This window comes from Eucyclogobius newberryi, unplaced genomic scaffold (genome assembly GCF_026437365.1).
Source record: "Eucyclogobius newberryi isolate DKJ021-1_F unplaced genomic scaffold, fEucNew1.0.hap1 SCAF_13, whole genome shotgun sequence".
NCBI classification, from domain to species: domain Eukaryota; kingdom Metazoa; phylum Chordata; class Actinopteri; order Gobiiformes; family Gobiidae; genus Eucyclogobius; species Eucyclogobius newberryi.
Genome location: NW_027315757.1, coordinates 25368891 through 25440979, shown reverse-complemented (window position 1 = coordinate 25440979; position 72089 = coordinate 25368891). Strand labels below are relative to the sequence as shown.

The window sequence follows — 72089 nt, the reverse complement described above, 5'->3', positions numbered from 1 at the left end:
GAGCCAGCTGAGCTGCAGCCTCCAGTCAGCTGATGTTTTTCAGCTCATTCACCATCTTACAGCATACATTACACTGAGGCAGGTCATAAGCTCATTACAGGAGAGGCACAGCGCCAACAGAACATGTTCATAACTTTTAGATGAGATCCATCTTCTTTAATCACATTCACAGTTAGGAGTCGGGCTTATCATGTTAAAACTGTTCTTTCACTTTGTCAGCTAAAGGGAGCCGAGCTGCACTGACGTGATGCCTGCAGCCTCATATGGGCCTTTTTCAAAAACTTTTAGGCGAGAGCGTCAAACATGATAAGGCTGATATGACGTCTCTGGTGTAAGAGCAGCAGCAGCAGCAGCAGCAGCAGCAGCAGCTATAGGCAAAAACGTGAAATTAAAGAGAATATTACTTATGCAGCAAACTCATCTATATTTTATACATTCCCACCAGAAGTGGATGCATTTAAAACTCTGTGCGTTTGCAAAAGTACTGCATGACTGATTCATCCTTAATAAAGTGGAGATCTTCTACCAAAAAGTACACCTCTAAAAATACTTACAATGCAACCAAAGTCCAGCATGGTTTATTCTAAACATATGTTTACACAAAGAGGTATTTATGAAAACAAAAAAATGATGCTTCATCTGAGAGAGCTATTATTCTCGGATAATAGTGTATTTTCTTTGCGCGAAGCCTGAAGGGAGACCTCGTCTGGTACATATAAGGCTGTGTTTGTGGGCAGAACTGAGAGTCCGGGGCATCTGACTGTGGCGAATGGAAATGTGCTGTGGATGTTTGCACAAGGGGACAGAAGACTGCAGGGGGGAAATGTTAATGATCTTTATGGCCAATAAATGTGACATACATCTTAGTTCTGATAGACGCTCATGACCTTTTGGAGTAATTTACTAACACTTGGAATCTGAGACAGCGGCCAGGGCAGGCTGATGTCAAAATGTCCCGTTGAGTTCAAGTGAAGCAAAGAAAACAAGAAATCTGCTCTTTTTGGCTTTGTGTTTTGACGACATAATGGTTTAGAGACAAGATGGAGCCCTCAATTGTACTGCACCTTTTACATGGAGCGAGAGATGAGCCTTGAGGTGCAACTTAAGAAGAATAATGTGAAAGATTGCTCTTTTTGTGTCTGCTTGCTTCCTTGTCCTAAGGAAGCAAGCAGACATATAGAGATACTTGAAAGTCCAGTCTCTTAATGGTGCTGTGCCTCTGTAGTTCGTCTCTTTCACCTCCCACAAAACTCCTCTGCTCCTGCCATCTGATAACAGCGCAGATAACCAAGTCTGCCATCTGTCTGAGAGACGTTATATCTTCAGCGCACAATTATACACTACAGCAGCTATTCCAAAAGTCTGCTGAATCCAATTCAATCGGCTTTATTTATATTGAACATTTTATAAACATGACAGTTTCCAAAGTGATTTCAAATAACATTTTCTTTTATGCCTTGTTATGTGGACATGTTTGGGCCCCTTTGCGGTGCCTCTGAGGACCCCCAGTAGAAACCTGTGCACAATAGGCTTGCTAAGCCTAAGATGTGGATATTTTAGGAAAGATTACTAAAGGTATATTGTCGTTAGACATTTTTTTTTTTTTTTGCAATATGACCTTTTAGACCATTTTCTTTTCTATGCTTGTGTTGAATACATGAGTAAATATAAATTGTAAGAGGAAGTTTTAAGAGAAAAAATGTCAAACATTCACCACCAAAGCAAACTGTAGTTCACCAAAATGTGATGACTGCTCTGAGCCATAGTTCAGGGGTAAATGCTCTTTTAATGTGTATAATAATATAATAATCTGTACTATATTTTTCTTTGTGAGTGAAGTCATTGGCTCGACGTGTCTCCTGCTGATACCACTTTGTGAAACATTATGGCATATTTCTTTTAGCTTTAATGCCTCCATTTGTAGCTCACTTCCAATACATTTAAACACATATGTTGTCTAATCTGAGAACGCCATACCTTTTTATTGTGGTTAAATGCATGCATGTTAGCTGTGCCGCCCCATCACACAAAACCGCACTTTCTACAAGATTTATCTTTCTTCACCCTTGTGGTGAACCAAATGGCAGCCAGTAGGAGATCTAACCAGGCCCAGAAGGACCACATGTCTCACAGGCACGTATGTTGGCTCACAAATGTGAATAAACTGCAATAGATCAAATTATGGTTTCTCAACGGGTCAGCTAAAGTGTGTATTATTACAAAGAAATGTGTCATCTGTTAGCACATTTAGGCCACAGAATCGACTGAAATTGATCCAGTTTTTCCAAATGCAAAGTATAAATTCAACAATGTTTTCCAAGGCCATTAAACTATTAAAGTATTTTTTTGCGCTCGATTGTGGTCAGCTTTCTGTCCCGTGTGAAAGAAAATTAAAATAACCCTGAACATTTTGATTGCACGCTATTAACAACTGATTAAAGAATTGTAGGGCTCTTTCATGTTACTGTATATTCAAGCTTCTTTTCCAAAATCAACAATGTTACTCAACCTGTAATGGAAACCTTTCTGCAGCTGACATATCTCATATATTTCTCTTATTTGGAAATGAAAGGTACTCTTAAAAAACTAAGCACATACAGTAACAGTGAGCTCTTTTGTTCAACGCATAACCCAACATATAATAGCAAACATATGTTGACATCAAATTGCCAGTTAAGTCAGAGATTTTGTATTCAATTAATGGATTTTTAAAAAAAACTTGACTTTCAAATCGGACCTGTACATTTCCGTTCTTTAATAGTTATGCGTTTCAGAATGATGAGCAATTAACAATGACATTTTTTAAAATATTATCTTATGCATAAACAGAAAGCTGAAACCCATGAAAAGGCTTTTGAAGAACCTGCACATTTCTCTGTCTGTACATTATATTCAAGCTTAGGTTCCAAAATCAACAATGTTACTCAACCTAAAAAATGGAAACCTTTCAGCAGCATTTTATTTCTCCTACCTAGAAATGAAAGGCACGCTTAAAAAAATAAAAAAAAAACAGTTTTTTCTTCAATGTTGACATACAATTGCAAACATATGTTGACGTCAAATCTATATTGTGAATCTGTAAAGGTTTCGGCTTCAGTGAATGGACTTTTTTTTTTAACTTGACAAAAATAGGAACTGAATTTCTGCACACAAAATGTATTCTTTCGTAAATGCAATAAAGAACCTTCGAAGAACCAGAAAATGTCTCTGTCTAGTTCAAAATGTGTGTCCTTTGCACTATATGCCCACTCTCTCTCTTTCTGCCTCTGTGGCTGAGAATTGCCCCTGTTCTGGGCCCCATTCCCCTCGCAGGGCCCTCCAACTCCCCCATTGTTCCTGTATTCTGTGCCTTATCAGCCATCCAACTACATAAATATCTCCAAGGGGCTTTACTCTGCTGCTGCTCTCTGCGAAACGATCGTCTCGACGACCATAACATTACACAGAGGTAATCGACTCACGGATCTGCCTTTGTCACCAAGTTCTCTTCACTCCCGGGGCAGTCACGACTCCGTTCCCCTGCCAGCGAGCCCCGTTCATTGGTCTTTTTTAGTGCATTGTGGGATACTTGTGTGCTGAGGTAGAGCTGAGGTGGCCTCTCTTGTCTGGCAGGCCTGTTTTATGGGAGGGGAGGCTTCACCGCATCGGAGAAACATTGACTGAAACAAAACTCCCACACAGAGAAGAAATTCATTTCAGAAGTGTGTTACAGTACGAGGAAGTTTGATGTGATTAACACATTATTTATCTAAAAGCAATACTGCTGCGAAGGCAATTAGAGCTGTCCATAAAATGTGTAACAGCTTTGTAACCTTTGAGGTAAAACTAAACTATAAATAATTAAACTAAATTGCAAAATAAGCTGTAAGTAGTGTCTGACTTACGATTATGTATAAGGCATTACATTTGGCTTTCTTGCATTTATTAATTTACGAATGAAAGTAAAAGTACTGCACTTTAATCAATGTAGTCGAAATCTGTACTTTACTTAAGTCATTATTTACAGTGGATACTTCACTACATTTCAGAGCAGGAATCTGTACCTTCTACTCTACATTTTTGAGCTGGACTGAAAAGCAAAGGTGCTTCATAAGTTTTGAGGGGTCATTTTAGCACATTCATGATGACATCTTGCATAAAGGTTTTGAGTTCAAGTCCCAGCTTTGAGCAAGCAAAAATATTTACACAGAAGAACAGGTATTTCGAAACCTTTACTGAAGCGTACTTCTTATGTGCTGCTTTTGCCTTAACTTGAATTTTTTCTTTTGCTCCTGTAACTATAATGTACTCAAATAATAGTACTTCTTCTACCCCTGTTCAATTAAAGGTATTTTATTGCCCCAAAAATACCTTAGAAAACAAAAGTCGTGTTGGTATTGTCCCACCGGAACATCTACATAGTTCATCCTTAAATTTGGATTATGATTTCAGGCAATGGATCATTTACCGCAGAACCTACACAGAAGTAGAGCACTATGTGAGCAGTGACTGCGATTGTTTGCAATAAAAGCATTTAAGAGGACAGTGAGGTCACGCAGAGGTGTGTTTATAGGCAACACGTGCTGGAGCCACAAGGGTGTCATTACAGAGTTTTCTTACATCCAGCGCATTTCCTTCACACCCAGAAACACACGCTCTTACATACACGTTGCGTTTCATGCTTTTGGAGAACACAAACTCAATTCCTGCGTCTCCCGATACTAAGACGGATCGACTGCACGAAAACCGCACGGTCCAAAGTTCATCTGGAACAAGCTGTAGATTGTACGAGTTAAAACAAACATGAATGATGGATAAAAGCGTAGGCCTCCTTTGGCTTTCGATCAGATAAGTCCAGGAAGCATGCGAGGACTATCCTGGGCATTCTTGGCTACACACAAGGCTGCTTTGTGTGCCAGATATTTCCACTGGCCCTGCAGAAACCTATGAGATGCAGTTATTTGTTTATTAGATACAGAAGCCTTTAGTGACTTTCGATAGGCTGAGAGAAAGATAAAGTGATTATGGTTTGCATCAACTGGACCGGGCAGAGGAGGCATCAGATACAGAGGCATACAGACACTATGAGATAAGAAATGGAAGTGGAAACTGATACAAATCATCATTTAGGCTCCAAAGGTCGAGAAAGTTCAAATGAAAAAATATAGTTTGTAGTTTGTAAGAAACACAACATTTTATTTATTATTTCGAGATTGAACGCAATTACTGCAGTGACCAAAGAGATCATTTAAAGAATTGAAGATGACAGAATGTTGTTTTACTTATGACTTTGTTTGGTGGAGAGTCCCTGTGGTGAATATGTGTCATAGTATATGTCATGTGGGTGTTTGACAGGAAGTTGAGAAAACGGAAACCCTCAAAATTCCGCTGATAATGCAGAGACAACTCACGCACAATAGACACCAATTTGTGACATTTTAAACTATAATTTAGCGCTGGGATCAATTCCCAGGTGGAGTGGGGACTTTCTGTGTGATTTGCATGTTCTGCCCATTCCTCTGGGTGCTCTCGTTTCCCCTACTAAAAACATGTGCAATGAGCTCTTCTCCTGAAAAAGAAATGCTACTTCTCAAAAGTGTCAGATATCATTGTTTTTCAAACCATACATATTGTGAATGGATTTTGCCCTTGTTTACAATATGGTTGCTAGGTAACAATTACCTCTAAATCTTTTAATGCCCAACCAGGAAGTAACAAAAAAAGTTAAATCTTAAATACAATCATGTTTCCTTAGTGAAATAATAGTCTCACCTGCCATATGCACTTAAAGAAAGTTAACATGAAAAGGAACGTGTTTTTATTTATATTGCATTGACCAAAGAGAAAATTTAAAGTATGACCACAAAACGTTTAAAACTCAATGTGGATTTCTTGAAAGACATTAAAAGAGCAGAGGAACAACCAAAAACAGGTCCAGAATTGTGTGGCTCGGCGATGAACATATGTGTGAATATCTTGTTGGTAGAAATATTTGTATGGTAATATTTTGAGTTTTGGATTAACTTACTCAGAAAAAGCACCAAATACAATATCAAATGACTGTGCCATCCCTCAACTTATTTTCTGGACTAATCTTATTCAAAAGATAACAGTTTATCTTTACACGTCTATCAACCTCTTATATTTTACTATACAGTGGGTCAATCTACTTCCGGCCTATCCCTCTATTATTATTATTATTATTATTATTATTATTATTATTATTATATTATATTATTACCTTACTCAACCGGCTCAACTTGAAAGACCTGTCACTATTCACTGCACTTATTAAGAAGACATAGTACACAGATAGTGCAAAGGTATACTATGATTATATGTAGACGCCTCTGGGACGTTTCTCACCGGCGCAGCCCGTTACACACAATTCAAAGTTTTCTAATTATAACCCGTGAGACAAACAAACGTGATTTATGCTGCGGCGGCTCGTAGATAATAATTTATAACGCTCGCACTTTCCGTAAACACTTGATTTATGACTACAAGGAAGTTGAATTGCAGTTGTGTTGTGTTTAATCATGTCCCTATGAAATAAACTTGAATGACTTAACAAGGAAAAACAGACAAGATTGAGCATGACTAATAATCTTCTTCCAGGAAAATGTTGTGGTGTTGAGAAGTGTTGAAAAGCATAAAGGGTTTTTTCTAATCCAATTTAGAATCATATCAATTACATGATTGTAATGTCACTGGACAGATGGAAATAGCAAATTTACAACTACTTAAAGTACAATGGAGGGAAATGTTTGGCTTTTTCTAGTCCTTCCATAACTAAAGTTGGACTAAACCAAGGTCTATACTATGTAACTTTTCTCGTGGGAGGTCCGCCACCTGCTCGTTTCCATGGAGATGCTTTTGCCTTGCTTGGAAAGTTCCACAATATAGCATTATTTAGGATTATTTCAACTACAGGTGTTTTTATTGCTCAAAAATCTAAAACCAAAAACCTTCATTCTTAATGTTATTGGGCTTGCCATTCCACAGCTCTGATCTGTAACTTGGCCTGGTGGGGTCATCTGCTTGTCTCCATGGCGAAGCAATCCATGGTACCACTTTAATTGGTCCTTGATTTCTCTGTGTGAACTGATTTACCTGTGTCTGTCTTCCTCCACATCTGGCTCTGCTCCTACGCTTGTACTTACAGAATAAGCAAGAGAGAGAGAGCTTCCTACGCTAGAGGCCGTTTTCCCCTAAAAATCTATACATTAGCCGCATCTTTGTATAGGTTATAGGGTTCAAAGCGTGTGAAAAATGTGCTCCTGCACCTTATTCTGCCATTCCACGTAATCCTTCTTCTGGTTGTTAACATAGGTTTGCCGACCTTGAGAGAAAATAAGTTCTACACAGAATAAAAAGCCGTTTTCAGGCCGCCCACTGGACATTTCACACAAATCAATCTACTATAGCATAATTTTAGTGGCGAGACTTTACCGTCATTCCTAATTTGAAAAAAATAGCTGGAAGTGCAATTAGAACCGAAGTTTAGATCCGTGGAAAATAGAGGGAAAAGTGGGCGGGGTTAGAATAAGGTGACTAGTCTGTATTTTACGGTAGTGGCCAAAGAGTACAAAGCAAATAACAAACTGTTGTGTTCCGTTGATAGGGCCCTACAGCCTAAATGAAGGTCGGATTTTGTGGTGGTTTTTGTCTGGCTCAAAATTCAAACGTTTTTAAATAGCTAGTTTTGGCTTGCTCTGCTCTAAATGTAGCAAGCCGCTAAAGGCTAAATTGGTGACACAATTAGCGCTGCCATTGGCTCAAAAAATCCATCAGTCAGGGTAACTGTTGCTATGGAAAAAGCCAAAACTCGTAAGACAACAGTTCGAGGTTTCTAACAGTTTTCTTCCTTGCAAAAATGAATTTAAAACGCTACTCTTGTCAACTATTAGCATGTTTTGTTTCTTACAAATGCAAATACTTGTTGAGGCCTCTGCTTGGCCCTTTTGGAAACAAACAACAGTTCTTTTGAGAATGGACCAAAGGTAGATTAAAACATAGGCGGACTCCGGAGGCGGTGCAGTGGGGGTCCTTCCCTCAGAGACGCAGCGCACTTCTCCCACATCAAAGAGAGCGGTGCATTCTGGGCCGGACTGTAGGATTTGTCTGTTGTGCAAGCGGCCGAGGAGGTTTCGAGGATGTGAGAGTAACGTAGAGGGAGGGGGAGCGGTGAGGGTGCGGGGCGGCTGAGTGCACTTGATCTGATACTGTACGCCGATGATATCCTCTGTGTTTTAGGAGCTTTTAGTCAAATGTAGGATCTGCTCAACTTCTAAAATCAGAGGGATGATAGCTTTAAACGGCTCCATTATCATAAATTGTGAGCCAACCTCCATATAAACTCATTACATGTAAAACAGAATTCAAACCTTCAGCATGTTCTCTTATGTTGTGGCTCCAGTCTAAATTGTTTGCCGTTTGGGGTCATGTTTCAGCGTTAGTAAGGTTTATCCACAAAATAACCTTTATTAATATCTGGAACGGGCTATTTAATATAAAAAACATCACATTGTTCAGCAAAGGTCACTGTGGCCAGGGAGTTTTTACAATATGAGTTTCAACTTCCTGTTATAAGTGACATTTTGAGAACTTTTTCCCATTCAAAAGATGTAATATTTAGTTTTCAATTGTTAATGCCAACGCAATGGGCTTCTTATGCTGAAACCCATGCATAGCTCAAAAAAACAATGCGATTTAAAAAAAGCAGCCCTGAAAGTGAGCTCATCTTCATGCTTTTCATGGTACGACAATCCAACAAGAAAACAGTTAACAACAATTGACATTTTGTATTATGTGTTTTGGCTCATCGTGATGCCCGATAAAAAGACAGATGGATTTGTCTTGGTACTGCACACATGCTTGTCATCAGCCACGCACTGTAGCCCAAAAATTACACCCTACACTGCAATTTTCTCCTGATGGTTGTTTTCATTGTATCAGATTACTCCATCGGCTAATGAAGTTTGACTACTCCGAGGTATCAGAGACGTGACGGACGTGTTCAGGACGAGCCATGTTTGGGTGGAAGTGGGGTCAGGACTACAGAGACGGAGGGAGAGAGAGGTCTCGGGACATTTTGGGGCATTGCGCAAAAAAAAGGAAGGCATCTGGATTGCGTTTCACCCGCTGGGGCCCTGGCCTGAGCAGTTGTTCCTGGCCAAACAAGCAACACAACACTGATTAGAAGCAGAGGGGTATAGCCTTTACACATGCGCCCGTTCCTGCGCTCTTGTCAGAGGGCCAGTTTTAATAACGTCCCGCGGGGGGAGAGAGCGCGCTTCCTCTGAGCACTGCGGTTAAGACAGGCGAGGCTTCATTTGTTATGCATAGGAGCGATGATTGATCAGCACACAGCCCGTCCAGTCCCGTTAGCTTTAGGGGGTGAAAAAGTGCTGGGGATTGAAACTTGTAATTTAGATTCCGTGGGCAGGATTTGTAGCTCGGAACAAACAATTTGTCGGGCGGATTTGGGGCAGATGGTGGTGCGTGAAGATTTTTAGTTAATCCGCTGTGTGCTAACTTTAACATCTACTTTATGTGTGGTGTTCTCTGTAATGCCATGAAGTATTGACATTTTGAGTCCAGATTCATATGCATACTGTATTTGACTGTATATTTTTTACATTTGTGGCACGTTGGGGCAATGATACGTTAACAAGAACAATGTTTTTCAATTATTCAAGGGATTACTGTCAAACTTTTACACATTTTCTACACATGTTCCTTTTAAACGCGAGGTTTCATGACGTTGTCAACATTTTACTACACCTTTTAGTGCTTTTACCATGCCATTACATACAACTGTGCCTCTATAGCTCTAATCATAACATGTCGCTGTACAAAAAGAGTTCACACTTAATTATTCACATTTCCACAGGGTTGTCAGTAATTGAGATCTCACGTTTTTTCCTTTTCTTTTTTTTTTTATGTCTGCCAGACTTACCAAGCATTAACTTGTATCCAGATCCTTTACCAAAAAGCGGGAGGTGTGTTTCTGAGCGGGCAACTGTTGTGCTGTTGAGGATGGCAGGTCCTTTTGAAAAACTCACCACATGACGTCCGCACGATACAAAAACACCACCGAGCCGGTCCCACAATACAAGACGAGAGCTTTGGCGGCCGTGATGGTGGTCCGTGCAAATCAACAGGGACATCCATCAGGCTTATGGCCGACCAACCAGGCTGAATGCAGGAGTTTAGACTAGATCCTGACTCAGAGTAAAAGATTTCAACACATTAGGGTTCGTTCTGTTCTCTAAAGTAAATTGTTTCCTTCAATTTGTTTGGTTAGCCTTGATGAGCAGAGATGTGGAGAGTAACCAAACATTGTACTCATGTAAGAGTACTGTTACTTCATATGTTACTCAAGACCATATAGTGGTGCAAGAGATGACCAAGAAAAGAGAAGTTGTAAGAGTAAGTTTCTGGACTAACTTATTTAGAATTTGAAGTTTTTTACAGGATTAAAACATGAAGAAAATCTGGTATTTACTATTTACTATTTACAATTTTGTTGTCTTACTCACAGTGGGAAGAATTCACTGAAGTAAAAGTACTGTTACACTATAAAATACATTATACTACTATAATATAGTATAAGTAAGGTAATGCAAATGTTTTAGGTACCACTTTAAAATAACTACTACTATCTTAATTATCCTTTGAAAATCATGAACAGAAACTTTGTCCATAATTAACATATAGTGTATTAAGAATGAGTAAATAACGGCTTAGTTAAGGGGTTAGGGTTAGAAGTTAGGGTCATAATTAAGCAGTTACTAAGCCTGAATATTTTTTAGAAAGTATTTTTTCTTTTTCAATACTTTATAAAGGCTAGAGTTAGTGCTAGTATCACAATGTTTTATTGTTGTTTATCCACACAACATCAAGCTGAGGAATGCTTTTGTTGAAGCACACTGGGGTTTCTTTCAAGCAAAACTCCACAAAAGTGACAAAAGTATTCAAAACAACATTATTATTCATAAGGAGTACAAGTAAATTCAACATTAAAGTGAAAAATATGCCCAAAGCTTAACACCTGAAGCTTGTTTCCTTTCCCTGGTGGGCTTGTGCATGGGGTCATCAGGGGTCAATTAAGCTCAAGGCTCAATAATACTTGCAGAAATGATATTGATAAGATGCAACAAACACATTTAGAAGCTTCTTTAAGACAGGAGTTATTTTGGAGTCAAATCGGGTGAATTCATGACTGAATCAGCTCAATCACTTTATACAGTATATGAGCTTATACTGTACGCTTGTCATGTGCTTTGGTTTAGCTCGTATTGCCCTCTGAAGATGAATGAGTTCAAAGTAAAAAGCAAGCTCACATTGATCCCACAGCGGTCCAGACACAGGACAGCTGGGGCAGTTGCTATGACCCAGTGCATTCGGACAGCATCAGGATAACATTTTAACAGCTGCTCCTGTCATGAGCAAACACGACATGAAAGTAGCACCACCTCTTTACGACGACCCCCCGCCTCCCAACACGAAGTACTTACAGAGTGCTACAGTTTATTGCAGTTTCTGGATGAACAGCACCAGTGTTATGAGACGTTCCGAGGGCATGGGAGAGTGATGCAGTGCCCAGGGCCCTGCAGGCACCACAAAGGCTCTTCTTTAGAGATGGTGGCGTTTCTCACCCTCGTTCCCCCTTTGGGACGGCGGTCACAGATCATTCCCACAGACTTCATGTGAGAGCACAGTCGCGACACACGCAGACAGCTGGAGCGCCCGCCCGCTGGACTCTGGGGGGACTGCAGGGACCTTTTTAAGGGACTGTCAAGGAACTGAACTACTCAAAACAAGGCTCCACACAGATTTTTATGAAATGCTTTGACACTTTTGCATAGATAGTTCATGATTTAAATCACATTATGACCTATGAAGATGAGTGAAGGACATGTTTTGGTTTGAGCTGCTAGCTTTTAGTCCTTTCTCTCACTCTGATCTTGAGCCATTGTCTGGGAGAGTTACAAGCAGCGAGATGGTTCTCACCCAACAATGGAACTGAGAGGACAAAAAACTGTGTCCTTGGCTGATGCTTTTATATGAATGCCTTTTATGAATCACATTTTCCCCTCACTTTGCAATTTCACTGCATGATATAAATGAAAGAAATAAAATTCAGGTGCAGGGCAATGAGAAATTGAAATTGATGTGTTCAAATGGAATATTAACAGGCACAGTAATAAACAACATGGCACTGACAATAGTTGTTTTCTTGTCATGGAAATCTAACCATTGAAATGATGAGAATGGTGGAGAAACAGTCTTAAAACATCCAGAAGCTATTTGTATTTCTTTGGATCTCCATTAGCTGTGAAGTCACTGCTATTTTTCCATCAACCATAAGGCATTTACATGGATATTGGGTTAATAGGAAGTCCCTAAAATACAATAGACATTTCAATAGAAAATTCAATTTATTTTTCTTTCTTGGATACTCAAGTGAAAGAAGAGACCTTTTCAGGAGGACTTCAGGATGTGGGCTGCAACTAACGATTATTTTGCTCTTCCATTTGTCTAGCGATTACTATTTCGAGCAATCAATTAGTTGTTTAGAACACAAAATGCCTGTAAATATCAGGTTTTCACTACTACTTTGACCCAGATGAAGTTAAGATGACGCTGCTTGAGGTCGTCCTGATAGCCTTTTGATCAAAAATGCTAAAGTGCATGTGTCCTGTGTCATTTTGATGTAATTCATGTTGGCGTCTGTTTATAGTCCAAATAATGATTATTTAATTACTAACTACTGTTTGCATTAATAACTTGAAAGGTTGTTCCAAGAAGACATGAATCTGTGTATTTGATTATAATAGTGCTTTTTCCATGGTTTGTTTTTTCTTTGAGTGATTTCAATCTGCCCTCTGTGGCATGTCTGGTTTCATAATTGTGCTCCACAGAACTAAAGCATAGCTCTTGATAAAGCACATTTGTTGAACCAGGATAACATGCGCAGACATCGAAGAGCACATCGAGCGGCCTTGTTTTGGACCATTTGAAGCGCCTGGATATAAGAAACAGCAGCGCAGTGTTTTTTTTATGATATTTGCAACCATGTTAAGAGGTAATAAATGGAAGCACCTTTCAACCATTGGATACAGTAGAGTTTAATGCCAAACTGTGAAATTCCTAACCATTCCTGGCAAAACAGTGTCATTTCCATGGAGACAAGCTGGTTGCAGAAAACTTACATAACGCACCTTTAAAGGCTCTATAGTTTAAATAAAAATGAAATACTGTGGGACTAAGTCTCAACTTGGACTATAAATGTAACTTAACATGAACAAGGCCGGGGCTGACCCAGGACTAAAACAGGACCAAGTCAAGTTTACATCAGAAGTAAACCGATGAAATTAAAGTGTGAACTCACCCTGAAACCCTGTTAAATGTCTTCCGTTAAACCTGCTTCGAGCTATCGACAATGAGAGGAAGAGGAAACACATGCTTCCTTAATGTCTTCTACAGATCAGTCAACTGTTAGTGTTTCTTTTTTGCATGCACAAGTGTGAAAAGTCTGCTAACCTTCTAGTAAACCATAGATTACAATCTCCGGTCACATTCCCCCCCCCCTGTTGCACCAGTGGCCATGGATACAGTGGCCTTTGTTGGTTTGAGGTTTTCCAAGACTTCAAAGAGGCTCTTGTGAAAACTTTGCCTTTGCAACTGTGCACTTGAGCCCTAGCTTTGCTCTTTCTGGTCAGCTTTAATGGGGAATGAATAGAAGATTAGTCTAGCAATAATCAGTGGGGGAATAGAAAAGCAAGGCATATAAAATATGAGCATTAACCTTTGTAGTAAGGGGGGAGATAGTGGTAGCTCTGCAGATTCAATTAGGCCGTTCTTTGGGTGGCACGTCTGGCTGCAGCTTTCAAGGGGTTTGTCGATGATATTTATCAAAAAGGGCAGCTCGGAAAAAACATCTCGTAGAGTAAATAGCTGTGGTCAAAATGTCATCTTTAATGTCACAGAGGCCAGAGACACGCTGCGGAGCGCTCTACTCGTATCCTTCCCCTTCACTGACCTCGCCGTCCACTGGGTGCAATTAAAGAAGACACAGCTTTCAGCAGATACAAATTGTTCCGAGTCTGGCAGTAACTGAAAGCGCTTTTCATTATTAGGCATTAGGGACTTATCACTGACAAAAACAGGGCTTCTATTATATCTTCCGGAAATGTTTTCTGGATTAAACAGACGGTGCAGACGCAAATTGGGCTCCACCAGGTACAAGTGTGAGCTCAAACTGTCCACGGTAGCCTTTAACTTAAATAATAATATACCATGAGTTGGATGATCTCGAAGGGTGAATAATCTAACATTTGGCAACTAAGAATCCTATTGCATATGGTCTAAGGCAGAGCATACATGTCTAGACTGTGGCTTGTTATAGAGCAGGCAATGCATCTTAATTTTACATTTTATAGTAAAAGGAAAGTCTTCAATGTGTTTGCTCATTTGTACAGGATTAGTAAGGGATTCATGTTTACAGCTGAGTTAATTAACACTCAAGAATACAAAGTTCCAACATAAACATCACCAGTACATCTTTTATGCTGTCACAATGAGGAAAGAACAAACACTTATTGCTGAATCAACTCCGAAGATGAGATAAGTGCAAAATCATCCACGTAATAAACTTATACATCTTTCCTTTGGATGCTGGACACAACTCAGACACGTTGTACTGTACCAGGACAAAGTGTATCAGCTGGTGTTCATGTGATGGGAAACACATATCGAGTTCAGACCAATTTAAAAGTTCTCTGGGCTTCAATATAGAAGACACAGTGCACGGTCTGTGTCTTCTATACGAGATATGAGGAGAGAGAACAGACTGGAGGCACTGACTGTGGAGAATGACTGTGAATCATGATAAAGCAGGTCAAGCTCATTCTTCTGTTCACGATCACACTTCTTGCTGGTAGTTATAGTGTTGTATAGACACTTTACGTAGTCCCTGGTGGGCAAATCATGTGTATTCAGTCATCTTTCATTTATTTTCATTGTAAAGAATTTCTGGCCACATTGATGGAAGAAGTACTGCATTTTTTTAGTGAAGTAAAAGTACAGATACAGGAAAAGTAAAACGTATTACATATAAAAAGTTTAGTTTTTTTTTTACAGCGAAAGTAGATCACGCAGCTTTATGATAACTATTAAAAAGTCAAATATTGTGATCTCAATAAAGAACAAAGAATACTTTTTACTTTTCAGTCCTTTTCAAAAATGTAGTGAGTAGAGAGTACAGATATAGTAGATCACAAAGATTCTATGACCTCAAACAGATCCATTTAACCATGGTTTACTATGTCAATGTTAAGAAACTTTAAAGGCACCAGACGCTCCTGCTGATCTTCCTGAAGCGGATAAGCAAGAAAAAAGAAAGAAGAGAAGGAAGAAGGCAAAGTCAACTGAGGTCCCGGTTTCTAAAGAGCCTTCAATAGTGCCCCAGGACACAGACTTAAAACTCCTGAAGAGGCAATCGAGGTCCAGATAGAAAACATCACCTCAAAGTCCCAAACTGAAGCGCTAGAGGTTGAAATTATACAGTCCCAAGACGTCAAGAGTGATCCAGGCACATCAGCAACTGAATATTCAGGGGAAGTGACAGAGGTTGAGGTAACCAAAACTGAACATGAAGATTCCTCAGAAACTCTGGCTGATGGAGAGGCTCCCATTAACAAAATGGAAGAGCCCGGAAATGCTTTCATGGGGACCAGGTACAGGGGCCTGTCATCAACCTGGCTGTGGAGGAGACTGTAGTCAATTCACCAGAGCCCAATGAAGCTGAGAATGACGGGAAATGTTTTGTACCACCAACTGATACAGAGGCCATCCTGACCAACGTGGAGGAGCCGTCACAACTGGAGTTCAACTGTCACAACTGCCAAAACTCAATGAAAAACTGCAGAAAAGAGGAAAATGGCGACCATGATGCTCGGGAGGCATCAGAGCCTAAAGACACGACAAGAGAAGCTGACGTGAATAAACAAATGAAACGGAACAAGAAAACCTCTGCACAGCCAAAAGCGACCTGGTCCAAAAGAAACGGACAGAAGAATAAACAAGCAGAACCCAAACCCAAACAGGAAAAGGCAATGAAGCAATAGAACGACTTTCAGCTCATGTTTATTCCAGATTCTGAAGACGAGGTCTACTTAGAAGTCCCCAACAGCAGGAGGAAGAAGAAGAGAAGCTTGGTGGACATAAGAACACAGAGAGGACCAACTGAGACCTGCGGAAACTCCTCAAGTGAGAACTTTTAACATGCAAATAAAAACATTAGCATACTTTTATGTTCACATTTATTTACCTGTTTATCTGCATTAAAGCTTGTGTTCCAATTCAAATGTACAGTTGTGCAGCATTGACACGTGTGACTACAAAATTATTAGACTTTTACGTAATCATGTCATGTAAAGTATTATATTATTCATATGTTTGAAGATGGAAACTCAAATGTCACCTCGCAGACAGCGTGGCTCCCCTCTCAGTATCGCAATGGGCCTTGTGGTTGAATGGTTTACATAAATGTGGCAGCTGAACTTTTGGCTCAGTGAAGTAATTATAAAGTCAAATTGTGTGAGGAGCAGAGGTGGTGGGGCCGATCAGCTGACGCAGCGCCGAGATGATGAAGGCATGACTTTATTTGATGGGACCTGTTAAAAGCCTGGACGGAATCACTGGCTCCGGACCAAAAACGCGTCCCATTTGCATTCCTCGGAGCGAGCTATCCAATTTTATCTGCTCTCGCTTCGTCTGAGGCCCCCGAAGCCACAAAGAGCCCGCTGTGTCGGCCCCTCCTTGCCGGGGCCCCCAGAACTGGCTGCAGGCTTCACATGGAGCTCATTACGGCGCATGCACCTGCACTCAACAGGTGTCTGAAGTCTGTGCGAAAACGTGTGCAAACCCCTCTGGCACTAGTTCATATTTACTGAGTATCATCTATTAAATATCACAGGCATATTAGATAGAAGGTGTAATTCTCTTCCCAAACCTGGCTCTCACCTGGTTTGGGATCACCTGAAGCTATTTTGAATAATTTACAAGAGGGAATCAGTTTCACTTTTCTTTATTGTCACAGATTGGCCAAGGCAGTGATCTATAGTTTATACGGGACAAAACAAGATTAACTTTTCTGCAGCTTTGATGAATTAATTCTGTGTCTGCCCAGGGGCGACTGGTGGAAATGTGGCTGCCTCTTTATGCCATTGGATCATCACATCAGTCAAAGTGGAAGAAGTGTTAAAATCTTTATAAACATTCGGTGTTTTCCAACCTTTTATGTCTCGAGTATCCCCTAAGCGCTGTCTCATGTTCTGATCATGTACAGGTGTTTCTTTTGTCTTTTAAATACATTTTCTAGTATATTGCCAACTATTACTGTATTTATTATATTTTCTTATTGTAATGATAATCATGCTGGAATTATCCAACAAAAAACATGATTTAAGATGCAAATATAACAAACATTTCACATTCCAGTCCAATTCAATTCAAGCTCAGAGCCTTTTTTCCCCCTAAAACAACCCAAATTCAAACTGAAGCTATTCCTGAAGCCTTTGAATTATAAACAAATGGCTGGACTCTTTACGAAGCCGAGACTCTAGTTTTGGCCTCTGATGTCGGATTTACTCTGATTATAAGTGGGAACAAGGTCTGCATAGAGGAAAATCAGATCCTGCCTAAATTGTCTTTAGTAAATATGAGGATTAAAGCTGGTTGCTGGAGGGATGATGTGATTGACAATAGTTTGAACATTTGTTGACAATTCCTCTTTAAAGCTGAAGCTAATTTCACAAAAAATGCATTTAGGTGAAAAAGTCCAGGGGGAATCCATTTAAAATGCCTATAATTTATCCCAGAATGTTTTATTTTACTGGAAATAAGAGTATTTAACATGCTCATCACCAGCTTGATTCCTTGATTCCTTTTATAAGATAAGATAAGATAATCCTTTATTGTCCACACATGAGGAAATTTCATTGTTGCAACGCAGGTAGCTACAGAGGAAAAAGGACAGATAACATAAAGGAAGTTTAAAAAACACTCTTAATAGAAGAACTCTTATCAACAAAAACTCTTATAAACAAAAACTCTTATAGACAAAACCTCTCATTTCCTAATAAGGAATTGAGGGGAAAAATAAATAAAGATAAAAATGAAACAAAAATTAAATTAAAAAAACAGCTAGCGTAAGACAAGATAATACTAATAATAATGATAAAATAAACACTCTATTTTCATCAGTTATCAGATGGTGGACAAAAAGTTCAGCCTGTTATGAGGTAAAATCCGAAATCATTCATCAAATCATCAAAGTACCCCTGGTTGAGAAACACTGGAATGAGAAACATCAAACTAAACCGTTGAACACTTTAGAAATATAACGTTTTTAAGCTCACATTTAGTAACACAATACCTCTTACTATCTCCTTCCAAAACAAGTGTGCACACGCAGCCCCCCTGGTCGTGCTGAGATGTGGGTGGATCAGGTGCTGTGTCAGGCGCTGTGCAGGTGTGTAATCTGAAATCTGGCTGAGATGAAAGCAGAGGACGCGCCTCTCTCTCTCTCCTTCTCCCTCTCTGTGTGGGGGGAGTACACAGGGTAACATTTTGTTAAGGGATTAGACTTGTCTGAGGAGTGATAAGACAGTACAGTGATGTTAAACGTGTGAGTGCCAGCCAGGACTGAGACATCAACAGAGGCTGACCACTCGGCCGGCATTCGTCTAGCTAAAAATATTCTTCCAGAAAGCCACGAAGAACAGCAAATAAACAGCGTAAGGGAAATAAACACAAGGGAGAACAAGAAAGATATGAAAATGTATTATTACTCATACTATAATCGTGAAATTAAAACCAGGAACTTCCTCCATCTCTGGGCTGATGGGACTCACACCTGCGCACACTGGTAATAATTTTTATAGTGTTTATGTTAATTAATCCCAACTGGAGTACAAAAATACATGTTTCCTAAAAGTTCTGCTTCCCACCAAATAAACAGAGGCTTTCCTCCCATGTGGCGCAGGCTGAGAATAGTCCAAAACAAACATCAAAACATAAAGATTTATTGCAGTTCTTATGGCTGACTATTTAGGGCATTTCTTAATGTTTTTAAAGTTGGTAAACTGGTTATTTATTTTCTCATATCCATTACAACAACATTAGAATAGGCTATATTAGTTATAGACTGGTCTGTTTTTCAAATGAAGTCAAGTCAATCAAACACATGTCTTTAAATTTCTAGAATCTCTTATTTAGAGAATGTGGGTATTGTATTAACGATGAGTTTTACATAGAAAACGTGATGATATAGATTTTTTTCTGGCAAGCAAATCAAAACTTTTTGGATGTACTGGCTTTAAGAGTTGTTACATGTTAGGAACTATTTCTATACCAATTTAAATGAGTTAGGAATGATTAAACTGCAAGCATATACTGTAGTGTTATTGCAACGTTTCTCTTTTTTCTACAATATCAGATAGTTATGGTACCCTAAATTGGAGTAATTTTTTTGTATCTATAAACTATAAGGGCTACAGTTTATTTCATGTTTAACTTATTAATTATGTTATACTATTGCAATAATTTGAACCTACTGCTTTGATTGTTGTTGACTTTGCTTGTGTAGTATCAAAAATCACACTCCCAGTGGATTTGTTACTCTACGAGGACATCTAGTGGCAGAAACGACACTGCACTGCACTGCAACAGCTCAATCTCGATCCACCTTCATCCACCACCACCGAGTTGTATCTTTTCCTGCGCGCGTGATAACAACAACAATGTCCAGCCGAGGTCAGCACCATGGTCAGCGCCAATAACCACGACCAGCTTTGACCCGTGTGACTTGTGCTGATCAAAGATGTTGTGTGCGGACAGATGCAGTGCTCGCTGCGGTGACTAGAGGGCACGATCCCTCCTCACAGCACCTGAGCCACCTCCAGCTTTATACACCCAGAGTCCCCTCATAATTACCAATGGCCAGGTTCCTTTAAGATAATGGGGAATGGGCTGAAGCATCCAGCCGTATTAACTATATAACTATATTGAACTTGTCACATGACTTTCTAACCATTCTGAACTTTGGGATAGAGTTAAGAACAATAAATAAAAATGAATTGTATTCAATAAAGACTTCAATAAATAATCCAAAGCTGTGTTGGTTGGAGTAAGAGTTAAAAAGTTGGTTAATTTCACCAACAGTGATGCTCTGTTATGATTGGTCCGTTAGAGCCACTGGTTGTCAGGGGTAACTGTGGGCAAATCAAATCCTTTAGGCATTTCTACCACCACTCTACTCGGCCCTACTTGGACTGGTTGTATTCCCATTACTATTTAGAATCTGGTACAGTATCCATGGAAACAGCCCACAACAAATCAAGATTCATGGAACTCCATAGTAACCATGGATTCAACATCAACAGCACCAACATCAACAGCACTACAGCCACCGTCTCCACCCCAGGATTCATCAGCAGCCGCTCCACCACCAGCAGCAAAGGATTCAGATCCAGCTGCTCCACAATCTCCACCGCCTCCAGCGAAGGGCTCATCAGCAGCACCACAACAATCTTCACCGTGGCCAGTGCAGGAGTCATTCAAGTTATTTTCCACAGGGTCCTCATCAAAGACCCATCTGTGACAGACCCAACAACATCCCTGTCATCGCCCCTGCCCTCAGAGCAGCCTTGGGTCCCCCCCTACAACATCCACTGCCACTACAGATTCCTCACTCTCCTTACCAGCCATCTTGAATATCTGATCAAATCAGGCATTAAGATGGTTCCACTCACGCCTAATATTGCAAGATCAAGAAATTATGTCAACACTGATGGACTCTTCACCACACCAACCTGTGTCTCTAACTCCTGCTACAACAACAAAAGTCTTATCTGGAAGACAGGAAGTACTTTGTTGAAATTGGTAATTGTGTCTCAGACCACATGCCCCTAACCCCAAGGGTCAATCCTAGGACCCCTTCTGTTCAACCTCTACATGCTGCCGTTAGGTCAGTTGATATGCAGCAAAAATCTGTCCTATCACAATGATGCAGACGACACTCAGATCTATGTTTCCTGTCGGCAGGTGAATATGGACCAGTGGATTCACTCTGTCTCTGCATCCAACAGATCAATGTGTGGATGCAAAACAACCTTCTCCAGCTGACTGTAAATGTAGCTGATATACGGTCTATGGCTGGTAGAAACGCCCCATCTGTCTCCTCGGCAGAACTTTCTGGAAGCTGGGAGAAACCTGTGGTGCCAAAGATGAATGGTCTTTTTGTTCCATTAAATTAGAGCGTGCCAGAGAAGTGTGTCTGTGGTCTCCTTCCTCACCCAACACACCCTACAACACCTTACGCTGGCATTGTTTAAAAATAACAACCATATTTAGGCTAGTTGTTGCTTATTTCTGTATACATAATTATCACATTTATGTCTCGTTAATTGAAATAAGAAAAATATCAGGGGATTAATTCAATAGTCTGTTTTGAAGTGAAGGTTGAAGTGAACACATAACACACATTACTGTATCGACTAACATGGGCTAACAAAACACAAGCCTAAATGTTATTGAATTTTTGTCAAAACATGTGAGAAAAAAAAGAGCCGGTGCAAATTTTAACAACTCTTTATTCAAGGTCGTGGACAGCTCTCAAATGTATAATCCATTTATTAAACAGCAACACAGGCAGCACAGTTAAAGGACAATATTTCACTGGTGCAATAACACACTGAAGTTATTCTAACCTCTCAAAGCTACTCGTTACTAGCCTTAAAATGCTGACAAAATATCAATTCTAAATATATTCTCTTTATCATAGACATGAATGCATTGAAATTCATAGTATGTTTGTTTTACCATGGTTTTCTATTGTACAATGCAGTAGTCTATAATAAAACAATACTATACCATACCATAACTTCATTTAACTTACACCAATAATAAGCAATAAATACATATTGTTTTCCTTGTGCAGTCAAATAAACCAGGACAAAACTGTATTTTAGCTTGCATATGTAAAGAAAAAATATTATGTAGAAATATTTTTATATAGTTCAATTCAAAAAATAAATATTTTTTTTTGTGCAGCAATACAACCTATTTAGAGCAGAATCCAATTACTGCATGAGAACATATGATAATTAAAGGTGTACTATGTAACCACTGCACTATCAGGACAAGTCACAGGTTAGATCTGTGGAAAGGAGAACCCACTCACAAAAACAGTGCATGTTTTTCCACATTCTTTGTTTTTGCAATAAAAAACAGACACAATGCAACCCAGAAAAAGCAATCACATTGTAATTGAAAGAAAGTGGCAGACGTCTCACCAGAAAAGTTACATAGTCCACCTTTAATATCATATATGTCAATGTAATATATTCATCCAGATTTCTAAATGAATTAGTGATGGTGCAAAGCCACTGCCCATTATGCATCGCAATAATGTTGAATTGAAACAAGTAAAATAAACAGTCTTTTCACAATTACAAACAAAGTCAAAAGACACATAAGTAGTATATTTGCTGAGTGGCTCTGTATGGACCAACAGCAAACTCCTTAGGCATAAATGTGTGTTTTGAGTGCTTCATCCTCACAATTTCACACATTAATAATGACAAAGCACGGCACAAGCAGCTACTGTAAAATACATCACGATCAAAACGCTGTCGGTGACAGTTTGGTGCTAAGTATAAATCTCTGCACTTGCTACAGTGTTATCCTCTTTACACACTAGTGTTACTATTGTGCATTTTCACTACAAAGCACTTGCCCAGTCAGCAGCAGATAAATCCTTCTTACATCTTATAAATGCTTTTATATAGACATATTTTGCAATACTCTATAATTCTAATAATAATAGTATTCTGTAGAAATGAGATGACATCTACAAGAGTAAAACCTGAAGCTACATTTGTGGCAGTGAGTAGAAGCTAAGATTGTATTTTCTAACATTTTCTTTTGAACACAATGTAAATGAGTCCGGTTTGGGTTATGCATAAAATACTGGGATTTGAGTCTGTATCAAGCTTAACGTTGCACTGTGTAACTTTTGCGTGGTGGACGGTTTACCACCTGCTTGTCTCCATGGAGATGTTATTGCCTTTTACCTAGAATGTTCCACAGTATGGCATTGGAGCTGGGGTACCAAACTTCATTCTTTTAAATTAGTTATTTTTCCCTCCTCAGAGTGTATTCTACAAGCAACAGAAAAAGTAAAGACTACAATATTTCCAAGGCATTTTTGAGCAATAAAAAGACTCCTAATGAGTGCTAGTTAGATTATGTTTAATGCCATTTTATAGAACATTCCAGGAAAAAAAAAAAAACATCTCCATGGAGAAAAGCAGGAGGCGGACCCCCACCAGAAAAGTGGCATAGTGCATCTTTAAAGTTCTACAAGCCATGACAGAAAAACAAATAAGAAATAAACACAGCTAGATCAAGGAGTCACCCTCCATTGAATATCTACGAGCTTTTAACTGCAGTACTTTTGTTGAATGTATTCTTTAAACTTTTTTATAAGACTTCTTTTCATCACAACAACACACTTAGTGATTTGGCTCCTGAGGACTCAGAGTTCTAAAAGGAAAAACTGCTTGAGTAGAGCAGAAAAAACACCTTTGCTCAGGGACTGTATGACACCAATAATACTCCACTACAAGAACTGAGTGTACTCTGTTCAATTGTATTTTCAAATACAATTTTGAACAAATTTCCATGTTTCTGTCTTTGTTGTATTGCTCCATTTAAAATATCGATCTGGTTTATAAATCATATTTTGGACTATATTTCACTATTAGCATAAACATATTTACATTTGTGGTATTACAACAAAGTCTTGTACGATCGAATATTTCCTACATCTATTTCACTTGGTACGACAGGTTAAGCCAAGTGTGCTTTTATTGTCCATGGCTGTATTAATACTAATGCATGCCAAGGATTAAGGCTATGCTTTAAGTTAATATGCACTGAATATATGTTTCAAAGTTGAGTCTCAAACAGAAAGTATTGTTGGCATGAGGGCCGTACAGAGGACCTTCCTTTCCCTTATGTTTCCCTAATTATATCAGTCTCATTAAACTCCTTATTTGCCTTGAAAGGCATTTAGAGGCCATTCGGAAACTTTGTCTTACTGTGACACAAGCTCATTAGCGGCAATTAAATGTGTTTCTGCAAATAAATCTTTCGAAGCCTGGACATAGAATTCCCACTGAGCAGCATATTGTCCTTTGAGCATGCCAGGTTTTGAATATGCCAGTGAGACTTTTGATACATTTTCTGTAAAATACACAAACGCTACCAGAAACACATAAATAAGTAGATTGACTAAGTAAAAAGTTGGAAAAAAGTAAACTTATGTGTTTGAGTGGAGGGTAAGTGCTTTATTGAATGGATTGGGAGTGGACAGTCTCTCATCCCTCATTCGTCCAGAAGTGTTCCATTGTAGAAAAAAATCATCTGAACTCTGTTTTTAGACAAACAAAACGTTTCGACTCTCAAGAGTAATTTGCAATATGCAAATCAGGTCTGGGAGCTCAGGTTTAAAAAAAAAAAAAAATAGTAGATACAAATTGGCCAAATAATTTATTGTTTGCTAGAGATTATGCAGAGACAGGATTTCAATACCAGCAAACCACAACGATGGAGGAGTTGGGTCTTTTAAATAAAGAATTATAAGCGTTGTCATATGGCTGAGTGCGTTCAGGCTTCAGTCCAGAATGAAGAGGTTGGTAATAGACATTGTAGACCCTGCCCACAATAACACATTAATTATGTAGTAAATAATATATTGATCTTTGTTTTCTGTGTATGAGACTTTTTTTTTTTACCTCGGAGCCAAGTACGTGCGTGCCTTTAACAAATTAACTGTATTATTCATTTATTTGTGCAATCCTGACAACCCTTTGATTAAGAGTCAAGATGAGGTATGTGCTGGTCGAAGCCGGAATCAAATTGACGACCTTTGGGTTTCTGGGGCAATTCTGTAACCAGTGTCTGCTTGAATTAATAAGTGGCAAGTACAGGTGAGCAATATATTGAAATTTAGATAATATTATGGTGTTTTTAAGATATGCAAAATTTGAATCCTGAGTATATAATTTCTCGTATAAAATGCTTCAAAAAGAGCTGATTCAATGTAATAAGTTCATATTTCTGCAGACATTTTTACAATTTTACAGACATTTTACATTGTCTGTTAATTAAACCTTAACTACAACGTTTTAAAACATGTTTTCAACACATTTCTGTTGTTCTGATTGACAAAGATATTCTCAAAAAATATCTAGATATACATTTTTGTCAAAATCACCCACCCCTAGTTGCAAGCCATAAAAATGAAAGATAAACAATGTACTGGATCTGTAAGGTAATATTGGCGTTCCCAATTGAAACCACAATATTTTTTCAATATTGTATGTGACACTATAGTCTCTAAATCCCTTTATTTTTCCAGCCTCAACTGAACAATTCGTAACAAAGTGAGGAACGTGTTAAAGAGAATTTCTCCCACCGCTTTGGCCTTTTCTGATCGACCTGTTGAGCCGAGTGAAGAGCAATCTGAGGAGCTGAATGAACCTGAGCGTGTCCTCCTCCTCTGGGGAGGCGAGCTACTCCACTGTCTGACTGATATTAAAAACACCAACTTTCTCTCGGTGCACCTCCATCGAGACTTGTGTGTTTGCCTTTTGGATTTCCACATGCAATTTATGAGCGCGGCGTCAGAGAGTCTTTTCATGCATTAATTCCACATAAATGTCTGAACCCTGCAACTAATCTGAGGTATCGAGTCTAAAGTCATACTATTGGTACGCTACTTTCACAAAATAGTTCTATCATATCAAAGATTATACAACAAAGATAACGTTACAAAAAATATAGACCGGTCACATTTAGGTTAATTTATAAACCTGTAAAATATAGAAGTAGACGGTTCGCACAGTGGCAAGATGCAATAGGAAAAAGCTTTGTATTTTTTTCATTTTGGTATAGATACGGAACAATCAACATTGAAAAAGTGTTAAATACTGTAAACGGATTACCAGTACAAAAGCACATGTGTTCAGACAGGTCTGACAACACTTCTCACTCTTCATTCTCCATTGATTTCTCGATCTCTTTCAGCCGGCGGACAAACTCCTGGGCTTCTCTGTCTCCGATACGTGCGTCCAGCATCCCCATGATTGGCTTCTCTGGAGAGGAGAGCAAACAGATGAGACCGGTCACCACTCCAGACACAAATAAAACACGATTGAATGCCTGTCTACGTTGTGATAGGGGGAGAAAAATGGAGGGCCAAGCGCTATGCCCTGTGGTATTCCAAGGCAATATTGAAAAAGAGAGAAAACAAGAGATACAGCTCAGGGTGATGGATAGATAGATGGAGAATATTACTTTTACTATTGGTGTTTGAAAGAAACATCTAAAACATTTGCATTTTAACCTTTTTATTTCAATTTGTGAGATAAATGTTTATAATAAATATCATTTAATTTAGCGGCTCTAATATTTTGGTGGTGAATTTAATACCATGTTTTTTACTTGCAATTAGAGGGTCCAGTATGTAGCAACTAAGTAGCAACAGTAGCAGGTTTTACAGAACAACTGCAAAAGATATTTCTAAAGTATGCTCCTCCTCCCAGCGCACATACCAATTCAACAGATCTTATCTTTATTTTAGTGTGCATGGATTTCATATTTCCAGGTCCTTATGCCAAATTCCCTAATATCAGCTCCCCCTTTTATCAATGGCCTGTTTTAAGTAATAAAAAAAAACGAACCAAAAACATATATAACAAATAATTATTCATCCGATTTGCGTTAAAAAAGGTTGTAAAAAAAAATTAAAATAAAAAAAAAGGTATTTTTCCCATTGCTTGAGTTGATTGCACTGATTTTTACAAATGTCTGCACTAATTCCTTCGTGCATTGTGATTTCATTGCACCTAAGACAAATTTCACCTTGTGGGAAATTAAAGAACAATTGAAAGCCAGTGTCTGTTCCCTGTGGTGCACCCTGCAGTTAATGAATATGTCTCCATGTACCACTGGGTTTACTGCGGGACAGGTGCAGGATGATGGGCTGCACGCTCTTCCCTTGCGCTGAAGCGTTCGGTCGGCCCGGCCAGCAGAAGTCACTCAGAGGAGCCACGGCTTCGCCCGCAAAATCATTCGTGGACAACCAGTCATAGTCCATCACAGTGAAGGTTAAACACGCAAATCTGTGGCGGTACTGCTCCGGACTGACGTGGCTGGAGATAAACAGAGAGGAAATTACAGATGCCACAATACAGACATTTCTAACTAGATTTCAACAGTTAGAAAAAAGCTAGGTATGGCTTTCAATATCACAATTTTAAACAATAGAATGTCATTTTCAACTAAATAAATAGTAATTTCCTTAATTTTAAGATGTTGCCATTGTTTGCAGATGAAGACCATGCTAAAACTATTAAAGGAAAGCAAAGTTGCGTCCTATTATTTGAATATTTTCAGTCTCGATTCTCAAGTACTCAAGTTTATATATTAGTTTAAGTATCAATTAGTGTCTGGATATAAAAACAAAAAAAAACATATAGAATACAACAAAACCGCTAAGGCTGGACTTACAAGTAAAAAAGCTCATCAAAAACAGGATGCAGAGTTTTGAGCTTGACTTGTGTGCGCTGACTCTTTGCCAAAGGGAAAAGGTGGTGAGGGCAGAGCTCCACGATGACAAACGGATCACTCAGACCTAAAACAGACGTATATAAAAACGAGTACATGAGAGACAGTGCTTCAGATATGCTAATTTGATTTTCTACCATTGGCGTCAAGTGCGAGGATATCAGCCGCGTGAAGCATCTCCACCGTGAGTCTCTGCTCCGAAGCCTCGTAGTAGCACTTGACACTGATTCGGCCAAATCGAGTGTGTTTGAGTGTTTTCTGAAATAGACATAACTGGTTAAAATAGCTGCAACAATGACGTTTCCCTAATCAGTCACTTTAAGCCAATTTAGAGGTATACATTTGAAGCATAATAAGTCTTACATCCACATGAGCCAGGGCATGTTTTCTTGATGTACTATAATTGTATCTGCTTTTTTCAACTCGGGTTCTCCTTGTTTCATGTATGAGTCATTGCACAAGCTGTGTTATAACTAATATTTGTCTCTGTTTCCTTATAGCGTCATCTGTTTAAAGATAAAGAAATACAACTGTGCAAACTGTGAGGTCCTTTATTTAAAGACTGTCATAGCACTGGCTTGTACAAAGGAATAGAAGAAAACAAACGTGACCAGATCGATAGTCGTCTGTCGACCCAAACGCACCTGATGGGAAATCTTCTCCAGATAGTATTGTTCAATCAACTCAAAGGATGAGCACTTGTTCAGCTTCAGCTCCTCCTCCAGAGTCTAAAACAACAACAACGGTTACGTCGATTCGACCAAGGTCTCTTTAGCTGTAGGAGCCGTTCATGGGTTTGAAGGATTTTGTGAGAACATTTCCCCCGTTCAAACGATATTATACAGTATTTAGATTTGAATTGCGCTATTGCCATAACGACGTAGAACCACTGTCTAAGTCTAAGAAAGGAAGTCAAGTACACTTTGTCGTTCCTGAAGGTAATTTGGAGGGACGGACAAAAATAGATTGGGAATTGAGAATCAAATTATAGGTCGATATTACTGTTTTTTGTTGAAAATCAAGACTTTTTTGAAACTATATTTGTGATTTTTCCCTGTGATGTCATCATCATCATCATCATCATCATCATCATCATCATCATCATCATCATCATCATCATCATCATCATCATCATCATCATCATCATCATCATCATCATCACCATCATCATCATCATCATCAAAACTTCATCACAGACTCATGATCCAGGGTAAAAAACCGACACACCACAGTTAAAAAACACCTCTGATTCAAAGACCAGTACTGCGTAGCACTGAGGTTGAGATTTACATAAAAGGAATCGATTTCCTCCATTGATCAAATTTAGTATAATCAATAAACGTATTACATAACACTGCATGCTTTCCTACAGCAAGATCAGCTTTTGTACAATACTTAGGCCTTTTCTCTTTAAAATCCTTTTAGCTCAATGTATTACTTTTATTCCACTACAATTAAACAGTTATTTCTGTTTTGATTATTTTTCAGTTTTTCAGTTACATTTTAGCAGAGAAAGTCATCAAATCAATTTTATTAATAGCCCAAGTAACCCAGCCTTAGTAATTTGTCCTCTGCATTTGACTTCAATGCCGCTGGAGATAGATGGATGAATACTTTATTAATCTCTAAAAAAGGTTAAATTCAGGATCAGTTTTGTGCATGTTTAGGTTTTGAGTTGCTGGAGACACGTTAGGAACATGCAAACTCCACACAGACAGATGGAGTACTGGCAGTCAATCTGTTAAAAAATACATATTTTACTCTTCTTTTCACGCTTCTAAAACATCTTTTGAAAACTAAACGTGAAAAAGGATAAGACTCAAAGAAGAAACAGGTGGTAGAGCAGTTAATACTTTCTCCATTTGTATTGCGTCTAAACTAACAAGCTTCGGAAACAAAAAACACTTGTTGCCTATTTATTCTAAGCGCTGACAGGTGCTACAATGATTAACAGTAAATGCATTATTCACCGCGCACGTCAGCGGCCCTAATGTTATAATACGAAGCCTGATCTTCAAATGACACAGTTGCTTTGACAGCTTGAACAACAGCTGTACCTTGAAGTCTCCGCTCTTCATGTCGTCCACGGCGAGACCTCCTCCATCGGCGTGAAAGAACTGCAGCAGTGTCTAATCATTCCAGTTCAAAGAGAGAGGAAAATAATAAAATAAAAGGATCAATACATTTTCACATAAACAGCGTGAACTCATGTCCGTCTCGTCGTCGCTTTCAACACTCAGCCCACACGTTTAGCATGACTTTTCCCCTCCGCCATCCGGTCCAACTGGCCTATTTACTGTGGGCTTTTTACAGGAGACTCTTATAGTTGTCATTCATGGGGCGTGCTTCCGAGTCGCTTCATAAATATCTGATGTATGCTAACAACTTGAGAAGCAGCCAGAGCTCATTCGGCGCTAATTAAAGGTGATGGCGAACGCGGTGATAAGCATTCTTTCAAAATATGCCATGTTAAAGTTAAGTTCGACGTTGTGGCGCAGAACTACGGCTATAAAGTATCAGGATTTTATTAAAACACCAAACGTATAACATATCTGACAGAAAAGTTGCTCTAGTAAATAAAAATATAAATAATCTTAACAAAAAACATAGTACTGTATATCGTATTTTCCGGACTGTAAGTCGCACCTTTTTTCATCGTTTTGGCCGAGATGCAACTTATACTTAATTTTATACTTATATACTTATACTTACTCCGAAGCGACTTATATGTGATATTATTTGTTATTTTCACACTTGCAACTGCATTTCATACTCCAGTGCAACTTATATATTTTTTTTCTTCTCTATTAGGCATTTTTTGGCTGGTGCGACTTGTAATCCAGTGCAACTTATAGTCCGGAAAATACGGTAATCATATACTAATTTCTGATCGTATTTATTGTTACTGCAAATATATTTATTTACTGTAAAATTAGGATTTGTTCAGCAGTGTGATTTTCATCTATTAACCACATTAATTATTTATGTTTTTATCTTTGTATTGTCATTTTAATGCACCTTTTCCTGATTTGTAATGAACTGTGGAATTACTTTGTTCACGAATTGGGCTATGCAAGTAAACTTGCCTTGTTATAACTGTCTAATTAATCATTTATGGTAAGGCTTTGTGAAAAAAATAAAAATGAATAGAAAAAACACAACTATGAAGGAAAACCGACATTAACATAGGAGATTTCAAAGATTACCACCAACCTCGACCGCGTATTGAAAGCGGTTGTAAAACTCGATTTGCACCCCTCTGTTTTCAGTCACTGCGTCCAGGATCATCCTGAGCAGCAGCTCCCACATGCTCTGAAGCAACCTGCCGGGTCAAACTGAGGGTTACATTCTCGACCGCAATCTCCACAGCGTCTCATTTAACGCCTCGACCTACGAAACGCATTACAAGAAATGTGCGGTTACGTTCGTATTGGCCTCCTCTTTACTCAGAACACAGTTAGCACTTACTGTCAGCACGTGCGAGGGAAACCGTTCATTAACACCTATATGTACGAAAAAATCTCAAGGATATAAATAACAACCTGCACTATAAATAAGAAGAGGATATGCGTAGATAAATTGGTTTGTGAGAATATATGATGATTCAACCAATATAAACATTGAAAGACCAAGAAGAGCATTAAGGCAACAGCCATTAAAAAATGGTAACTGTAAGATAAAATAAATATATTAAATACGGTTTTCTACAAAGCAAAAACAAAAAATAAAATCTGTAAATGTTTTGCTAAATCTACTATATGCGTTCATACTTCGTCTTTATTTGGTCCTAAATTGATCATGATGAGGACTTGGTTTGATCTTGTCCTAGTTTATTCCTTATCTAGTTTAGGTTTTGTCCCAATTGAGATGAACACACCCCCAAAACAAACCCCATGTACTTAAAAAAAACAAAACAATATTGTATCACAGTATAAGAATATAATATAATATATAATAATAATATAATATATAATAAGTATAATAAAATAAGGCCTTTTTTAAGAGCCGTGAAAACAGATTTGTTCACATAATACAAATAGACAGTATTACGTTACCTTGTCAGATTCTCCTTGACCAGGTTGTCAGTCAGGATGTTCATTGTGTCCTGCAGATACTTCATGAGCGGGGACACGGCCTGGGAAAAAAAATCATTAACACGTGTCCAAACTCCGACTGCACGTATTGATTGTGAAAAATGACTTTGACAGATAAACCCGCGAGTGGTCTTCAGGTCTCACCTCGTCGTTGTTGATGGAGTCTGGAGACAGGCTGATGTGCTGGATGTACCTGCGCAGCTCAGGCAGCATCTGAAGGGAAAGATTTCAATTACGGCCGCGTAATATATCGACGGCTAATAGCGCAACAATAGAATATATCCCAATGACACCAAGGTCCTCCGCCTGACAGGAATGTACTGTTGAAAAGGCAGATTTTATTCATATTTTCAGGCTAAATTATCCTTGATTTAACCTTGGTTTTGTCTGTTTGACTAATACATTACAGTACAATTGTTTTTGTTTTAATACCGGTATAAGATAAATTAAAACAACAACAACATTCATATATCGCAATAATTCAAATATTGCAATAATTCTGTTATGGCAGCATTTAACAGCAATATCTCATATCGCGATAGTTTTCAATATCGTGGAGCCCTAATTTCAATCACTCAAATGCATCAGGTCCTATTCATATTTAAATAGAAAATGTGAATAAAGAGTTGAGTGCTTTCTGCCTTTAATCATTTAGTTGATAATTTAACAATGGTGTTTTAGTTGACTAAAATTTGTGTTAGTCGACCAATTGTAAGTATTTGTCTGGGATAAGAGCAGAAAGGACGCAGTGAGCCATCTGAAGATTAAGCACTGAATCATTTAATCTTCCTTTTTACAAATAAATACACTGTTTCCAAGTATTTTGCTGCATATATTAGTTGTTTGTTGCTCCTGTTGCTCCACTTGTCGTCTTTTGAGTACAGTTTCGGTCATTAGGGCACGTCTTTAGTCAACTACAACCCTAAAAAAAAAGTGTAATGATTGCACAGTAGAATAAAAACCAACAGAGAAATGTATTGATTTATCATTTTTAGGACTACCTTGGAAGAGAGGCGATGGCAATGAAAGTACAGAAAGTGCCAGACTCTATTGTAGGTTTGGACAATTTTCATCTGCTGCGGGCGGACAGAACGAGAGAATGCGGGAAGAAAAGAGGTGGAGGTCTGGCGGTGTATGTGAACACGAGCTGGTCCAAACCCGAACACTGCACAGTGAGGGAGCAGCTATGTAACAAGGATATTGAACTATTGGCTATTGGCATAAGGCCATATTATCTGCCCCGGGAGTTCTCACATGCGATTTTGATCGCAGTCTATGTGGCCCCGTCTGCCAATGCTGAAAATGCTTGTGAAGCACTGCTCTCCTGCACTTGTAGGCTGCAAACACAGCATCCACAGGCTCTCTTCCTCATCTCTGGTGACTTTAACCACGCTTCTCCCTCTTCTGTTCTACCAACATACACCCAGTATGTTACCTGCCCCACCAGAGAGAATAGAACATTGGACTTGTTTTTTTGCCAACACCAAGGAGGCTTATTCCTCTTCCCCCCTCCCTCCCCTGGGCAGCTCGGACCACAACCTTGTACATCTGAGGCCTGTGTATGAACCCATCGTGCGCAGGCAGTCTGTGGTGTGCCCTGAGGTGAGGATGTGGTCTGCTGAGAGCGAGGAGGCTCTGAGGGACTGCTTCAGCACCACTGTCTGGACTGAGCTTTATGACCCACATGGGGAGGACATCAACACCATCACAGAGTGCATCACGGACTACATCAACTTCTGTTTTGAAAACATTGTTCCCTCCCGGACGGTGCGATGTTTTCCAAACAACAAGCCATGGATTAACCGTGAACTGAAGGCTCTGCTGAAGGAGAAGAAGAGAGCCTTCAGGTCAGGGAACAAGGAGGAGCTGAGGACTGTGCAGAAGGAGCTGAGGAGGAAGATCAGGCAGGCTGAGGCCGGCTACAAGAGGAGGATGGAGGAGCAGCTGCAGCAAAAGAACATTCAGGGAGTGTGGAGGAGCCTGAAAACCATCTCGGGCTTCAAAATCCCGCCTGCCCAGACAGAGGGGGATCTACAGTGGGTGAATGATTTAAATGCTCACTTCTTGAGGTTTGATCGGTCACCCGCCCCTCCTCAACAGCTTCAGGCCAGTGGCTCTCACGTCCCACCTGATGAAGACACTGGAGCGGCTGGTCCTGGACCACCTCCGCTCCACCGTGAGCTCAGCCATGGACCCGCTGCAGTTTGCATATCGGTCTGGCATCGGAGTGGAGGACGCTGTCATCTCCCTGCTGCACCGCTCTCTCTCTCACCTGGAAAAGCCTGGCAGCTCTGTGAGGATTCTGTTCTTCGATCTTTCCAGCGCCTTCAACACCATCCAGCCGCTGCTCCTGAGGGACAAGCTGGAGACGGCTGGTGTGGAGTATGACCTGGCAGAGTGGATCCTGGACTACCTCACAGACCGACCCCAGTTTGTGAGAGCCCGGAACTGTGTGTCTGACACTCGGACCTGCAGTGTGGGGGCGCCCCAGGGCACTGTCCTCGCGCCCTTTCTCTTCACCCTTTACACTGCAGACTTCAGACATGACACGGACAGCTGTGTCCTGCAGAAGTTCTCTGACGACTCTGCCATCATCGGACTCATCACGGACGACGATGACGCGGAGTACAGAGGACTGGCGCAGGACTTTGTGGACTGGTGTCAGCGGAACCACCTCCTCATCAACGTGGGGAAGACCAAGGAGATGGTGGTGGATTTCCGCAGACGCCACCCCACTGCCCCCTCGCCAGTGAACATCCAGGGACGGGACATTGAGAGAGTGGACTCATACAAGTACCTGGGTGTTCATCTGAACCACAAACTGGACTGGACTCATAACACAGACGCACTGTACAGGAAGAGCCAGAGTCGGCTCTACCTCCTGAGGAGACTCAGGTCTTTTGGAGTGACACGGCCACTCCTGAATACCTTCTACGACTCTGTGGTGGCATCAGCCCTCCTGTACGGTGTGGCCTGCTGGAGCAGCAGCATCACAGAGAGGGAGAGGAAGAGGCTGGACAGAGTCATCAAGAAGTCCAGCTCCGTCCTGGGCTGTGCTCTGGACTCGGTGCAGGAGGTGGGGGACAGGAGGGTCCTGGCTAGATTCACATCTATGCTGGACCATGAGTGTCACCCCCTGCAGGACACTCTATCCGCTCTGGAGAGCAGCTTCAGTGAGAGACTGATCCACCCTCGCTGTGTGAAGGAAAGGTTCCGTAGGTCTTTCCTTCCTGCTGCTGTCAGACTTTATAACAAAAACTGTTAGTACTGAACACTCGCAATACTGACCTAACCTATTACTGATGTGCAATTCTGTCATATGTGCAATTGCTGTTGGAATTCATGTGCAATTCATGTGCAATTACTGTGAAATTCATGTGCAATCTATGTGCTGTCGTGACACATATTCATGTGCAATTACTGTCGTGATCACATGCAATGGTGTTTATGTATTTATTTATTTGTCTATGGGAGTTTTTTTAATTTTTTTTAATTTATTTATAGGAGATCTTCTACTGAAAGTGTTTTTCAGACTTCCTATAAGTGATCTGTTCTTTTCTTCTGTATCTACCTGCGTTGCACCGATGAATTTTCCCCATGTGGGACAATAAAGGAATATCTTATCTTATCTTACAACACCTATGGTCCACAAGCTACAATTATATACAGTACACAATAAAGCAGTGGCTCCACCTTTTTCTAAACATTATTAGACATTTGATTTCTGTCAGGGGCCGTGTAAGTGGCTGGAGCTAGACTCGACAGAAGGATGCGTACAACCTCTTGCCTTAGGGGGGCTCAAGGACATGACAACAGTGAACAAAAGACAGAGCTGGGATCAAACTACAGCCTTTGGTTTTGTGGGCGAACACTACTCAGAGATCATTATATTAAAACAAAAAAAAAGTCTATTCCAATACTAAAGACAAGGCTTGGCGATCCCAGATTTCATATTACAATAATAATTCAAACTAGAGCTGTCAAATTTAACTCGTTAACTCATGCAATTAATCATAGAAAATGGCCGCATTATTCATGAATTGATGCAGCTTAATCACACAGTCTCTTTAGACCAAACACACTCTTCTAGATTATGCAAAGAGGCTTTATCTAAAAGGAAGAGGAAGACACAGGAGCTGCGCTGATATCAAGTGGTTATATTAATACCTAATAAGTCCCATAAGTCACAATCTGGAGAAGCGCAGATCACTCAGCTTCTGATGTTTGCGAGTGCAGAGTTGGTTGAGAGTTTTGGCTTTGCTCCGTGTGGCAGAACAAACCAAAGACCCTTTGCCAGGTCTCTTTTGCAAAAGAGATTCTGAATATTAATGGGGCCGCCGGTTAAATAAAGGTATACCTGGTGATTATAATCTGTCATAAGAGCCACTTACATCCGCAAGCGGCAATGAAGGTCCTTGAACCCTTGTTTGGTCCTGTAACTTTGTGAATACACAGATTCATTATGAAACAGACAAATTGAAGCCTTTTAAAGGGCTTTTAAATAGGCTAATTTATTTAGATTTGTGAGGTGATTCAAAATAATTATATGTGTGAAAATACTTCCAATGAGAGTGTTTTATGTCATGTGTAAAGAATGACATTAACATAAAAGTGCTGTACAATAAATTATGATTAATTTGAATCTAGATATACATTTTATGACAAGTCCTAACCCCTCGTGCCCAATCAGATATTTTCTGTGCAGTACCTTGTCAGTGAGCACAGAGATCAGCCGCTTGGCTTCTCGCTGCAGGTCAAGGTCCATGTTGAAGAGCTGTCCGTTCAGAGCCTTGTAGACCTGGTCTTTGCCCTCCGCACCGCACGACTCCTCCATGGCACGCTCCACGCCGCACCAGTCTAGGTCCTGCGGCAGGCGACCCAAGAACACCCTCACGTGCTCCATGCTGTTCAGCGCGATGCAGAGCTGAGCGGGAAAGCCGAGAGCAAGAGCAGAAACAAAGGAGAAGGTGGAGAGGTGGGAGAGGAAAAGCAGCAGGGCTATAGAAGCGTACAGGGATGAACGTAGTGTTACATTTATGTATAATGCAGAGAGAAACTTAGTGACAGGCTCTCATGTTTTTATAATTATCACTTTTTTTGGTGGGATAGTAAATGTTTATTTTTGTTTTACAGCAGTCGAGTGACAGATTGTGAAAAAAATGAAGTTGAAAATTACAGTAGGTAGAGCTGAGTTATAAAACTGTTATAAATCCCTCTGTCTATGTCATTAATAAGTGGCATTTCATCAAAATGCAGGACAATTTACCCACAACTGACAGGATTTTCTGACAGTAACTTCATCAAAGTTGTCAAACTGGGCAAACTGAAATTTTTTGGAGGTAACTGTTAAAAAATAATCATGTTAACTACGTTTTTGTAAAATGTGTGGAAACTCCTGTCCTCTTAGCGTTTCTAAGCATTTTTGGGAATACAAACTGTAATTCCCCCGGAGAAACAACAAAGAAAGAGCTGTTTAGCATGCTTTATTACATGGGTTATTTGGTGCTCAGACCTTAACAGGAGACATTGTGATTATGAAAGTTCCATAATAGAATTGTATTAGAAGTCTCCCCCCGGGGCCTGAAGACTGGTGGCTCCTCCTCATATCTATAGATGATGAGTACGATGTGAGGGATGCAGAGGAGGAGATGGGGAGGTGGTGGGTCGCAGTACGGTCTGAAGCGGCCGAGTCGAACTGCATGAGGATTGGGAACAGAGGAGGTGCCACGGGGAGGAGTAACATTGATGGAGGCTGGAGAGCGGGTGGCCCTGGTGTAGCAGTGGACGTAGACAGGGTGGAGTTTGGTCTTCCAGGCTGAATTTGTTCCCATGTGGTCTAGTTCTGATAAAGCTCAAGACCGTTCTGTTCAAGAAATGTCATATGTTCTTGTTTGTTTTGTATCGAAACTTGATCAAATGAGTATCTGGTTTCAATACTCATTTTGGTATTGATTAGTGTCTGATTTTTGACACATTTGACAACCTTTTTGCAAGGTCTCTCCAGCTGTTTCACTTAAATTATATGACTCAAATTAACATAATGGCGTAGTTTTCTTGAGACTTTTAATCATATACTGTTAGTTACCCTGCTTTACCCTCCACTTATTCAGAATAATGGTCAGTTGGTTACAGCAGGAGCCCCAGAAACACAATATTACAGTGTGAATTTGTTATTAGTTTTGCTAGCCTGAGATGGCAGTTGTTATAAATATAATGACCAAGGTCGGCCCTTAAACACACATTTGTCTATTATTTCCTTCGGTTGCCATGGAAAATCATTTACCTCCTATCATCCAGAGTTATGGCTATTCCTTTATCTAGCGTCGCAGATATGAAAGGCCTTAATTGAGGTTCAAATATTACACAAAATGGGCCACAAAATTCTCCACAAAAGGGCAGAAATAACACTTAATGATCTTGTTTGAGAGATTACGCTGGACGTTTTCGCCGCTTTTTTGAGATAATTTTCAATACAGTCGTTTTAACTTCTAGATGATAAACTCCCATCTGTACATCCAGGTATTTAAAGGTGCACTATGTAACTTTTATCTGGCGGAGTAACCGGCTTGGCTCTGTGGAGCGTAGAATGTTCCACATGTTTCTATATCTCCATGGAGCCACCAGGCCATGTTAAAGGTTAGGCTGCCCCAAATAAATTGTCTATTTGCTGTAACCCGAGCCAACATTTTTCAAGTGGGTCGGACGATAGGCAAATTCTTATTTTTTTTACTTTGAAGGCAATTTTTTGACTCGGACGCGCATTCTGTTACGTTACAGAAGCATGTTGAGGACCGAATATGACGACACACATGTGTTGTGCAGTGCGTTATCAGTCCTTTTGGATGAAAGACAAGTTCACCAACGTGATAAAAATATTCGACACGGAGGTTTGCGAAAGACCGGTCGGTGAGTCAGCGAAATAATTGAAAAATAAAAGACTTTGACGTTTTTTCAACAAAATGCTGAAATGCTGATATAGACATATCATTTTGCTCAGCCTTATTGGAGAAACTTTTTAGAATATCTGTAATTGAATAAATGCATTATAGATAAGTTTAATATTCAAGAGACAAGACTATGGTGGATCCCTCACTAGAAAATCTGCTACTGCGCTTTTAAAATGCAAATCTTTTCCAAATACATTTCGCAGTTCGTTTTTGCTGTCCTCTTTATTTATTTCCGATGACATTCTCTATCGTTTTCATCTTTGTATTTCGCAGCAGTTCTCCTCCTACAAGGCGCTAACAAGCCTCGTCTCTGTTTTGCTTGTGTTTGTTTGCACCTATCATCTCGCCCGTCGCCTGCTGCGGCCGCTGTGTTGCCTGGGAGGACACTTGCTGACATTTCACTTCCTGCGTCATCGCGCTCACTCCCCCTCTTCCTCCTCGGCGGCGTTGGCTAAAGGTGTTACCTGCACAGTGAAACTCTTGTGGTCTCGGCCCAGCTGGCTCCTTTCAATCTTACGGGTCATCATCTCAGAGTAACACACGGCCTCGTTGCAGAAATTCTGAAAAAAAACAACAACAACGATCGTGGAATTGTAGTGATGTCACGTTTTTTTCAGCACTGGAGTGATCATGGTGTGAGTGAGAGGATCCAAAGGTTATAGTAACAATAACATATTTGATTGATTTTGATAATGATAGCTTTAGCTTGAAGTAAAATAATGATGTGGCATAGTAACAAAGGTTTCAAAGGTGTTTAATTGGACCAGGTTTTAAGTTTCATTAGACTCAGTTGTCCAGAAGCTGACTGCCAACTGTGGCTGCGAAGATTAATCAATTAATGTGACTAGTTGACAAAACAATAATCGTTGTAGCTGTATTTTGATCATCGGAATTGTTAACTGGACAGACATACTGACTGAACGATACATACAAAATGAACACAGAGATTAGCATTCTTAAATCAAAATGTCAAAAAAGAAAAAGCAATCAATAATATGCTTTATTCGTAAATATTATCCGTCTAGAAGCCTTCAGTCACTATTAGAGATGTCACGATATAAAGTTCCTGTGAGAAAAAATATCACGAGTTAATTCATGATTATTGAGACTGTGAACAAACAACAGTGAAATGTTTAACTATTGGTTGGAACTTTAATGAAGCTGAGACTGTAGTTTAGGACTCTGATGTCTGTTTTACTCTAATTGTAAGTAAAAACAAACTCTGCACAGAGGAATTTAGATTTTAAATCCCGCCTAGATTTTCTTTGTTAAATATAAGAATAAGTAAAGCTGGTTTCTGGAGGGATCGGGCCCCCCACGAGCCTTGAGTTGAAAAGGTGTGTTGTGACATGTGGTTTGATGTGACAATCTTACCCTGACCCTTTCACTACTGCTCTGTGATAGTACATTTTTTCTATTCAGCCTTTGTTTTTAGACTTACACCTTTTACTTCCAGTTATCTGTGTTTGGAAACTTCATATCCTGGTTGGACAGAAGCTGGAGTCACAGGGCATTTGGTCTGTCCCAGAGGGTGAGACATATAATCTCTGGTGTGATGTTGGAGTTACTCACGTCTGTCAGTCTGGTGATGAAGATGAAGGCCCCTGCGGAGTCGGGCCAGGACAGCTGCTGCCACATCTCTCTCACCTGATTAAAGCAGAGCGTCACCTCCACGGCAGAGGCGCTGTGCTTAGCCAGGCCTAACTGCTCCAACTGCAAGAGGAGCAGCAGAGAAACATTGTGGAACAATGTGTTTGACATAGTCATAATATGGACATAATGTGCCAAAGGCCAAACAATTCTAAAGAAACTCCCTTTGACCCGTCGCCAACAGAGAACTGAATTAGTTAAAGGTGCAATATGTTTGTTTTTGGGTCTGACACATGCATATGCACATGTACTTGTCAAGTCATTTCAGTACTTGTACAGAATGATGGAGTGAAATAAGGGTGAAGAGCAGGGAGGACATTCAGCAAATTATCAGAAATGATCTCACAATGCTGAGATCAAAAGGATTGTGAACATTGTGAACGTGCATGCCAAAGACACATTCCAGTATTTGTTGTAGATGGGAAATATGTTGGACATGTTGGATATGTTTATTTTACCAAATACATCTTTCAATAATAAGTACATTATTAAATACTACACGGTAATTAAGACTATAGTGATTAAGTGATTAGATCAAAGGTACATTTCAAAATTCCGTCAAAATTCTGTGTATAGTAGTTATTGTTAATATTACGAGTTTTGATAAGGCATGTACAGGAAGCTCATTAGAAATATATTTTACCTGCACAAGACACAGGTGGAATTTAAAGTAGTACTTCATCCCTCTCCCTTTTCAGCACAGAAACTTTTGTTGCAGACAAACTTGAAAATGTGATTAATTCAAACAATTTACATGACTTTTTTCACTTCTTTTTACATTTACATATTTTACATGTAGAGTAGAAGAGAATGTATAAAAATATCCCAAATCAATTGCCCAAAATAAATAAATCATAATCATAATAATTGTGTTTGCAAAATTTCAAATGTCATTATTACTGTCATTAATAACCCTAACATATATCGTGTTTACATTATTTGTAAAGCGGTCGTACATATACAGTATAATATGATTGTACTGTACATGATGCTTGGTCTCACCTTGTCTGCGTCCACAGCTTTGGAGATCCTGTCACATGACCTGTCGTGAACGATCTGCAGCCACTTGTGAATGGACGACTTGAACCAGTTGTGAAATCCAGTGAGAGCCAACATCTTTGCGTCCCTGTTTATAAAGAAAAAACTTTTTTCAATCAAGCGCCAAACTTCCTCCTCAATATCCTGAGTGACATTTCACACGGATAACTACGACTGCGGATGACTTTTGAAGAGTGATTGAGACGAGCAGAGAGACGCACTTGAGAGGCAGGAACTCTCGAAAGCCTTTGAGGATCTTGAGGGACATGAAGAGTTCAAAGATGGTCTCTCCCATTGTCTGGGTCAGTCTAGAGCTCTCCTGCTCTAGAGTCCCACACATGCGCTCCATGGCCACGTTCACATCATCTGCTACCTGCAAGAAACAAGGCCAACTTCACAGCTGATGCTAATGCAATGGAAATACCATGGCAACTAAAAGTCTAATTTAGATAAATACATGGTCATTAAGATAAGATAAGATAAAATATGCCTTTATTGTCCACACATGGGGAAATTGGAATTGGAAATAGAGACACGTCTATTGTTCTACTTGATTTCATAAAAACTACCAGGAAACCATTTTCTTAGGAAATAATAGGAAATGATCTTTTGTCATCCCAGTTTCTATTTCTATCCCATTCCATTACTGTACTGTATGTCTTTACAAACACTGATGTAAATATAAGGTATTAGGAAAAATATGATTATGAATATTATATTATAAAGTTATATGCATTTAATGGATTTGTCCAACTTTGACATATTGTAAAAAACTGACAATAAGCATTCATCCCTGAATAAGTCTTGAGAGGAGTCTGCACTTAGTGTGAGTAACACTTTAAGTGCAGACAATAGAGAATAGAAGGTATTTGCAATTATCACTTATTAATGTTCTTACAAACTATTTGTACATGGTTTAGTAACACTAACAGACATATTTTTTGTAGTCTTATTAAAAAATAATAAGATATTATGTGCAATCTACAATCGCTAGTAAACCTCTTGTAAGAGCTTATGAACACATGCTTATTAATGCTTTCTACATAAGTTACTAATGAACCTTATTTTAAAGCATTTCCCTCATTTTTCAAGACTGTGATCTTCTAATTCAGGGATGAACTCTTTTTCAATGCGCTATAAAACTATTTTTAACTAATTATCATTTGTTGTAAATAAGCGCATGGCTTTGTTTTTGCATTATCTTCTTTACTAGAAGAAAAACACAGCTTGACACTTATTTTAAAGCATCACCACGTACAAGTTTCTCCAGTTGTCTGTACGTAATGCTGAAGAAATCCACTTTGACCGCACTGTGGGAACACAAGACAAACATCAGCATTAAAATGATCTCTTTTTGTTTAATCTTTTAAATAGTTGTTGTTTTACCTGTAAAAAAGTTTGTTGTAGATATTCTGTGCACTTTGTACATCCACGCACACGGCATCTACAACTTGTATCAACTTCTTCAGCTGCTCCTCCAGCGTCTAGACTCAAAAACAGTGTCAAATATCAAAAAAGGCCAGACGGTGTAAGGTTTAAAAGTGCTCACCCCTGCTTCCGGTTTGTATTTCGTGATTAGGCTCTCGTACCACTCGGCTGTTCCTTTCTGCAGATAGAATAATTAGAGATATTAGAATCGGTTGTTGTTCAGATTAGTGCTGAGGTTATTATTCCGGTGTTTGCTCTTTTCGCGTTGTGTTTAGCCTTGGTCATGTTGAGAGCGGCGGAAGTGGCGCTCAGGCGCGTAATGGCACTGAAGAACAGTGGGAGTAATATTACATTATATTATAGCGCTGTGGGGACAATATAATGAGTCTTTAATGAACTGAAGAATAATTAAAATTTGGAAAGTACGTCCCACAAGGGTTTTTTTAAATATTGGTTTCACTTAAGAATTATAGTTATGCCTTCTTTTTTGGTTCATTTTGCAAAATTCCTCAAAATTCCTTACCTTATTATATTTCCTATCGCTACTTTGTTCATGCCCAAATCATCTCATGTGATGTATTTTAAGTGAATGTTGGCAGTAATATACTTGTTTGAACAGTACTATCACTACAAGTTCTACTGCTTATTCTATTTTCACTGTTTACTGTTACTTCTGTTCACATACCATGTTATTTCCTCTAAAACAGTGAAAAGTACACACTGCTCAAAGAGGTATATAATTACATTGCTTTTGCCAACTGTATAGCATCACCCAATGGACTCAACGTAGATCTATGGATTTTCTATGGCTTTTTAAGGATAATAACGAGAAAAAAACGAAAGCTCAAAATGACCCAAAAACTAATTTAATAAAGATAATCTGGACAGTTAACACATGTTTCCGTGGAGTTTACATTTGTTAAGATTAGTATCTAGAACCAATATGGTCGCAAGTGATGAAAAATGATTCCAATACATTTCTTGTTATTGCATATGAGAGGTCAATGGCACAGGTCGGTGTGAAAGGAATCTAAATCTTAAGAGTTATGTTGAGTTTTTCAAGTGTGCAGTGGTTTGTTAGGATGTTTAGCCGGTGTTTTTTTTTGTTTGTTGGGAATGTTCGATCTGTTTTTCCAGTTTGTGAGGGTCGTTTTTCTTGCCAAGGTAATTGCATATAGGAGGAAGTTGTGTAACTGTTTGGGCAGGAGAAGGACGGTTAGATCAGACTGTGTGACGTGATGGTGATCTTCTATTTATGATGGACAATGTGTGCCAGTGTTGGGGGTCAGTCAGGCCAACCGTGCATTTCTTATGTGCCGTAATGTGCATTCTGTGTAGGGTTTTGTACTGTATTGGATGAGCTGTACTTTAGTGTTTCGTAACTTACTAAAAGTGCTATTGCAGATTGGTGACCAGTCGAGTGTTTGGTGGTTTGTGTGTATGGATTTGTCATGCTGGGAGAAAAATATAGATCTGTGATGGTAATCTGATAGTTTCAAGTCATTTAAGTTTGGAAATGAATGGTGTTGTATTGTCCTGGAGGTCATTTTGCTGTATTTCCTGTTGTTTTAACTGTACATAATGGAAAAGACACTTATACGGTTATATTTACAGTATTGATTGGCTTTCCACCATGCAGAAAGCGTGGTCTTGATTGATACCATACATTTTAGGGAAACCAATAACACCTTTCCAGCTTAGCCTTTAACGTACAAATGTTCATTATGTACAGTATCACACTTGTGGTTACCTTAATTGCTGTAGTGATGTCAAGATGGAGTTCATTTCGAAGAGGGCAGACAGTCTTAAAGGCCCGCATGTTCTGCATATAACCAATCCCCCTGGTTTCCACGATTACAAAAGACAAGGATATGAACATGCAAACACAAATTATAGTACCGGTACATTCATTACGCTAATTATGACATGGTTGTACTTTAGCATGTGTGGAGATAGAGACTAGAGGCTAGACTTTACTCACCAGGGAGAAAAAACACCATTGCATAAATTAGTCTGACACGTGAACTTTGGTAATTAGCTAAATTTGCTTCGTGACATTTATTGCAAACAGGCTACTTAAATTAACGTCAGCAGCTTCCCACACACTTCGTGATATCCAGTTATCCTGTAATCTTATATCTCTGACAAATGTTTTATGATCTCTGGAGTGCGTTGGCAGACAAGCAGCCGCTTTCAAAGTGACAAATCAACACTACTTCAAGTCTATGTCTTTAATATTGAAAAAGCCATGATTGAAACTGATGACATCAATTATTGGCTTTTTAGCTGATTACTGTTGAAGGAATAATGTGCGTTTTATGGTGTCCAAAATGTGCGAGACATTTTAGAGGTTGTTTCAAGCTGGTCTGAAAAGGAAGAGGCTTTTTAGTGAAACCACTTTAGCCTGCCTCATGTGTGGCTTTAAATAATCCGTCAGGAAATGAAGGCGGTTGGAGGTGAGAGGTGCGTTTCCACTCTCAAACGCAGAACTAGATGTGCTAATAACACCTTCATTCTAACACTAAATAATTACAAAAACTGTAGCAGATTACTGACCCATATTATGTGTGGATTCACATGCATTTCTTTGAAGTGGGATTTAATTGAATTTCTGATTAAAAGCTCCATAGTTTGCCTTTAATCGCCGAGCCAAGGGTGATGGGATGATCTGGGGAGGGTTGGTCTGTAGTCTCTCTGTGAGCAGTGAGAGCCGTGAGGGCTGAAGCAGTGAGGATGAGGTCGTTACCTGAGCATGAGTTCGTAGCGTGTAATGGCGGCAGCGCTGGAGCAGGGGAACACCTGCCTCATGTTCTTCATCAGACACAGACTGTGTTCTGTGTACAGCCTGAAACTGTCTGACAGCTGCCTCTCCTGGACACAGGAGATGACCTGGCTCAGCACATTTTTGGATTAACCAAAAACCTTAATGAATGTAAGTGAGGGGCTAATGATGAGTGCTTCCTGATGATGGCTGTAAAGAGCGTGTCCAAATGTGCAGAACCTACCAGGTCACCCCGCACAGTGGGGGCGTCCCACTCTGCATCGATGCTCCTCAGGAGGCGCAGCAGCAGGGAGTAACACACTCTCTGAGCGCGGTGATGGCTGCTGTAGCACTGCCAGCGGCTGCTCACACAAACACAAGGCTTCACATGAAGCTCACAACAGATTCAGATGAATGCTGCACTGATGAGCTCTTACATAATGGCCTGCTGCACCGGGGACAGGTCCGTCTGCACCGCGTGATGAGTGAGGACTGTCCAGGCAGGAGGACTCACCTGCCCTGTCCAGTTGTACGGCTCACGCTAAACATGAGATCTGTTTTTAATCTCTTATTAAAAGTGACTATATTGCTACTGCCCTAAACATTGTACATGATGTTTGATAATGGTATGAAATGTTTTTGACAGTAACAGACCTTGATGTGAGTGTGTTCATACTCCACTATCTGACTCAGTAACTTTCTGTGAATAGAGACGTTAGAGTCCTTCTTTGACAGAGTAATGTCTCTCTATAGAAGAAAAATAGAGGGACACACATTTCTTAGATTCAGCCGACAGACTTGTTATTTCAGCAACGCTTGTACCAGAGTCTAACCTGACTGGTGAAGAGCTTTAAGATCAGATGACACTCTCCCTGAACTTTGGACGCACTCGAACGCGGCTCCAGTTTGAACCAAGTGTCATATCCGGACACAGGCATCTCCTGCACAAATATAACAGCCGCATCAACCCAAACCATATATAAGAAAAAGAAAAAACACTCCTTTATCTACTGCAGACAGCTTATTTGTACATGTTTTCAAATAGCATCCACAGTTTGGCACTTTTGAGAGTATATTCTTTCACTCACATTCAAAGGGATGTTGATGCAGCCGAGAAAGTCGTCTGCATTCTCCTCAGATCCAGAAGAAGCAGAGCCGTTGGCGCGCACTGATTTGGCTATCTGCTTAAAATACCTTTCACAAAAGCAACCCAGATTATTTGTGTAGCATTATTCCTTCTTCTTGCTTGCTTAATTATTCCATTTCTTATACAGCCACAGGTTGTAAATAGTCTTCAAAATCGTCACTCAACCCAAGTGTGCATACGGAAAAAATACTCTTTAAAATACTTTTTAAATGTTATATACAAAAACTAATAACACTAACACTATAACAATGACTGCTACATTGACAATCAGTGGGCAATAAGTACAAATATTAAACCATCATTGTATTACTTTGATATCTACTCTACAACAACAACAACAACAACTACTACTGCTGCTGCTACTAATGTTCTGCTCTGCTGCTGCTAAATATACAGTCACGAGTATTCATAGAACCACAACCAGTACTACATTTTCTCCTCTTTGCATTATGTCTGCGGTTACTACTAAAACGTAGCTATAACTACAAGTATCATTATTATTGATTCTATATTGCTGCAACCTTTCCCATGATAAATACTACTGGGACTGCGAAAATAGTGTGTTTTCACTGGCCTTCCCTTGACCTGGTTCAGCTGCTGCTAATATACACATCTATATAGCTAATAGACTCCTATAAGACCATGTCAGGTGAAAGGACTTTGTGTCAGATGAACTCCACAAACAAGGGGCCAATGTTTTCATTCTGAGAGTCTTCGTTCTCAAGTGCATGACTCACTCTACCACAGACTAATGCCATAACTCACTAATGGGAAACTCAAAGAAAGACAAGATGTCAGTTTAATAAAGGCTCTGGACATTTAAGCACATTTTGTTAAATATTTATGAGGATTATATATAAGATTTTTTAGACGTACCTGCCCATTCCTCGAAGACCACTTATTTCATTGAGTTTTTTACATGCTTCAGCCACAGACACATCGTCGTCATGATCCCTGAAAACAAGTGAAGACTTCAACAAAACCAATAAAGCGTTTTAGCTGAAACAAAAGTATCACAATAAAAATAAATTACTTTAAAAAGGTACACAACGTAACGTTTCTGGTTGAGGATTTTCTGGTCTCCATGGAGACATTATTGCTTTGCCTAGCATTTAGAACAGTATGGCAGGAAAGCCAAGTTACAGGTCAGATCTGTGGACAGTTGAACATGCACGCTGTGGATGGTGTTGGGAAGAAACTGTAAAAATACATATTTTGTGTATTTTGTGTATCAAGTGTATTTTGGTTTTGAGAATACAATTACTTTTCTAATATCAAAGAACGGGCATTTAGGTTTCCAGCTGTACAGCCTCAGTGAGAGTGCCGCTCTTGTGGTGAGTATGTGTGGTTTTGCCTTCTCTAACCAGTGATAAATAGTAAATAAATGCAACATAAACTGTAAACCACATATAAAACTGTTTTAATCCTATGTTGTGTTTTTACACTATACTGCAAAAACAATAATACTCCAATTAAATCAAACAGTTTTAATCCTATGTTGTGTTTTTAGACTACAACATAGTGCAAGTGAAAGTTTTCCAAGTATTCAGAACTCAGTACGAAATGCATTTTAATGTAGGAAGTCAATATGTTCTAGCTAAATACATTTGGAACATTTTAGGTAAATCACTAACAGCTCCATGAAGAAAAGCAGGTGCCCCCACCAGAAAAATTACGCAGTGCACCTTTAAAAATTAGATGACACTAAAACGTACAAAGATTGTTTATTAAAATGAATAGTGAAACAATTAATAAGCCAAAAGGCAGGAATGTAATATGTTGAAGACATCTGGTGGTTAGCGTAGAGCACAGTCATCGTACCATATGTCCAGATGTAGCAGATCATTGTGGACGTCATCAATTTCACTAAAAACAGAAAAACAAGATCTCCATTTCAATTGCTATTTTAAGACACACTTGCATCTGACAATTATATTAGAAGATTAAAAGAAATTAACAGAACAATTATGAGGTTTCTCGCAAGATTTCCGCCAGTAAGTTGTGTTGACATGTAGATGAAGAAATGTGAATTTGTCTTTCAAGGATGTCGCCATTATATTGATACAGATTTACGTCAAGTTAGACATAAAATCACTCATCCTCACAAAACAAAGTGCTCCTCCCACACAGGGTTGAGTGTCTCCGGTTTGACTTCGGTCACTTGGATACATCGCGCCGGTAACACCTCTTTTGTGCTTAAACGCTTCTCCAGTTTCTCCTTCCTTTTCCTGAAGCTGAACTTTCTCTCTTTCTTCTCCTCTGTGTCATGTGGGCTTTGACCCTCCAGAATTCCCAGCATGCAATAGGGGTCACTGTATCCTGGACAGACATACAGGCACAAATTCAAACCAATTTTTGTAAGCCTTTTTGTGGTTCATTTGTTCACATTCAAGTACTTTGTATTAGATAGATTTATTGAGCACTTTGACGCCCTCACCATTGGCGTCCTTGGCCATGAGATTCTTTGCTTTTAATACAGATACTCGCAAAGAAAAGTTGGCACGCTGTAATGAAGCAAAAATAACAAATATTAGTGAACAGAGATGAACGGATCATAGAGTTACTTCTATTGCTACTACTTTAAAGCAATTTGATCAAAGTGAAAGTGGCAATACTTAAACATAATGCAGTCTTTCATTTTAGCGTTGGGTAAGACACTTTCATGTGTGTGTATTTGGTAGTATTTAGATCGGATGGGCTCTAGTAGTCACATAATGGCAGCTACATCTCAGTCTGACCCTGTCCGCCCTGGGGAAGTTGAGGCTGAAGTTTAAGAGTAACAGTGAACAACTCCGACCAAAAGCCTGTTACAACTACTGCAACCTTCACCACTGCAACAGAACTGCAACATGGCATCACTTTGCAAACACAAATACTACTACAATAACTACAACTATAACAACTGCCAATACAACAACTAATAATAATAATAATACATCTGTTTTATATAGCGCTTTTCAATGTAATAAACAACTATTACAACACTCTACAGCAACAACTACATCCACGACAAGAACAACTACAACAAAAACAACAACTACAAGGTACTACTACAACAGCTACAACTACAGCTACAGCTACAGCTACAGCTACTACAATTAATCTACTGAACAGGCATGCGGTCAGGGCAATCAAGGCAAGCAGTGATTGACCAATAAAATTAAATTACTGTGTCACAACAGCAGTGTTTTTAATAAACCTGCTGAATAAACCTGTGTAGGAATCTTGGAGCGTGTGAAGTAACAGCAAGGCCAAGTTTCAACAAACACACTTAAAACTGTATTTTAGAGACAAGTCTCTGTTTGTAGCTAAGGCTCTGTTAACGTTTCTAATGATTAGATGTAAGTTAGAAATACATGAAGTATTTTAATACCATAGCGCTAGTCATTATTGCACAAAACGTATAAGGAATTGATCGGCGAAGTCAGCCTATTTAGTCACGTCCAGTTCTATTTAGTTTATTGATATGGGAGTTTAGCTCAGTGGGATAGGTATCTGCTCATCATGTACGAGACCGAAACTCACTTTTGCATGCATGTTATCCACTAAACTACTGATCTACAGTCAGTTCCTAGTAACACACCCAGCTCCCACAACCAGTCTATATTATGTATTTGGTACAAATAACTGCAAACAACATTTTGGTGCAGTCTTGGAGTGTCTGAACATGTCTGAATTTGGATGTTTTTGGAGACCTGTGGTCTCAGACTGTGGCTCTACAGGCTTTCACTTTCACTTTATTACTGCGGCAGACACCGGACAAACTGTCAGAGCAGCACTCAGGCCCCAGCTGTGCCGAGCCCCTCACAAGAGCATTTAACACACAATACCGCCATGTGCCCACTCCACAAAATAACCCTTTACTCCGATTCAAAAGTACATCTGAAAAAAGACTGTTAATATCACAGAGAGAAACAAGTCCAAAAAGAATCTCAATTATCCAGCTAAAACTGCACTCCTTACTTAGATGGCTGAAGAGAGTTTTGTGTATACACTTTTTTGTAAAATATCTATATGTAATACTTGTTGGTTGATAGGTCACATTTTCTTGCATTGCATTTAGAGATTAGCCTCAATGAAAATGTAGTATATGTACAATTTATAAAATAATCCAACCTTAGATTCTTGTACTTTTTGAAGAATGATTTCCTGCTCCTCTTCCCCCATATCAAACACCTGAAAACATTAAGAATCATATTTTATGTAAAACCCACAAAAAGCACAAATGCATTACTGTCTATTTACATAAACAGAGTGTTTCCAAACAGCGGGATGGTGGCTGCTCTGAACAGATGTAACACAGCTGAATATTAATACGACAAGTGTGACTCCAATGTTTAATCCTCACAGGAAAACAAACACCAGCCTAATAACACGGAGTAACAGTGTCAGGAGCAGTTGTGGACCAGACTGTACCTTCAGCAGATAAGCAAACAGCTCCTCGTCACTCTTTATGTGTTCTGGAGGTGCCACGCCCACTCGGTTCACCACTGTGTACACTGCCTCCTCATAAAGTAGGTCCAACTGCAAATGACAAGTGGAACATACACTGGAACTGATGGACAAAATGACTTGCTTCCCGTCATTAATATTGGTGCCACTTTATTATGAACTGCTTTTCTTTTGAATCATTCTTGATACATTTGATTAGTATTTACTCAACCACTATATATTTGAACAAACATTTTTCCCTTTCTATGGAGCAAATATTTATGGTTGTTTCAGAAAAAAATGGAATATAGTGATTTTAGAAAGTAAATTTAGCATATTTAATTCGTTTCAAGGGATTCTTAGCTCAATTGTGAATATTCAGGTCACACAAGAACTAAAAAATAATAATCATGGTTATTTCAGAAGTATTTTTTTTTTTTTAGTCCAGTTAAGTTTATTTTGTCATTCATACATTTATGTATTTTTAAAGCGGGTCACAATCTTGAGGAATTGTAATGTGTTCAACTATAGGAAAGATGAATAAATAAATCATGTTTTTATGTATCTTAACGCTAATATATTATATCATCTTACTAAGGTCCCATCTGTTTCTTTTAAACCCAAGTATGAATATACATTGCATGTCATTAAATGATATGGACTGTAAGTCTGTCTTTTGTAGTGACATTGACACAGGTTTAAATAAGGTTCATCATAATCACCTCGGTCCGGCTGATCCGCTCTGCGATGAAGGCCTGGTCCACGTGTTCCTGAGGTGGAGGCACTGTGCACGGCCCCCTTTGGCTCTGGACAAAATCCACAGAAAAATGTTCAAAACCCTACGGCTCTAAAGGTCGGTCGAGGTGAGAGACCGAGCTTACACAAAGTGTTGAAGTCAATCAATGAGTGAAACCAGCACAAAGGAACACTAATCCAGACTTGTTCTGGTACCAAAGAACACTTCAAGTCACAAAAAGGTGCAGTATAATTGATCTGCACACTTGACAGGAAATGGTATTGCCTTCTCTTGCTTTGCTCAGGATCAGACCAGATTTGTATGCCAGATGCCCTGCATGGGGCCATCTATAGTGAGAGTGGGTTGATGAAGAGCCCAATAATATAAGTGAATGTAAAAATGTGGATTCATTATGTTGTTTCATTTTATCATATGAAACAACATATGATAAAATATGTTGTCACTGATGGTAATTGTATAATGGTGCTTTTGTGTGCTTTTTTGTAAATAATTCTAACAATCTTCTTTCAAGTTGTCATTATGGAGTATTGTTTGTAGAATTTTGAGGCAAAAGATGCCTTAATTCCTTTTTTAGAATAAGGCTGTAACATAACATACAATTTAAATACGTTCCAGATGCACTGTATGACATTTTGCTGAAATAATCAAAATACTGTAATTCTGAACACATTTGATTTATTTTAATTATGAATTGCTATTTTATGGTTTAATTGTTTTTATCGTTTTGAGACTAGTAAAATAAAATTGAGCACTTTTAGTTGTTTTTTACTGTTTTGTGTTTGTTCAGCAACTTGGGAACTGTTTCTGTATAATAAAATGGACTTGTATCTGTATTTGGACAAGCTCATAATTTAATCCTGTTTTGACTAGTTATTATGATGTGGACCTAAGGAAGACTAATGGAGATCCAAAATAAACAAAATTGTTTTAGTACACGAATTCGCTCTGAAATGTGTCATGTACAATAAAGTGTAAATTTAACAGGTAAAAAGGTAAAAACTGAAATCAAAATAAACATTGTGTAGTAATATCTAGTAATATTCAGTGTACTTTTCGTGTACTTTTGGCAGTGCAGTCACATACATAATTATGCGCCACGCTGTATGAGAAAATAACACTAAATGAATCCATGGTTATTAATCTGTATTTGCACAACCATCAGCTCTAAATGAAAGGCTTGTCCACTGGAGACAGCATGGGGAGCACGAGTTAGCAGCTTGTCACAGCTGATCCTGCCGCCCTGCGCAACCCAACCCTTCTGTCTGGACATGTCACACAGACAAATATGGCCCACTCTACATCACTATAACTACATCTACAACAAGGCTCCGGTGGATGGGGACGGACGTTACCTCGGCCTGGGCGGCACGCAGCATGTTCTCTTGCTTCTGCATGATGCCATTGACGCGTTCAAAGAATTCAGCGCTCTCCTCTGAAACCCTGCCAGAGAGGAAGAGCAGATAAAACAGGTCCAGAAATAGCATTTGAACATGTGTAAAAGAAGTCAGTATGCACGAGGATGGTTCAAAAAACACTGAACGTTTGCAGACACGTCAGGGGATCTGCCGCAAAACAGGTCGATGTAAACAGGATTTTCAAAATGCAAGTAAACCTGGCAGCTTTGACTGATTAGAATCTCCCAGATCACATAAACACATCTGAATCCTGCTGCATGTAACAGCACACTTACATCACAGAGGTATTCACCAGTACCAGGGGGAAAATGGCCAGACATATGCTTTTTAAACACAAATTATGGTCCAAGTTTGGGTCGTTTAATTATTTTAAATGAAATTAAACAAGACCGGAACTCAATGTGTTTATTAGTGACATGGAGAAATTGTGAGTGACGCAGTTCTTAGCATGTCTGAAGATCAAACGTTCATTGTGCTGTTTTATGTTCACCATGTATGAAAGTTTTTATTAGCAATTACAACTACCACTTTTTATTGCTAATGCTAAACAATGTCATATGTAAGTACAGTATATTTTTGATTCATATTGTATCTAATTCTGCAAACACAGTAGGTGTACTGCTTAACCTTGGAAGAGGGGGAAGGAAACTATACATTTTTAATTTCACCAACTATTTTTGAGCACCCCCTCTTTGCACATAAGACAGTAATGCATTTAAGATAAAGTAAAGTAATAAGAGGCTCAAAGAAAGAAACGTTAAATTAAATGAATAACTAGACGCCCTGAACATCTCTTAGCACCTCATTAGCGCCTATTTTGATCTTTGACCTGCATCCAGACTGGGACAAAATGGTCTGTCAAAAATTGTAACAAGAGGAACCTGGGGATGTTTACTGCTCATGTCCGTGCTCTGATTAGCAGGTGTGTGCGTGATGATGGCTTCTCTCTCGTCCCAGGTGTGTGAAACCCCGGCCTCCCGTTGACTCCAGTTGTCATGGAGACAGCAGAGGGACTAACTGGATAGACACCTCGGGAAACCCCCCCCCCCCCACCCCTCTCCAACTAATACACCACCCACTGTTTTCTATCGCCGTTAACTCGAGTGATAACAAGATACAATGGGCAGGCCTCACAGGAGGACATCAAAATATTAAGGTTTTTGATCACTAGATTACATGAATCTGTGTATGCAATTACGTAATGTCTAAGAGTGAGATTTGTTTGGGCAGCACCAACATATAAAATGTATTTTGACATATAGTGTCAAAATGGTAGATGTTGTTTTCAGTCGAAAAGCTCAGATACTTTAAGTAAGAAGATGACTGGTATTAAAGTTTGTGGATAGCAACAACAAAAACATGTTATAATCTTTTAATCAATTGGCCTAACCACCTTTTTTTTTGCTTTTTTACTATTTTGTGCTTCACCTTTCTGACTTTTACCATAATAAATACATACATTAATAATAATAATAATAATAATAACTTTTATTTATATAGCGCTTTTCAGTGACCCAAAGACGCTGAACATAATAAAAAAGGGGGGGGGGTATTTACAGACAGGGGGGACAACACGTACAGAACACATTAATATACAGATAAAATGAACAAGACAGAAGAAGTAGAGAGAAAAAGATGGGGATGTAACAGGGGGTAGAAGAGTAGGCAATGGGGTAGAGGAGGCTAGGGGTAGGGGAGGTCATAAGCTTGGGTGAAGAGGTATGTTTTTAGGCGGGATTTGAATGTTGTGAGTGAGGGAGAGTGGCGGACAGGTTGGGGGAGGGAGTTCCAGAGTCGGGGTGCTGTTCGGGAGAATGCTCTGTCGCCAAAAGTTTTGAGTCGGGATGTTGGTGCAGCCAGGGTGAGAGAGGAGGAGGATCGGAGAGCTCGGGTGGGGCGGTGGGGGATGAGGAGGTCAGACAGGTAGGGGGGGGCAAGGTGGTGAAGAGCTTTGAAGGTGAGGAGGAGTATTTTAAAGTTTATGCGCTGCTTGATGGGGAGCCAGTGGAGAGAGCGGAGAACGGGAGTGATGTGATCACGGGACCGGGTGTGGGTGAGGAGGCGGGCTGCGGAGTTTTGGACCATTTGGAGTCTGTGGAGGGAATGGGAGGAGATGCCAGTGAGGAGGGAGTTGCAGTAGTCGAGGCGGGAGGAGATGAAGGCATGGATGAGGGATTCAGCAGCGGGGAGGGTGAGGCAGTGTCGGATTTTGGCGATGCGGCGGAGGTGGAAGTATGAGGTCTTGACGATGTGGCTGACATGGGGAGTGAAGGAGAGGGTGGGGTCCATGATGACACCGAGATTGCGTACCAGGGTAGAGGGGGTGATGGTCGAGGTGTCGATGCTGAGTGAAAAGGGACCAGTTTTATTGAGAGTGGATTTGGTGCCAATGAGGAGGAGCTCTGTTTTGTCACTGTTCAGTTTGAGGAAGTTGAGACATTAGGAGATACATTCATACATACATAAAAATACACATTTCAATTTGTTTGGTATCCATGGGTTTCACAGAATGATGAGAAATTAAGGCCGTTGCCATAGTAATGAACACTTTAAACCAAAATATTACATCTTCAAAGTCATAAGAAGAAGCTGAAACCATTGAGAACGTGGGTCTCAGCGTTACCAGGACTTATTGTTATATTAAAAATCAAACCAACCCGGGGCCCTATGTAAAAATAGCCTCCCCTAGTGCTATTTCTGTAGTCACATCACACAGATGGGAAAACAAAAGGCTGCCCAATCTGGGAAAGTTGATTCATATTCCCTGTGAAAAAGATAAAGCCCAGTCCCACTGAAACTAGTCTGAAACTTGCTGTGCTAAATGTCAGATCCTTATGTAACAAATGACTCTTAATTAATAATTGTATTTCTTCTTCTAATCTTGATTTTATGTTTTTAACTGAAACATGGCTTGACAAAAACACAGGAAATGTAGTTCTGATAGAATCTGCTCCACCCAACTTTAAGTTTGAATCTGAAACACGAGAAAACAAAAAAGGGGGTGGAGTCTGTGCTATCTTTAGGGATGAAATAATTACCCGCAGGTTGTCTTTGGGGGTGTTTTCCTCATTTGAGTATGTATCCTTTAAAATGGAGCTAAAACAGTCTCCATCCATTTTCTTCATTGTTTTATACAAGCCTCCCCAGCACTGCCAAAGTTTTATTGATGATTTTACTGAGATGCTTTCAGTCGTATGCACAGACTTTGATGGTTTGGTCATTACAGGTGATTTCAATGTGCATGTTGATAATATTTGTGACAGAAACGCTAAAGAGCTTGACGCTGTCCTTGAAACCTTCAGTCTTACTCAGCATGTGAGAGGGCCCACCCACAGCAGAGGGCACACTCTAGATCTCATAATTACAAAGAGGGTAAATATTTCAAATGTCAATGTGGTCGATGCTGCTTTGTCTATTTTTCCCAAGGAAGTGTCTACAGAGCCACGGCGCGCGGCCGAAACTGCTAGGCTATTTTGTGCCGCGGCTCCTGAAACTGATGGGCTATTTGACCGTGCCGCGGCTCTGTAGCCACGGCCTTTTCCCAAACCACCAGCTGGTCCTCCAGTTGTTCAGAGGAGACACATAAATGATGGCACAGGTACACTGTTTATGGAAATGAGAAACTTTGAAAATATCTCATGTTCTAATGTAAATGGTTTGTTGAACTCTGTTACATCTAGTGTTTTGAATGTTCTAGACACCATTGTCCCTATGAAGGCTAAAATGGTTAAAAATAAGCAGAAGGCGCCGTGGAGAAATGATGATTCGGTCAGGGCACAGAAAAGGGAGTGCCGCAGGGCCGAACGGAAATGGCGCAAGTCAAAGCTCCAGGTTCAAAAAGAGATTTACAAAGAGAAGCTGAACATGTACAACCTAATCTTATGTAGAACTAGGGAAAGATATTTTTCTGAAATAGTGTGTCCTGTTTGCCACAGTAAACAGATTAACAAACCCTCCAGCTCAGCTGCCGTTAGAACTAATTTCCACATCCAAGTGTAATGAGTTTGCATTATTCTTTAATGACAAAGTTCAGGGCATTAAAAAGCAATAAATCCCACAATGCAAAAAAATACCTTAAAACAAAACTGTCCAGGAGATCATCACCAGTCTGAGTTCATCTACATGCTGCCTCGATGTGTTACCCACCAGATTTCTAAAGTCTGTGCTGTACAATCTACTTGCACCACTCACTCACATAGTTAATAGTTCGCTTCAATCTGGAACATTCCCAATGTCTTTGAAAACTGTGGTCCTAAAGCCTCTCCTAAAGAAGAGCAGTCTTGATGTCGCAGTAGTAATTACCGGCCCATCTCTAATCTGCCATTTTGGGGCAAAGTCCTTGAAAAGGTTGTCTACCAACAGCTCACAGATTTACTCTTAATAAACAACTCATTTGATGTTTTTCAGTCAGGTTTCGGACCTCATCACAGCACTGAGACTGCTCTTGTCAAGGTAACAAATGACATCCGCCTGAACACTGACACGGGCAAAGCCTCAGTCTTAATTCTGTTAGATCTGAGTGCTGCGGGTCAGTCCTGGGTCCCCTTCTGTTCAACCTCTACATGCTGCCGTTAGGTCAGTTGATACGCAGTGAAAATGTGTCCTATCACAATTATGCAGATGACACTCAGATCTATGTTTCACTGTTGGCAGGTGAATATGGACCAGTGGATTCAACAGATCAGTTTGTGGATGCAAAACAACTTTCAGACTGAAATCATCATTTTTGCCACAGAAACAAAGAGAAAGTGTTAGTGGTCACCTCCAGAGTCTTGCTCTAAAACCTCAGACTTGAATTTTAACAGCCACATCAAATCAATAACATCAGCAGCTGTTATCCATCTAAAAACATTGCCAAAATCAAAAATATAGTGTCTGAACCAGATTTGGAGAGACTTATCCATGCGTTTGTCTCCAGTAGTTTAGACTACTGTAACGGCCTGCTCACTGGTCTCTCCAAACGAGCTGTAAAACAGCTGCAGTACATCCAGAACGCTGCTGCTCGGGTCCTGACTAGAACCAGGAAGTATGATCACATTAGTCCTGTTCTCAGGTCTCTGCACTGGCTCCTTGTGGCTCAGATAATCGACTTTAAAGCAGCTCTGCTTGTGTACAAGTCTCTCCATGGCCTAGCACCAAAGTACATCTTGGATATGTTAGTGCCATATGAACCATCTCGGACTCTCAGGACCTCAGGGACTGGCCTCCTGCTGGTGCCCAGAGTCAGGACAAAACATGGGGAATCTGCGTTTCAGTTTTATGCAGCTAAAATCTGGAACATTCTTCTTGAAGATGTGAGACAGGCTTCTACTCTGACAATGTTCAAATCTAAGCTAAAAACAGTTTTGTTTAGCTGTGCATATGACTGAAAGGAATTTTCTTTGCACTCTTCTCTTTTATGGCTTAAATTGTTTTTAATTTTATTGTATTTCTGTTTCTGTAATTTCTTTGTGATTTTAATGCATTTTTCCTGCTGTGTGAAGCACATTGAATTGCCTTGTGTATGAAATGTGCTCAACAAATAAACTTGCCTTGCCTTTAAAAAAATGCCCTCACCCACACAGTTAAACAGTATTAGCCTCTGCCCAGCATTTAGGATTTTTTGGCATCATCAAATCGCCTCACAGGAAAGCCACATCTTACAAACAATTTCTGGGTTACAAATCGTACGCTTCAACCAATTGAGTTAAGCGTGGCAAGAAGAACCCCCCCCCCCCCCCCGAGTAGAAGCCTTACGTAACACAGCCCCAATCCTCTCTAAAGCCTTCACCAGCCTCTCCCTCCCTCTCGCTGCGGGGTATCTCTGGCAGACTGTATGCAAATGAGCGGTCCGGCCCATCGCCAAAACTCCGGGATCTGCCAAGCTGTCTGTCTCCCAGCCTCCGTCGGCCCCCCCTGTGCCTCAGCTCCCATCACATTATGCAAACGGGGGCAGAGTCCATGGAGACACCCCTTTATTAGCCGCAATTTATAGTAGTGGGACAGGTATAGCGAGGCCTTTACGCTCTCAGTGAGGCGGGGGACGAACCCCTGAGGTACAGACCGAACCGAATCCTAGTCACGCTGCACAGACCGGTCCAGTTTCGAGCACTGCCAGATCCAATCAAAGCTATAATATTCCGCTGCGCACATCTCCTTGTCGAGCAAATGAAAACAAGAATTCAATTTGGTCTCACTGATATTATTCCAGAAATGTGTTTTTTCGACACTTTGATCCGAGGCAGGGATTGGCAAAACAACAAAAACAAAAAGGAAGCTGGATCTGCGTCTTGCACGGTTACTGTTGCTATGCTTGTTAGCTTTGTCCACAATATGTCAATGCAACTTGTGTATGAGAAAGGTCAATACGCGGCGTAGACATTGCCGTGTTTGGGCTAAATGGATAACCAGTGTTTAAGTTTCTCTGGGTTTTTACTTTCTTTACCCAAATGTCATTCCCGTGTAAACAAATGAAGACACAGGCAGAGCACAGCAGGTGGTCTGTGGTTAGTGGTTTTAAAGGACATGGGTGCCGCATTGAATAGACTTTCCTTGTTCAGATGCCAATTAAAACAATTCAATTAAACTGTTGCATTTAAGGACTAAATTGAACTGGATTTTGTCCCGTTATCAACATTATTTCACGTTGTTGGATTTCATTTTCCAGCTGACCAATGTTACCAGCCAATACCGCACGCTTTGACACTTTACAAAGCCGTCTTCCCGATTTCAAATGGGCATGATTGACAGTCGGAATAACCAATCAGAGAAACACATGGTTTGTTCGTCTTTAAACAATCGTGGCGGCTTACGAGGGAGAAATTAAAAGAAAAAATAACACATAGGATTGAGAAACTATTCTAATTTTTGCAGAATGAAGTATTTGAAATAAATGTTATATTTTATTCTGAATATTATGAGAATACTCTGCATTTGAGAGACACGTGATACAGATTAGCAGTTGTGGTAGTTTTTGTTTTTTGTACTTATGTATCTGGTTCTATTTTACCATATTCAACAAATTATTAGACTTGCCACAAATATAAGATGACTAAGTGCTAAATTGATTGATCCTGGTTAAATATATCTACAATAAGAGCATACAATTTAGGTTGAATCTCTATATTTTCCAACATGTTTCTGCCTTGTTTAATCACTGAATGACTCGTGGAAGCCAGCTCCTCTGACGTTACTTGGATGGCCTTTTGTCTTACACTGTGTGACTCACGAGTACGTTTTAAACCAATAAGATCCCGTTTGATTGTAAGAACTTCGCATTTCTCCGTTTCTTGCCACATTTTTCAGTTTCCTCACGACGTGGCCTCCACTTCTGTCACTCAAACAGCTTGTGGATTTGTACAGACAGTCTGCTGCCTTTTGTTTGGGGCTTTGGGGAACGGTGTGTTCATGAGCAGAAATAAAGTCCAACTCATTACAACTCTGCCTCGCGATGATACAACATCTCCAAAATGATTATCTTTGTACCTTTGTATTTTCCGGCTTTCAGCATGCTCACGCCGTTGTAATAACAATCTGATTTGATGTTGCTAGGGGACAAGTCTATTTTTTACCCACAAGTTATTTGCTGAAATGTGTTTAAAAGAAGCAATTAGTCTTTCATTTCCTTGTACAGAGCAATAAATACAGTAAACCCCCATGAACTAGTTTGTTAAGTGTTTAAACAAAACTAATTGCAGTAGAGTGGATGTGATGGGCGCAGTGTTAGGGCTGGGCAATTAATTGTAATAAACTCAAGAGCTAATTGTTTGTAGATCGCTTTTATATGCTTACTTTTAAAAATGTACATGCAGCATGTGGTTTGGAGCAGAGTTCAAACTTTGGAAGGATAAACAGGGTTATGGTGTGTGTAAAATGACACTAGAGAGGGGTTATTTCAAAAGTATACATTGTAGACTCTACAATGTCTTTTGTGTCATAACGCCCGTACAGTCATATATGCAGCTATAATGTGAAGTAATAATACTATAATACAATTTGTTGCTATATTAGCGTTTTCTATTTGTAGACTTTTTCATTGATCCTGCCCATCCCATACCTTATTCCATCACAGGCACAAATAGTGGGTTTGATGTATTTCTTGAGGTTAAATAACAATGAACATAAACACAGTTATGCAGTAAGATTATATGTTAAAAATAGAGTAAATGTTATCACATTTTACCATAAATCAAAGTATATCCTAATTTTACAGTATAAAAATCTATGACAATAAACAGTAAATGTCTTGTCTTCAATGATGGGCAGCGCTTTTAATTGATGTACAACAGGATGTGCAGACTTGAGTGGCAGAAGTGGAATGGTCAGACCGCATTATCATGTCTCTGTGCAGTAATTATTACATGAACTGTACCCAGAGGTCTAAGGGAACAGTAATGAGATTTATGTTTGATGAGGTCAAGGGCCGGCATTTCAAGAATGTCTTGTGTCAATGAGACGTCTCTCTTTCATAGTTTATCCAGTAATATAGGGAAATATAGACAATACTTTTCACCTATATTGTACTTGAATGAATTGTTTACAGTGACATTGTCTAATTTACAACCACAGATAAACAATGGATTTGTCACAGTCTGGGATATGTCTACTACTAAAGACATGGTATGCTGTCTGATTTGACTAATTATATATATATATATATATATATATATATATATATATATATATATATATATATATATACACATATATATACACACGCACACGTTCACTTTCACTTTCATTCACTAAGAGCAATTCAGAGTTGCCCTAACCCAAGATTCCACCCAGAGAGATCATGTGATGTTGGTTTGGCCCAGGAATCAAACCAATAATCTCCTTATTATTCAATAATGAAAAAAGTTGTTATTTGATTTTTTGTTTTTTTGTTTTTGGTGTTCAAGTTTCCTCAAAGACAGACTAGATTATTCATTCTAGTGTTGCCCCTGTATATTTCCATAAATTTGCTGTGAAAACACAAAAATATGTATCTGAATATGCATCAGCGTGCTTCTAATCATTGTATGCAAATGAGAGCGAGTTATTCAGCCCTTAATTCAAAGTCATGACATAAATGTTGACACACAGGAGTCACATCCGTGAATGAGAATGAGAAGAGACCCAATTCCTAAAACAAAACAGACACAACTAAATTGGTGACTCTTGAAGATGACAACTCGGCTAGTGAACAAATTATATTAAAATCCTCATTGGCGATCTTGTCAGCAGTATAATCACTAGGGCCTGACCCATATAATGGTCGGCCGATATTGTCAGCCGATATTTGAGAACTATCGGCTAAAGGCCAAGCTCTGGCCAATATGGCGAAAATTCCACCTGGGCTTGTTACACATACATTTAAACCTCAGACTCTCGAGAAAACAACCATCTAAATTACTGACAGATTTATGTGATCATATTTAGCACAGCTCTATTTTTCTGTGCAGTAGTTTGGTTGTGTGTCTGAGATGCCGTAGTGCAGCTGAATGCAGCTCCAGAATGACCTTTTGTGCGCTCTGACCATTCATGACTGACTGAGACAGCGCTGGATCAACAACTAACTCAAGTTAGAATTAAAAACAAATCTTATTTGTGAAGAGTTGGGATCTGATGTGTGTTGTAAATGTTGCTGCTTTGCTTCTTCCGTTCACTCTGGTTAGTGCTTAGCACATGAAGTACCACAACACTGTAAACATTGCCTTTGCTCTCATTGGCTACTGTGAAGTCATTATGGCTGTATTTTACTAGACTGACATTGACATGTAAACGTGTCGTGAATAGAGATGTTAATGGGTGGAATTTATGTATATTAATTACCGCGGCACACACAAACATTCAGCCTTTAAAATGTACTATTGAGATGCAGAATAACAGTAAATGATGCCATAATAAATCCAATTTAAAATGAAGAGAACCTGACACACTTTATAATCAGCAGCCAATAAACTGTTTATTTTACATTACTAAATAGATCAGCAGTTTAACAATTATTCCCGATTACTAAGAATGTGACCAAACAACAGTGAAATCTTACATTTTATTCCATTCTCGTGGTCTAATTTTTTTTTTTTGTGACTGGCTTTACTAAACCTAACTTTCTGAAATACAAAAGAAAAAAGTTAAATGTGACAAAAGCCAGCCATAAAAAAGTTATATACATTTAGGTCTATTTTTCACCGATTTGAGAACTCAAGCGACTGCTGGGGACGAGCCAGAAAGAGGCTGCAGGTGAGAAGTAGGTGCGTTCTATGATTGACATGTGAATGAACTACTCGGCTGTCCACGCCACGAGGAAATGAAACTCAGATTTGGCGCCAAAAAATCCTCCACAATTCCTTTAATATTGTTTCTAAAACTGTCATGATTATCATTTTTATATAATAATCTGGTCATCCCTAATCGCCACCTCCAACTTCCTAATACATCGGCCTTGTATTGGAATGGTGGTGCAAGTCCGTGATTATGACGCGCCCTTGTGAGAAGCCCCTGTCTATTTGCAGATCCGAGGTAAGGATATACTGTAGACTGTTCTCTAGCTAAAAACTGCGGGAATCAATCAAAAAAACACTTTGGGCACATATATGAGGCACAAATAGCACTGTAAGAAGGTTAAAAGCTCTGAAAAGTCGATTTTGCATGATATGGGACCTCACAAGAAATCACAGGACTGTATTGAAAACATGACCTTCTTTGTGTGGCTGCAGCTCATGCTCGGGAGACCTCAGCGATGGTGGAAAGACTTGTAAGCGAGCTGCCCAAACACACTGGGTCTCATTTGCAAATCCTCCATTTGAGGCGAGCGCAGGTGGATCAGCTGCAGTCAGAACGAACAACAAAGATTAACAAGCAGCGTCTAATGGTAAGGGCACCGTGAGTGTCACCGGCACGGCTAAGGCACGACGGGGAGGCCGTGCAGCGCGGTGGAGCATGGGAAATGAGAAGAGCAGTGAATATAATGACCATAAAACACAGACAATTTCTCACTGGAGGTAAATTGATCAGGGATAACATCATTGATGGGTTAATGGGATAATTACAGGTTTGTTTTATAATTTTTGTGATGAAGACAGAGAGAATTCTGCCCCTTGTGGTCATTATGGATGTCAATATTAATTGGTTAATGGACAAAACTTCGTCACAATATAATAACCCTCATAATTAAAAAGGAAAAAATAAGTCATTTCAATTCTATAAAAAAAAGTAATCGTAAATGTATTCCTGTTTATGTCACATTAACTTTACTTCATACAGAAAGTTACATTTTATAAATTGAGTCATGGAGAAAAGGTGATCTTGATGGGGCTGAAACAAGCTTATTGATTAATTGCAACTAATCTATATTCTACTGATTTATTACGTACTTGAAAAAAATTTATCTGACTATTCACAGACTCCTAAACATGCCATGTTCTGAGAGAAGCAAAGCAGGAATTACATCGAAATGAGACAGAAAACATGTAAATTTTGTATTTTTGGTCAAAAAACTATGACTATGGTCTCAAGCAGCATCACTTTATCTTCTGTTGGGTCAAATTGAGAGAATATGTCACACTCGCAATCCAAACAATTGATTAACCAAAATAATAACCACAAGATTAATTGAATAAAATAATTGCTGGTTGTAGCCCTAGCTGTGAATAATACTACATCAAGTATTTCACTGTTGTTATAAACTTGTGAGGTTTCTTCTCACAATAATCATAACACTCAAATTTCATATTATGATTCCCTAAAAAGTGCACTATGTAACTGCTCTGGTGAAGGGTCGGCCACCAGCTCATCTCCATGGAAATCTCATCGCTTTGCCTGGAATGTTCTGCATTAAAATCCATTTTGCATTTATTCAATTACAGGTATTTTTAGTGCCAAATAAATACCTTGAAAAACTTGTATTGCTTTCGTGAGCGGCATCGCCTCTCCACAGCTCTGACCTGTAACTTGGCCTGGTGGTGCTCCACGGAGACAGATATGTTTAGTGTCGAACTGTGTGGAACATTCTAGGCAAAGCAATGACAGCTTCATGGAGTAAAGCAAGTGGCCAAATCTCCATGAAAAAGTTACACGGTGCAACTTTAATGATCAGGTGAAAATGAGGCACTACTGAGTCTCAAATTGTTGATGAAGTTGTTTTTGTTGACGACAGCCGACTGCAAAGGTACATTTACCGCCATCTACTTTATTCTTGTGATTTGGTTCTGAATTAGCATAGATCAGCATAAGCATCTGACAATAATCAATCACTCAATCAATCAATCAATCAATCAATCAATCAATCAATCAATCAGTAATCAATACTCAGTGGCCTTGTAAATGTATGGAAACTGCAAAGTGAGACTAGAGTTGACTCATAACACAATAATTTCAACTGATCCCATGTAAGGTTATCCTCCACGTTAAAAATAGCCGGCGCTGTCATTGTGAGTATGTTTGCATCGGCAGCCGTGTTTAGGTTGCTATAGAAACCCCAGGTTCATACTATTACTTTCTGCTTCAAAACAAGACAAGGTAGAAAAAAAATCAAGAGCTGATTTAACCTACTCTACCTCATTTGTTGCTACCTCACAGAAGCAGAGAAGAGAAAAAAAGGCTTTAACAAGAAGAATAACAAGAACAGATTCAAGGAAAAGACTCCTGGGTCATACATGTGAATGTTACAATAGTCACTTTCACATTATGATTTTGGTTGTAGGATGTGGTCGCAGATAAGCATCATTTAGTTGCATGTGCATTTTAGATAATGCAATTTGACAAAACAAGCCAAAGAGTACACAAATGTCAGGCTTTTAGGTTATTGCCCCACAGTTGTAAATGCTTTTACTTTATTCAAGAAAGGAGAATTTGATCTCCCTTCAGACTGAGACCCGCAATAGTATGTTTGAAGAGACCTTGTTGAAAACAATACATCTAAACTCAACTTTGGAACAGTTTTAAACCACACTGTGCTTTGCTCAGCCACTTCAGCGTAGCAGCATCATCTTTAAGCTTATTCCACTGAGTGCTATGGTATTGAATAAAGTATCTCTTTGCCGACAGTGATAGTGAACTTTACTATGTACTAATATTACATTTTTCTCTGGTCAATGACTGCATATTTTTAGTGCAGGTCGAGTATCCCACAATGCATCAACAGTGGACAGCAACGGCCATCTTAAATCAAATTAGACAAATTACTAGTACTAGAGTTATCAGTGGTGATTTCATACTTGTCGTTATTCAGTCCTAAAGTCATGTGGGATGTGGACTTACCATATCCTACGTTTGTGTGGCGGGGGCAAGGGGTTTGAGACAGAACCTTAGGGAAATTTTTGAAATCCCTGTAGATGTGAGCTGCAATTAATCAAGTTTGAGATTCAGTTATTTCTAATCATCAATGAGGTCCACAACAGTGATGCAGCTCCTGCCATGTTGGCGTTCTCGGTCCTGTTCCAGGCTACACCATTTATTCAACCTGCCCCATGTCCCTTAAAAATGCAATGTCAATATCTGAACGCTCTAAAGCTTTAAACCTTAGTGACACTGCATTTTGACTAATTAATTAGCCGAGAAGACTAATAATAATATAAAATGAACAGGGAGTTTGAGTCTTTCCTTTGCTTCCTTTCCCTCTCTTGAGTGCTACTGTGCACAAGAAGCAGGAGCAGAGATGTTCTCTCAATGTTAATCTGCAAAATGCTGTGTAGTAATGTTAGTTAGTTGACATTTCCAACACTCATACATACAGAGAAACTGCCTGGTTTCAATTTATAGATTATTACAGGTTCAGAGTCAGACACTCACTAACCTCTACTTCCCCTCTCCTCGCTTTTAAAAACATTAAACAGTTTAAGATTTAAACAATTTAATTTTTCATTTCCTCCGTGAACCCATTCCACAAAGTAACCCACTGAAATACACACGGATTTTAAACTGGCTTTGTGCTGGATACAGTTTATGAATACCTTTTAGAGTGAATCTGTAATGAGCATCTCTATCTAAAAATAGATGTTGAATGTAAAGTGGAAGAGAGGTTTGCAATGCTCTAAACATGCTTTGAGCAGTTTTATAATCAAAAAAACATATAACATTAACTCATATTTTTTAAGAAAAAGCTGATTGGTCTAATTGCTCTTTTTTGGAGCGTAATCAGAGGCAATAAATTTGTATTATATAAACTTCTAAGCAATAATTTAAGTTGACTTATTTATTATAAATAAGTCATATAATAATAGTAACACATTTTGACTAAGCCCATGACTCTTCATGACACCAACACATTTAGCAGCTTTTGAATGTAAATGGATTATGTGGGATTTCCAGGAAATCTTTTGATCTAAAACTACACCTAAAAACACATTGTGCTGGACTCTTTCAATAATTGAACCATCAATCAGTTTTACAGATTCATAATAGCATAAGTAATGTTAATGGAGACCCAAGCTCAATGAGGAACAGAATTTAGATGAGCTAAATATGAAAGATACATGTGCAGTTCAGACATGTAAGACAGTGGTCAGCCTTTTATAAGATGCCCCAAAGGAAATTATAATTTGAAAAGATAACTCGCATTCTGCCAGTGAAAGCATATGGTTTGTTGTGTTAAATGGAAATTATTAAAAGTCTGTCTTGTTTGTGAAATCAATACTGAAAGCCATTTTTATTTTGTTTTTTGAAAAGAAAAAGTTAAATCAAATCAAAAATTGAGATTGATCGATATGAGGAAAACAATACTTTTTTTCTCCATATCGCCCTGCTATAGTCACATGTGACATGTTCTGTCGGTGGTGTACCTGTGTGGTAAAGGGGCGGGGCTTACCTCTGTGATAGAGACTGTGGGTGTACCTGTGTGGTAAAGGGGCGGGGCTTACCTGCGTGGTAGAGACTGTGGGTGTACCTGTGTGGTAAACGGGCGGGGCTTACCTGTGTGGTAGAGACTGTGGGTGTACCTGTGTGGTAAAGGGGCGGAGCTTACCTCTGTGATAGAGACTGTGGGTGTACCTGTGCGGTAAAGGGGCGGGGCTTACCTGTGTGGTAGAGACTGTGGGTGTACCTGTGCGGTAAAGGGGCGGGGCTTACCTGTGTGGTAGAGACTGTGGGTGTACCTGTGCGGTAAAGGGGCGGGGCTTACCTGTGTGGTAGAGACTGTGGGTGTACCTGTGCGGTAAAGGGGCGGGGCTTACCTGTGTGGTAGAGACTGTGGGTGTACCTGTGCGGTAAAGGGGCGGTGCTTACCTGCGTGATAGAGACTGTGGGTGTACCTGTGCGGTAAAGGGGCGGTGCTTACCTGCGTGATAGAGACTGTGGGTGTACCTGTGCGGTAAAGGGGCGGTGCTTACCTGCGTGATAGAGACTGTGGGTGTACCTGTGTGGTAAAGGGGCGGGGCTTACCTGCGTGACAGAGGCTCGGGAACATGTGTGAGGGGGCTGCTGTGAGTGGGAGTGGGTGGGTCCCGTCTACTCCTCAGGGATTGGCTTCTCTGCACCTGCCGCAGCACACTGCTCTTCAGGTCTAGCAGTGTTGTCATGGTGTTGTCCTGGGAAACAGGCGAAGAGTGTGGTCAGTAAAATTAGAAACATGTAATTACTATCTTATATCAATATGGGAATCTAACATTGTGATGCGAATAGAAAGTAACTGTGGTCACTTTAACTTTAGCACTGAACTCATGAACTGCCGGTGCAAGACAACATTTCTAATCAGGTTCAACAGAGGCAAATAGCTATAGTATTCCACATTAGCATAAAAGCCTCTCTCGATGATCTTTAAGTGTTTGTGAATGACAATGTTTGCACACACAATAATTATTTTGTTGGACTGTGAAATTATGCCCATAAAGGAATCGGCATTATTCAGCTATGGCAAGTCAAGGGTTAAGATACACGCAATCAATCCCAAGGGAAATTTAATCTCTGCATTTGACCCATCGTTCAATGTTGCTAGGGCAATCTGACAGGAGCGGTGAGCTGCTTGGTTTCATGGGGGAAAAGACACCCAGACACAGGGAAAAACATGGAAACTCCTCACAGAAATGCCCAGTCTGGCCCTGGTTTACTCTATAATCTATCATAGAAACCCTGGGACCAGAGCCCAAATGTAGCTTACAAACAATTGTCCCTCTTGCTTTACTAAAAATGAAAGAAAAAAAAAAACACCATAAGTAGTGGTATCATTAAAAAGGACCTTGATTTTTTATTTTTTTTTGTCAAATGAAGGGCTTTTTTTGGTAGTATTTCAGACAGAGGAGAACTGGAATGTCTGATGGAAGCGGTGGGGCTAAATCTATGAGAGGTGGGAATACATTAAATTTGAGGGACTCTTTTAGAATAATCAGCTGCATAATGATGCCCCCCTGACTCTTAACATAATTTGTCTTCCTCCACTTGGAAAAGGTGTGTGCTATTTCTGTCTGACTCACTATTTATCCTCAGACTTCATGTTTTTGCCACTGGAGTCAAAGAGCTTTATTCTGAGAGTGTTATAAAATATGTAATTGGGGCAGAACACAAAGCCAAGTCTAATACAAATCCATGTTGAACAATACTATAGTTAACATCACTGTGGTATTGACAATGCTATCATTATTAGCTATTATTTTTTTCATACAGATGTAGTTTTACCCTCAACAGGTGTGAAGTGAATGAATAATGCAATGTTAAGTGGCTAAAAAGTGCATTATTATAATTAGGCTGAGCCGAAGGACGAGAATCGTCCCGACGAGGGACTTATTAAAATTCTATCCGGGGGCTGGAAAAACGCAAAAATCAAGTAGTAAACAAGGACGGATATGCTAGTGAGTGGTATTAAAACTTAGAACTCTGTGACTTTTAATTTTGAGTGAAGGTTCCATGAAAAAGTATTGAAAGACAGCTCAATAGCGCCACCTCAAAAATGGGGCCAATGGGAGCCCGACGCCAAAAAAGTCAGTAAAAATGTGACGCTCAGTCCAAAAAAGAGGACATGTAAAAAATGATATTATGACCCCGCCCTAAGTCATACAGGAAGTCAAACACGGCACTGACAAAAGTGCACCATGCCGTACTCCTCCTACAGTTTTTATTGAAAACACTTCAAATTTGTCCACAAGACACAAATCCCATGAGAATTGAGGAAACATGTGGCGATAGAAGGAAGGCATCTTCATCAAGGTAAAGTTTTAGCAATGAAAACACCTGAATAAATATGGCAGGTTGCGAACCCTGCATCAAAAAAGTTACACCTTACACCTTTTAAAGATGATTCAGTTGGTGTCTTGATTGATGACTCCAATAAACCACACATGAAGCCTGCGTAAATTCACCTGGAAGACCTAACTTAAATCTGCGTCGGCCTCCATGGAAGGTCCCCTCTCCCCAGCGCCATCATCGCACTCAAGCGGCGTCCGCCTGTCCGTCTGAGAGAGTCAGATCCCTCACTTCACCATGGACTCTCCCAGGTTTCTGCGCTTATCCCAAAGAGGTTATGCAGTTTTTCCCGGCCAAGAAGGAGGGTGAAAGGTCAGGGGGCGTCTGTACCATGGCCCTCACACCTGCTCCTCATCCCCAATCAACGCTCTCAAGTGACTCCTCCCCGCTCCAATCATCGCCCAGGCGGTCGCATTTAAGCCCTCAGGCAGATGGCTCGGCCGTTCAAACTGTACTGCGACCCACCACCTCCTCAGCTCCTCCTCTACATTCCCCTCATCCTCTACCTTCTCTTCACATCTACCACCACTGTCATTAAATGCCTTTCAAACCAAGTTTAAAGCAATGGAGACTTAATAAAAATATGCAAATGTGTTTGCCGAGTTATTTGAATGTTGTTTGTATGTATGTGTTCTAACTGTGTTGAGCTTTGACTCCCTTGAAAACGAGTTTTTTAATCTCAATAGAACGCTCCAGGTTAAATAGAAGACCTGGATTGGATTTATACTTGGATGAATCCAGGCCCCATTTTTTCGGGGTTTAGACATTGTCCTGGTTTGGATCGGGGTTGATGTAAATGCTAGATTTGCAATTTGCAATCTTTTTCTGAATTGAACGATCTGTTTGCATTCATAAAACCTGATGTTGATCCAAACACCATGTAATCACAACATAAAATTGCATGCTTTTCTAATATTAAGCTGTCATCACAAAAAAACTATAATAAGGACATGATAAAGATATTTAGGACTTACCTGTCAAACCTCAAAAGATTTGCACAGTGTTGCTATAGCAATCCACCAAAACATACACACGAGTTGTTTTTTCAAAAGCTCTACTCCGGCAATTCTAAATAAGCTAAAAACAGTTCTGTTTAGCAGTGCATATGACTGAAATTATTCTATTTGCCCTCTTCTCTTTTATGTCTTAGACAGTTTTGTGTTTCTGTCATGTCTTTGTGTTTTTAAAGCTTTTTTTTCCTGTTTGTGTGAAGCACTTTGAATTGCCTTGTGAACGAATTGTGTTCTACAAATAAACCTGCCTTGCCTTGCCTACTAATCCTTAATAGACTATTTGTTCACTGTGAATGAAGTCTTTGTTCATGTTATATTAAGGCAGGAATAAGGGTAGTTAATAAAACATGTTATACATTTTAGTAGGGCTGGGACAATATATCGTTTTGCAATATATTCTTACTTTGTTCGTATTGTATCATATCATAAACCTTGTGTCGCAATACTTTAATGACATAATATTATCCATAAAGCTGCAGTGCTTCACTACTTTCACAGATACAGTGACATGAATTCTGCAGGACAAAAGAGAGTACTATTTACCTGATCTGCCAAACATGATCAAATACTGTGACTTGTATAAGGTTT

At 39.6% G+C, this 72089-nt stretch overlaps 1 protein-coding gene across 1 annotated transcript; it reads right to left on the bottom strand.

Annotated features, from left to right (window-relative positions):
• Positions 1-25758: 25758 nt before the first annotated feature.
• On the bottom strand, positions 25759-68839 carry baiap3 (BAI1 associated protein 3). The gene is made up of 33 exons (XM_072443047.1): positions 68695-68839; positions 53293-53380; positions 51906-51989; positions 51169-51276; positions 50869-50928; positions 49190-49256; positions 48858-49071; positions 48574-48618; positions 47629-47706; positions 46694-46799; positions 46439-46546; positions 46260-46352; positions 46043-46146; positions 45850-45967; positions 45591-45715; positions 44595-44685; positions 42966-43022; positions 42803-42900; positions 42675-42726; positions 41638-41789; positions 41381-41504; positions 40301-40441; positions 39193-39288; positions 36490-36705; positions 31926-31994; positions 31743-31822; positions 30901-31009; positions 29745-29816; positions 28332-28415; positions 27825-27945; positions 27631-27754; positions 27067-27272; positions 25759-26213 (listed from the first exon to the last, which is right to left on the bottom strand). The coding sequence occupies exons 1-33, from the start codon at positions 68829-68831 to the stop codon at positions 26107-26109; spliced, it is 3534 nt and encodes a 1177-aa protein (XP_072299148.1). The 5' UTR covers positions 68832-68839; the 3' UTR covers positions 25759-26106.
• Between the last annotated feature and the right edge of the window lie 3250 nt (positions 68840-72089).

What these genes read in the sequence shown, in the direction of transcription:
- baiap3 (XM_072443047.1), bottom strand. Translation starts at nt 68,831, where the DNA reads ATGACAACACTGCTAGACCTGAAGAGCAGTGTGCTGCGGCAGGTGCAG. An exon ending in GCATCAACATCCCTTTGAAT is followed by an intron (nt 46,547 to 46,693) that starts GTGAGTGAAAGA and finishes ATATTTGTGCAG; the next exon opens with GAGATGCCTGTGTCCGGATA. An exon ending in TTTGATGAGCTTTTTTACTT is followed by an intron (nt 27,273 to 27,630) that starts GTAAGTCCAGCC and finishes GTTTATCTCCAG; the next exon opens with CCACGTCAGTCCGGAGCAGT.